Below are 72,089 nucleotides of genomic sequence, written 5' to 3'. Positions count from 1 at the left end.
GCTCAGTGGTAGAGAATCGGTCTCTGGATTTCAAGATCACGGGTTCAGATTTGGCACAGGTAGTCCGATTTTCGAGGGGCATAAAAATCCATTCGTCTCTCCGTCTCATACGATGTGGGTGTGCAAAATATGTCTGGTGTTATGGTGTGCTCACCCGATAAAATTAATTAAGAACTCAGCCATAGATTACCCAACAGAAACATGGAACGTCGAAACGTTGAAGTAAAAACACCTGCACGTTGTAGCGGAGACCATACGATTATTATTTGTTATATTGTCTGAATTTTTGATATCTACATAGTGTTTGTTCACTTAACAATACATTTAAAGAAAAGAAAAACACAAGTATTATTCAAACTATGAGAACTGTTTAATTCTGGTAAAATTAAGTCTCGGGAACTGTGATAAACAACCCTAAAAATTCAAAAGTCCTGAATGAAAGGTTTAAGGGTTATAGAAACATATATATGGGAACACTAACTGTGACGAGAAAGGACATTCCAACTCCTCTTAATACAATAACCATAGGCACCAACATAACATTTACCAGAGGAGAAAAAAGAATTTCTGTCCTATTGATAATTAAGAGTATATCTAAAAGAAAGGTGAGACCCTGGGAAGAAAGCTACCCAAATAATTCTTAGACCTCTAATCCTAAATATATTTTAATTCAATAAACCTGTGAATTAAAATTTTGATCGCAGTATTTTTTCTCACCTATGAAGATATTTGCTTTAGAAAGGTGTGAGACTAAGATACTTCCTGGGCTTCACAAACCCGCGAGGTTAGAAGAAAGAATAATGACAAAAGAAGGGGGATATAGGAAATATCAAAGTGAGGATCTTGGTACAAGAAATTGGAAGCACTGTTAGACTCATCTAGGAGCTGCGCAGTAACACAACTGAGCTCCAAAGTTGGATATCCTCAAGAAAAATGCCAAAAATTTACTCTAAGCCCCTTACCTACAGATTGTATATACTCCCACTGCGATATCACTCTGATAACTTTTATCACCTTAACTATTCCCGAATACTGTAAATTCCAATCAAAACATTTTCAGAGACCCATATTTTGTCATAATGTATGTGATGTTGACTTGAATCCTCCAACTGATTTTGACACTCTCTGCTATTTATTTACTACATGTCGCTACATTTATTCATATTACTACACGATGTCTAAGATGACAGTATATCTGAAACATGGACTAAGTCGTTTTCTGCCTTTCATGTCACTTGTCCCTTTATATTCTTAGAGTGCCATACGCAATATAATCATATGGTTTCTTTAATATTGCTCTCGTTTTTTTTTGTTTTTTTTTTTTGCTAGTTGCTTTACGTCGCACCGACACAGATAGGGCTTATGGCGACGATGGGACGGGTAAGGGCTAGGAGTGGGAAGGAAGCGGCCGTGGCCTTAATTAAGGTACAGCCTCAGCATTTGCCTGGTGTGAAAATGGGAAACCACGGAAAACCATTTTCAGGGCTGCCGACAGTGGGGTTCGAACCTACTATCTCCCGAATACTGGATACTGGCCACACATAAGCGACTGCAGCTATCGAGCTCGGTTGCTCTCGTTTTATGAGTGATAGAATGTTATATCTTTATTATTGTCGAGTGGAACTTTTAAACACATTTATGTGTCTGCGTGTGTTGTATTTCAGACTATGGAAGTAGACGAATAGAATTTATTTTAACCACTCTCTACGACAAACATAAACAGGTAATGGTTTATTCAATAGTAGGTAATGTTAAGCTAAATTATCTGTTGTAATCTGGAGAAATTACGCATAATGAATATCTACTGGGAAAAAGGTAAAATAAACTGAGAAACAACTTGAAAATTACGAACATATTAATTTTTTTAGAAAGGTTTTCTGATTTTAAAATATTTAAAAGCGTTCATTTAATTTTATAAATAAACCTTTAAGACTTTAAGACAGGAAAAGAAAAAAATACAATAATATGGATTTATTTTGTCTGGCAAATTAAGGTTATTAGTCCCTCTCTTCCATCTAACTACAAAATACATTAATTAAGTGTACAGAATTGAAGTAAATAGAATACGACAGATAATCACATCTTTCTCAACCTTGCAAAATGCAAAGGTATTATAAGGCAAAATAGCCTAGAAATTTATTGACACCCAGAGGGTTAAGGTATAGGCTCCAGTGAATAATCTAAAGTTTTCAGTGTTTGCATCTTTCATCTGGTTTATCTTGACACGGGGAAGGATATTCAGACTAGCTAAAAACGTCTAATTAATTTCATCATCAACTTATCCCGTATATATTTCGGAAAAATATCCTCACCAACGTGACGATGTCTCATTTCTCAACTTTCAATGGATGTTACTAGGAACTCGATGGTGGAAGGAATTCTTTCGAAAGAAACCAATCACCTATACATTCTGACACGTCGCCTCGATATTGCTTTCCATTCCTCGAACGTCACGTGTGCTATTGAAAGTGACATGCGGAAAGTTCTAAGAATGACATCGCTAGACATTGCTTTCTTTTCATTGTGATATTGTAACATAAAAAAATCCAGTGTAATTTTGATGGGAAATGTCTTCTTCATTCTCCATGTGTGGCACGTGAAAGTACAAGTCACAGTGCTCTGATTTCAGTTATCATCATCATCATCTGAACTTTTACATTGTATGTTGAAAGATACAAAAAGGTTAACATTTGGAACACACCGCGAAGATCATGAGAAATGCTGCGAAATATATTTGGAACATTAATTTCATGAATAAATTTATCTGCAGTAACGGGAGCTTCAAAATTTATCTAGAAATGATTTGGCGCTCGAGTTGAATTTATTTTTATTATTTACCGAATAACTTTAAAAGTTAAATAAGTAATGATAATTCAAGTAAGCACTACAACATCCGTCCAGACAAAGAGATGTTATTCGGTTGCAGAGGCAGTGCAACCAAGTAAGTATAGGGTTTCATGAAGGAGTTGTTATCCACCACAATATGTTAGAAAATATCCTGTTAAATATAAAAAATACTCAATTTGCATCCAGAATCACCATCTCTATTATACATGGGTCATGGCACTTTACATAACCTGATTTGGGCTATTCATAATAATGCTATGGGTCATTATATTATTTTGTTGTTGTTAGAATCATCAGTCCTTAGACTACTTTGGTACAGCTTCCATGCCACCCTATCTTGTGCTAACTTTCTCATTCCAACGAAACTTCTACATCCTACCTCTGCTGTAGTCTGCTTGACATATTCATACCTTGGTCTACCGTTACCGTTCCTACCCATAAAATTACCTCAAAAAACAACTTAATATGTCCTGGGTGCCTTAAGGTGGGTCCTACCATTATCTCTTCCTCTCGTCAAATTTAGCCAAATCAATCTCCTCTCACCAATTCGATTCAGTATCTCTTCATTCGCGATTCGATCTACCCACCTCAACTTCCGCATTCTCCTGTAACAACACATTTTAAAAATTTCTGTTATCTTTCTTTCTGAACTAGTTATCATTCGTGTTCCAGTTCCATACAATGCTACGCTCCGGACGAAAGTATTTAATGAACACATGTCTAATGTCTGTTAGGTCATCAGCCCAGAGGCTGATTGGATCCTGAGATAACACCACCAAAGGTTATGCGGTTATAAGAAAACCGCAAAAACCAATGGCAACACCAAAATGAGGCGTACTAGGCAAGATGAGGAGTGAGGTAGTTTGCCATTGCTTTCCTCACTGGGTCAGAAAGTGCTATTGCAGCACGACTGACCCTATGAGCAACACCTTTCATAACACTCATGCACTAGTCGTGCTCTGAATGTCATTACTCAGCACCACACATACCCCAGCAGCTTCCATATTGTCACAGCCATGGATGAGACTGGGACTGCGGTGGAAGCTACACTTTACTCTAGCCTGTGCCAAGAGATGGATACAAAAGTACTGTATCCAACAAGAAATGGCAGCAGGCCTACATGTCTAATTGCTAAGTTATATCAATGTTCGAATTGAGCACATTTCCTTTCTTACGAATGGCCTCCGTTGCTTGTGCTAGTCTGCATTTTATGTCCACCTTACTTCTGCCTTCGTTAGTTACTTTACCACCCAAGTGACAATTTTCCTCTATTTCCTTTAAGACTTCATTTCCTAATATAGTATTACTTTTGTTTTGGACTTATTTATTTTCATCTTGCACTCCTATTCCAATTAAAAGAAAAAAGTTTCATAATGATAGATCCGTATTGAACTGTGATTACAATAGAGTAAATTAATATATTATTTTAGGTCCACCTTTTCAATACAAAATGTAAATAGCGTAAATATCGCTTTAATTTACTTCAGGCTGATGATGACCTATTACTAGGTCGAAACTAGTCCCTGTGTAATTTAAACTATTTGCATTTTGTATTGAAAAGGTGGACCCAAAATAATATATTAATTTACTCTATTGTCTCCTATTCCAAGGTTCTGTCCATATCATTCAGTATTCTCCACAGATCTTCTGTAGACTCACATAAAAAACAATTCCATCGGCAAGTCTCAGAGTTTTGATTTCGTCTCCGTGGATTGTGACTCCCTTTCCAAATTCCTCTTGGTTTCTTTTACCACCTAACTATTATATAGAGTAGTGTGTGCCTTTGGCTTTAATTTTGAATTCAGGGTCCTCGTGGTTACTCACATCTTGTGAACTGATGTCATCTTGGGAAATATGTAATGACTGGCTCTTTGACTGAATGGTCAACGTGTAAACATTTGTTCAGAGGGTCCAGTGTTCGATTGAAAGCCGGTTCGGTAATTTTAACTTCAAGGACAGGTTGTTTGTATCCGCCTTTATACACATCTTTATTCACATACAACACGTCTCACTACAAACCACCACAGAATTACGCATTAGGGAACAGATACCTGTAAATAGCGTTGGTGCTAAGAAGGGCATCTGGCCGTTAAACGTATCTAAATCCAAACGAAGTTCATCCCCTGTGGCTAGGGGGGGGGGCGTAGAATACACACATGATAATCCATGCCGTCGTATATGGCGGCTAATAGGGATTTCATGGGCTCTAAACTTAGGAGCTCGAATTAGTGACAACGGCTTCCTAAACTGAGTCTGGCAATTATCCCACTTAATTATGTCAAGATCCTCAGTTCCCTGTTTTCTATCCGATTATGTAGTCTCATTTTCACGCCCTTTGTGGCCGTTACCTTCCCTTTTCCGGTACCTTCATTCTTCGAAGTGTCGGACCTCTTCCATTTTCCCTTTCGATTAGTGTTAATAGAGCGTGGTTGACCAACTGTACTTCCTCTTGAAATAGTAACCAGCACCGTCACCCATACAAAGCGCTGATCCCAGATAATTGGGAAAAGCTAAAGATGAATAAGAATAAAAAAGATGATGATGATGATGATGGAAAGTGAGTGTATATATCGCATAAAATAAATCAATTTGATTTGGTTATGATATGATCTGGCTGTAGCCTCTTCAGAGACTAACTTCCTCCACGGAAATACACAGTTTCAGCTTTCTACTTAAAGTTTTTGGGCTGTTACCTCTATGTTTATAGGCCCTCGGATTCATCACAATTACAAAGTTACGCCCGGTTGATTGTGCACTGTGTGGTCAAATGCATTATTGCATACAACTGATTTTTAGATATGAGATCCTTACAAACCTGCTTTATTTGGCTGTTCTAATTATTTCACACAAAAACGTAGGAGAGACAAAATTAAAGTGATAACACATCATAAATTTATGGCGATAGACAGCTATAATTGGTTTAAATTGCCGATATTCTCATAATGGATTGGTCATTCATTCATTAGCTAAACATTCATCACCGAATACTTGTTTTATACTTATCATGGAATTTCTCTCACATATGAGAGGTTCAAGATCCTTTAGCGTTACCATCTGCCACTGAAGTTTATCGTATAATACACAGAATATATTATGTCCTTTGCATAGGTGTACTGACAAGAAGACATTTCTCTAAATAAAATTTGAAACACGAGGTAGATCTCGGTTCCAGTAAAGAAACATTAACAATTTCTTTAACAATTCATTGTGGAAATGTGTTGACGAGGTAAAATTTATGAAATCAGCATCACCTAATCTAATTTCGTTGTACTTACAAGTAGACGCTAGCTACTTAGCCAGTTGGAGATGCAGTAATAAAATGGACTTATTACTATCAATCAATCAATACTGATCTGCATTTAGGGAAGTCGCCCAGGTGGCAGATTCCCTGTCTGTTGCTTTCCTAGCCTTTTCCGAAATGATTTCAAAGAAATTGGAAATTTATTGAACATCTCCCTTGGTAAGTTATTCCAATCCCTAACTCCCCTTCCTATAAATGAATATTTGCCCCAGTTTGTCCTCTTGAATTCCAACTTTATCTTCATATTGTGATCTTTCCTACTTTTATAGACGCCATTCAAACCTATTCGTCTACTAATGTCATTCCACGCCATCTCTCCGCTGACAGCTTGGAACATACCACTTAGTCGAGCAGCTCTTCTTCTTTCTCTCAATTCTTCCCAACCCAAACATTGCAACATTTTTGTAACGCTACTCTTTTGTCGGAAATCACCCAGAACAAATCGAGCTGCTTTTCTTTGGATTTTTTCCAGTTCTTGAATCAGGTAATCCTGGTGAGGGTCCCATACACTGGAACCATACTCTAGTTGGGGTCTTACCAGAGACTTATATGCACTCTCCTTTACATCCTTACTACAACCCCTAAACACCCTCATAACCATGTGCAGAGATCGGTACCCTTTATTTACAATCCCATTTATGTGATTACCCCAGTGAAGATCTTTCCTTATATTAACACCTAGATACTTACAATGATCCCCAAAAGGAACTTTCACCCCATCAACGCAGTAATTAAAACTGAGAAGACTTTTCCTATTTGTGAAACTCACAACCTGACTTTTAGCCCCGTTTATCAACATACCATTGCCTGCTGTCCATCTCACAATATTTTCGAGGTCACGTTGCAGTTGCTCACAATCTTGTAACTTATTTATCACTCTATAGAGAATAACATAATCCGCAAAAAGCCTTACCTCCGATTCCACTCCTTTACTCATATCATTTATATATATAAGAAAACATAAAGGTCCGATAACACTGCCCTGAGTAACTCCCCTCTCAACTATTACAGGGTCAGACAAAGCTTCACCTACTCTAACTCTCTGAGATCTATTTTCTAGAAATATAGCAACCCATTCAGTCACTCTTTTGTCTAGTCCAATTGCACTCATTTTTGCCAGTAGTCTCCCATGATCCACCCTATCAAATGCTTTAGACATGTCAATCGCAATACAGTCTATTTGACCTCCAGAATCCAAGATATCTGCTATATCTTGCTGGAATCCTACAAGTTGAGCTTCAGTGGAATAACCTTTCCTAAAACCGAATTGCCTTCTATCGAACCAGTTATTAATTTCACAAACATGTCTAATATAATCAGAAAGAATGCCTTCCCAAAGCATACATACAATGCATGTCAAACTTACTGGCCTGTAATTTTCAGCTTTATGTCTATCACCCTTTCCTTTATACACAGGGGCTACTATAGCAACTCTCCATTCATCTGGTATAGCTCCTTCGGCCAAACAATAATCAAATAAGTACTTCAGATATGGTACTATATCCCAACCCATTGTCTTTAGTATATCCCCAGAAATCTGATCAATTCCAGCCGCTTTTCTAGTTTTCAACTTTTGTATCTTATTGTAAATGTCATTGTTATCATACGTAAATTTTATTACTTCTTTGGCCTTAGTCTCTTCCTCTATCTGGACATTATCCTTGTAACCAACAATCTTTACATACTGCTGACTGAAAACTTCTGCCTTTTGAAGATCCTCACATACACACTCCCCTTGTTCATTAATTATTCCTGGAATGTCCTTCTTGGAACCTGTTTCTGCCTTAAAATACCTATACATACCCTTCCATTTTTCACTAAAATTTGTATGACTGCCAATTATGCTTGCCATCATGTTATCCTTAGCTGCCTTCTTTGCTAGATTCAATTTTCTAGTAAGTTCCTTCAATTTCTCCTTACTTCCACAGCCATTTCTAACTCTATTTCTTTCCAGTCTGTACCTCCTTCTTAGTCTCTTTATTTCTCTATTATAATAAGGTGGGTCTTTAACATTCCTTACCACCCTTAAAGGTACAAACCTGTTTTCGCATACCTCAACAATTTCTTTAAACCCATCCCAGAGTCTGTTTACATATTTATTTACCGTTTTCCACCGATCATAGTTACTTTTTAGAAACTGCCTCACACCTGCTTTATCAGCCATATGGTACTGCCTAACAGTCCTACTTTTAAGACCTTCCTTTCTATCACATTTATTTTTAACTACCACAAAAACAGCTTCATGATCACTAATACCATCTATTACTTCAGTTTCCCTATAGAGCTCATCTGGTTTTATCAGCACCACATCCAAAATATTTTTCCCTCTGGTTGGTTTCATCACTTTCTGAATCAGCTGTCCTTCCCATATTAACTTATTTGCCATTTGTTGGTCATGCTTCCTGTCGTTCGCATTTCCTTCCCAATTGACATCTGGCAAATTCAGATCTCCCGCTACAATCACATTTCTTTCCATGTCGTTTCCCACATAGCTGACTATCCTATCAAATAATTCCGAATCCGCATCAGTGCTACCCTTTTCCGATCTGTACACTCCAAATATATCAAGTTGCCTATTATCTTTAGAAATGAGCCTTACACCTAGAATTTCATGTGTCTCATCTTTAACTTTTTCATAGCTTACAAATTCTTCTTTCACCAGAATGAAAACTCCCCCTCCCACCTTTCCTATCCTATCTCTACGATACACACTCCAGTGCCGTGAGAAAATTTCTGCATCCATTATATCATTTCTCAGCCATGATTCAACTCCTATTACAATATCTGGTAAATATATATCCATTAAATTAATTCTATTCCTTTCTTTACAATACTTCTACAGTTCAACACTAACAATTTTATGTCATCCCTACTTGATTTCCAGTTCCCTGTTCCCTTATCACCGCTCCCTAGGCCATCCTGTTTCCCTGAATGTACCTCCCTATTACCCTTCCAAACAAATTTCCTAACTTATACGTACCACTGCGGTTTAAATGAAGGCCATCCGAGCGCAGATCCCTATCTCCTACCCACCCATTAGGATCTAGAAATTTCACTCCCAGTTTCCCACATACCCACTCCATAGTCTCATTTAAATCCCCAATCACCCTCCAGTCAGTATCCCTCCTACACAGTATTCCACTAATAACAATCTCCGCTTTCTTAAACTTCACCCGTGCTGCATTTACCAGATCCCACACATCTCCAACTATGTTGGTACTTATATCAGCTTACCTTACGTTGTTGGTACCAACGTGAAACACTACCACCTTCTCCTTCCCCTCCTCCCTTTCTACTTTCCTCAACATCTGCCTCAACCTAATTCCTGGATAACATTCTACCCTGGTTCCCTTTCCTCCACACACTTTCCCCACGTGTCTAACGATGGAATCCCCCATTACCAGAGCCTCAACCCTACCCACCTCATTTGATCCCCTCCCCTCCTGGTCAGCCCTATCTTTCCTGATAGCTGCAGAAGCTACTTCCTCCTCCCTTTTCTCCTTCCCATGACCCTGTTCCACCTGTCTTTTCCTATCCTCTACTCTACATTTCCCTTTCCTACCTTTTCCCTTCCTCCTACTTCCACGCATCTCAGCAACAGTTCCCTGCCCCTCATCTTCCCTCTGTTGGTCTTCCTGGAGTGACTCGTACCGATTTCGCACAGACACCTGTCCTGAATTCTGATCCTGAATAGAGCCCTTGGCCTGCAATCTCCTTCCCCTTAGAACATTAGACAACTCCTCCCTTTCCTTCCCCTCCCTCTTGTACACCTACTGTAACCTGTACATTGTTTGAGGGAGTCCTACCTTCCTTCCCGTCTTCTGTGAGAATCCTAATTATCTCCCTCAAACTTTCCAACTCCTCCCTCATACCCCTCAATGCCTCACCACACCCACAATAAGTACACTCGCGCTCCTTAGCCATTCTTTACGGGGGAAAAATTTTAAATTAAAAAAATAAAATAACTTATTTGCAAAAAAATAAATGAACGGATGGATATATTGTCTGGGATAGTACACAACAATAAGGTAATTAATATACGACTACAATACAATACTACTTAGTCGTGCTCTATTATTATTTTTTCTTTTTTTTATCCTACAACCCCTAACAGGATAAAAGCTGCTGTTAATTACTGAATATCGAAAGTAATACACAAGAACTACACAATTCCAAACTGCAATTAAGCCTATCCTAATTTCAACAATATTTTAGTAAGAGTTTCTACGGATACCTCTACCACACCAGTACTACACAAATATTTTACAATAATAAAATAAGCACACTAAATTCTAATAGGATATTACTCGTATACTACTGTACAGTACACTACAGTAATTTTTAAACTACTTTCAGACGTATCCTAATTACGATACCGGTACCGTACCGTATGTCACTACTAAGCACAACAGAAATTAAATTTGCAAGAACTACTGTACTCAAAGATTACCAACGAAGCTAAATGCTTAGACAAATTAGTATTACGGTCTAATAGATATACACGAAAGATAACACACGAATATAGCACGCAAGATACGGCACTATCTAAATGTACTGTATCTATACTACAATGTATCTACACTACACTACACTGCGTTTGGTTAAATGCTTAAGTATCAAAAGGATTGCCGTACACGAAGAAAAACACGAATATAACTGGCAAGATACTATCTAATATATTATACCTTATCTTCACTACAATTCTACTGAAATGTGGTTATGTGATTATTACAGCTGGTGGATTACTATTATTTTCCCTACTCCACGGGACGGAGAAAAAAAAGTGTCCTTAATTAGGCCTAATGAATAATACGAGGTTGTCTACTATAATTTCTCAAATATTTCTATCAAAACTACTACTACTCCAGGGACTTGAACTGCAATTACTGGGATATATGAACTTTATTATTATTAGCTAACCGCTCATAAATACTGAAAGATCGAGGGAGCGAAATATAAATTACGGATACTAACTACCTACTGAGAAGTACAAATGAATGGAATACAAGGTCAGCTGATTTTTTTATATTTACTTGACTACACTACACCCTTTGTTCACGACTGTAGCCAACAATGCAATATTTGAATATGAGGAGCGACAATAATCAATAACAATACAACGACTGTTAACTATTACCGTGTAATCTCTTTAACTTCTTTTTAAATGGAAGTTTACAGGCGTATCGTTTTTTTAAATGTAGTAAATTATTACCTTCGCGATAGTTTGAACGTATATCTATACGAAATACCGGAGAAGTTGCTGCAGAAGTTACGGTACTATTCCTTATGATAATCTGCCTTTGTAAGTACAACCAACGAATCTACAGATATTTACAAATATTTTTAAAGTTAATATTGTTACCTAAAGTATTACGTAAACCTAAATTCGAAACAAGGTGCACCTAGCTAGACTACTTAACCTAGAAAACGTAATTTACTGAAGACCAACTGAATTACTTGTTACAAAATTTAAATAATTATTACTACTCCCAATTTCTACCAACAAACACTAAACACCACTATATAAACAGCACTAAATGAATCAGATATACACAAAATTAAGCTATTTCAATAGGTTTTCACTACTTTATCATTACAATAATGCAAGAGCTCTCTCAACAGCCAACCGTTCTCAAGCGCATCCAACAATGCAAGTAGGGCCAGAAACTACTTACAGGTATATGCGATTACCGGCCCGTTCAAAATTGTACTCTCCTTCCGGTTCAATCGTTACTGATGCGGGTATAGGTTTCTTCTAAAGAAACTGAAGACCTCTGCTTTCACAAAACCACGGATACGATTTTAAGATGTATTCTCTGATCCCTGCAGTGGCGATACAGTGCAGCAAGCTTTTGCGGCCTTGGTGGAAATTAACGGCATTTTTTTAATATCACTTTGATTAGAAGATGTGATTGATAGTGAATCTAGTGCCAGTTTCCTAAAAGGTACATTCGAGCAGCTGTTTCTACTACAGATACGCCCCCTACGTTGGAAAATATGAAGCAGGTTAAATGTGAACATCACCTCCAGGTGTTTTAAGTCATGTCTGATTTTACTATCTCCACCTCCGTAGTGTAATGTTTAATGCTATTGACTGTCGTCATCGTAGGAATGGATTCGATTCCCGATACTGCAAGAGATTTAATATTAGCAAAATTTCTTGTATATGGTTAATGAAGATCACGGAGCTCATCTTCATTGGTGATGTGAATGAAAATAAGTTACACCCTCTCCCCTCCCGGGGAAAGCGGAGACATGAGCATAGTCCAGCTCCAAGGTTCCGTCTTCAGCGTCCTAGTCTTTCGTCCTTTGGGACCTGGGTTCGATTCGGGAAAGGAGTATATCTCTAGCATTGCAAGGATAAACAAAACATCGTATTATTCTCCTAATTGAACACGTCTAACTGTTTCATATTTCAAACGCAACACTTTAAGATAACTTTTTTCCTTCGAGTCATTATAACAATTTGTTTGCTTATTGTGGGAGAGTTAAGTCCGACTCATTGGCTGAATGAACAGCGTACTGGCCTTCGGTTCAGAGGGTCCCACGTTCGATTCCAGGCCGGGTCGGTGTTTTTAATCACTTCTGATTAATTCTTCTGGTTCGGGGACTGGGTGTTTGTGTCCATCCTCTCCTCTTCATATTCATACAACACACTACACTGCCAACCACCACAGAAACATGCAATTGTGATTACATCCGTCCACGCAGGGTTGGCGTCAGGAAGGGCATCGGGCCGTGAAACAGGGCCAAATCCACATGTGCGATACATTTAGCACCCGCGACCCCACAGGTGTGCGAAAAGCGATAGGAAAAAAAATAATTGTGGGAGAGTTAAGCGTGGTTAACGCTTTAATAGCTGCCTCAGTGGATTAATGAGAGAATGTCAGATTCATGACCCGAATATCGCGGTAGTCGACTTTGGAGGGTGGGCAAAATGTCGTTGTTGGCGTGTTAAATACCTATAAGGGTACACTTGGGTCACTCGATTAAATTGCGATGCCATCCTTCCAGTAGAATTCTGCATTTGTAGCTATATAGCACCACAATCGGAATTTAACAATTGTTCAGCAGACTGACTAGATTACACCGCTTCAAAAGAGCTGGAACTCGGTAGGCGAGGTCGGACGACGACGATTATTATTATTATTATTATTATTATTATTATTATTATTATTATTATTATTATTATTATTATTATTATTATTATTATTATTATTATTAATTTTACTATTATTATCATTGTCAATGTACAAGAGGACCCGTGCTGCTCTCCAGTATTCGCTATAAATAGGTCAGATAACTCGTCTCGATATGCTTGTCGTGGTCATATTGTTCTGCTTGCCCTTTTCAACGGTTTTATGAATATTGAATTGGAAGCGCATTATGGTGTGCCACAGCTCGCTGTAAGAAGTCATTCATCATTATGACGTCATCATGCCATAAATTTGGTAAAACTCTATCCGTATATTCGCTTTTTTACCTTACAGTTCTAGATGTAAAATATTGTGTCCTAGAAGGCAGTGGTATTCTTAATCGCAGTTTTTTCTGTATACACCGAGCTCGATAGCTGCAGTCGCTTAAGTGCGGCCAGTATCCAGTATTCGGGAGACAGTAGGTTCGAACCCCACTGTCGGCAGCCCTGAAAGTGGTTTTCCGTGGTTTCCCATTTTCACACCAGGCAAATGCTGGGGCTGTACCTTAATTACGGCCACGGGCGCTTCCTTCCCACTCCTAGCCCTTTCCTGTCCCATCGTCGCCATAAGACCTATCTGTGTCGGTGCGACGTAAAGCAACTAGCAAAAAAAAAGAAGAATTCTGTATAGAACGGTTGTCTTGTGAGCTCATAGGTTAGTCTCGGAGGAGCGTTTTTTTGCCAGGCAGAGAACATTCTTTTAAGATACATGGCCTTCGCACTTTCTAGTGTAGCTTGGTTATCCTTCGACAGGTGTTTCCGGGTAATATCTAATGCGAATATCATGATAGGGTCCGTTTGTACGCAGATTGTTTTTCTCTTAGCAGCCTGTAAGTTATTAGAAATGCTCTGTCATTTGTTGAATATATTTTGAAGCTGGGAAAGTTTAGAGAATAAAAGAGTATCTAGGAGGAAGTGTATACTCTCTGGCTTGACAGGTAGTAATCAAATATGGCTGTATGCAGTGGTATTACTATGGATCAGAATATTAATCAAAGTATTAGTCGCTTAGCAACCTGCTAACGACAGAATGTACTGCGGGTTAGAGGAAGCCTTCGCCTGCAATTATTGAAGTGATCATTTAATGATTTCATCATCATCATCATCTGTTTACCCTCCAGGTTCGGTTTTTCCCCCGGACTTAGCGAGGGATCCCACCTCTACCGCCGCAAGGGCAGTGTCCTGGAGCTTCAGACTCTTGGTCGTGGGATACAACTGGGGAGTATGACCAATACCTCGCCCAGGCGGCCTCACCTGCTATGCTGAACAGGGGCCTTGTGGAGGGATGGGATGATTGGAAGGGATAGGCAAGGAAGAGGGAAGGAAGCGGCCGTGGCCTTAAGTGAGGTACCATCCCGGCATTCGCCTGGAGGAGAAGTGGGAAACCACGGAAAACCACTTCCAGGATGGCTGAGGTCGGAATCGAACCCACCTCTACTCAGTTGACCTCCCGAGGCTGAGTGGACATCGTTCCAGCCCTCGTACTTTTCAAATTTCGTGGCAGAGCCGGGAATCGAACCCGGACCTCCGGGGGTGGCAGCTAATCACGCTAACCACTACACCACAGAGGCTGACATTTAATGATTTGATTTTGTAATTACTCAAAGTTGGCTGAACTTAGAGACCTATCAATATCTGATGATTCACCGGCAGGTAATTCTGGAGGTAAGGTAAGGGTGTATTCTGCCCGAAGGCAGGTCCGAACCTCCGCAGAGGTGTGCCTGAGCCGGAGTTTATGTACGTTAGGGTGGCCAGTTCCTTTCCGCTCCTCCATTCCCTTACCCCCACCAACAGCGCGTGGCAACCCATCCAAATCTTGACCACGCCCAATGTTGCTTAACTTCGGAGATCTCACGGGATCCGGTGTTTCAACACGGCTACGGCCGTTGGCTAATTCTGGAGAGAATAAAACAAAAATGAAGCAAATCCGTCCAATAGAACGGACGGACGGATTTGCCAAATATCTTTTAGTAAACTCTTTTAATATATAGGCAAGCTTTTTATAAAAACAAATAGAAAACACTTTGTGATTATTACTTCATTTTTCTCAACCAAAATTTATACCAATCTCCACACCTGTGAATGTTCTGTTGGCTGCAATAATTGCAGATGTCATAAATGGCAGTGCAACATTATCCCCATCCTATTCATATGTTTCTGGTATCTACTACTACTACTACTACTAAACGTTTTCATTCCTTCCCTGAAGGGGGAGGCGGGCCTCTTAGAAGGTTACGCAGTCTCGCAGGCCGGGAGATTTGTTACGGTGAAGGAGATGTGCGGAGAAGGTGACGGGGTGGGCGGCCGTGGCCTATACTACGAACTGTCCCTGCATTCGCCTTAGTGCAGGAGAATGGAAAACCACGGAAAACCATTCTCAGGACAGCCGACGGTTGGGGCCAGCCGTGAGGTCCATCCCTGTCCCGTCTCCCGAATGCAGAGACGTAGAGCCATGGCCACGTTTCCTCTGCTCGGTTGGCCGGTCAGAGTACAGAGCTGTTGGACCACGGGCAAGCCGTGGCCTCTTAAGAGACGAAACCCAAGGGCCGAAACCCACTCTACATCTACCGACCCCCGGGAATCTAAATAACCAAATCTTTTTAGATGAGTGACTTTTACAGTCTGGAGCGACACAATAACCCATTATAACTTTAATCTTATTGCACTGGATAAGACGCAGACGACAGGAAGTAAAGAGCTCTCGTTCCAAAATGGTCGCTGCCGCATAGCATTCTGGGAGCGTGACCAGATATATATATATATAGAACTTGAGTCACTGTAACTGTGGTCACGCCATCTGCTGACAATCACAGAATGAAGTACGGTATTGCCATCTGTTGTCAGTTATTGGAATTCATTGTATTTGCTTTCTGAAGCCGAGATTAAGCTTCGATCGCATAATGAAAAAATCATATTAAAGTGTTAACTATCAACAAAGAAACGCAGTGATGCGATGTTTAGAGATATGTATCTTTAATTTAAAGGAAACAACTTGAAAATCGGCGAAGTAGAAGTCGTTCACGTATTGTAGACAGAAAGCATGCTTGTCGCATATGGGCGAATAGCATTGTGCGCATGTTAATTTCGTAAAATAAAATAGTAATAACAGTTGAAATAGGGAAAACAATAGAGATGGCCCATATATGTACAGGTACCTTTCATCTAATTCACATGTCTTAAAAATTTCTCCATCGGGGAATTGTTGGCGAATTGCAAAAGAAAACGCCCTGCGTTTTAAGTATATAGTTTACAGTATAAAATATATTCGCGACATTATCATAAAAATATCCAAGTTTCGCCTGATTTATTCAGGTGCTTTCACGCGCTGAACGGCAGTTTGCTTGAAATTGTTACTTAATATATCAAAATTAAAAGAAATGTATTTAAAATTTACTTGAAGAAATCATCAAAGCTAACATCAACAATTATGTTGTGCAGAGTGCAAATAAATACGAATATAATTAAATTTGATGACGGTAGTCTATAATAATAATATGAAGTATATATATGTGTGTGTGTGTGTGTGTGTGTGTGTGTGTGTGTGTGTGTGTGTGTGTGTGTGTGTGTGTGGGTATGTAATGCCCAGCCAAATCAACGGCAAGTAGAGACATTGGAAGTTTTTAACCTACCTGGATGGAAAGTGGTCCAAATGCACCTCGAAGCCAGGTTTTTCACTTTGCGTTCATTGGGTAGTTGTGAAAGAAAATCCGGTGGGAAATGTGTGTTACGATATAACAAGACAACGTGCTGTCACCAGGATAAAATGTATAGATTCACTGTTACTAGCCAACGTACATAAGATAGTTTATACAAGTCAAGGAGCCGTTTTAAGTCTATTGCGTAGGAAGCCATTTTCGTTCCCCGACACGAGGAACCATATCCAGTCTGTGATATCCGGAAGTGCTTGGCTGTGTATGTGTACGATACCCAGCCAGATCTATAGCACGCAGAGATCTGAATTATTTAACATACTTAGGCACAGCATTTCGCCGATCACGCATGGCTGTGTAAAAGAGCAATTCTTGCTCCAAGAAATGCAGTCAACGTTATCAACAAGCATTATTTACAAGAACAATTGCAAGGTATTATACAAATTTACAAGCCTATCGATGCGACTTATAAACACATCATGAGATTGCCATACCTACTCGATAGAGCTTTTCAACAAACTGGAGCCACGTGGAATACCCTTGAACACCTTGGAGCGGACGATTGTGGCACCGATTATCCTTCTCTGGAATATGAATCCTTCTTCCTTCTGCAATAGAACACGACTCTCAGTCAAGAAACTGATGCCAAATATTATAGAAGCCACTATCATGATTGGACATGCCGTGGGGGGGAGTAGTATTAATTCCTCGGATTCCAATCATTCTTTCGGATATACCGTTTCGATCTTGACATCTACAAACCCGTTCGTTTGAGTTTCGCTATGTGCATCAATAAGGCACACGGACAGTCTCTTAAAGCTGTAGAACTCAATGTTCGGAAACTGTGCTTCCCACATGGTCATCTTTTTGTGGGTTATTCAAAGTTGGAAAAGCAAACACACTATACATACTAGCTCCACATGGAAGCACACGTAATGTAGTTTATATGTTTATACAGAATCTCTGTATGGGAAAATTAGTTTTTAGTATACTATGACATTTTATATTGATTTTAATATTATTTGTACTATCCACCAACCCGGTATCAGATGCATTAAAACTAAAAATAGAATTAGAATAACATAATATAATTCATGTAATTTATCTAAAAACGTCGTGCGTAAATAAATATAATGTACTATAGATTGATTTAAAATGAATGTTTTAAAACATCTAACGGTTGAATTAATAAAACAGTCGAAGCCGTGGGTACTGCTAGTTACAATTGTAATGGCGTATGGCCTCCGGAGAGGGTTTGCGCTGGTCTTTCCACTTAATATCTATAGGTGACCTGCGTGTCAATAAGGATGGGGCTAAAGTTGGATGAATTCTAGTGTTGAAGATGGCGTACACACACCGAGCCCCCAAGTCATCGGAATTAACTAATTAAAATTAAGTTTCCAGACTCGACGGGGAACCGAATACGAATCGCTTGGATCAGAGGCTAGCTCGTTAACTGTTTAACTATGAAGTCGGACACAGTAGTTCTAATAGCTTGAAACTGAAATTGTGTGTGGATGTGAATTAATATGGATATCGTTGTTGCGGCTGTGGAAACCACTTTGCGACGATGTTGTTGAATAAATACCAACCCGCGACACATATCCCATTAGGAATGATAATTCTTTGAAGCTCTTCGCAAAATATTGAACCTCAGATGACAGATCCTTGACCGCCAATGTTCTAAGCTGAAATATTTCTCATACATGTTTCCTCAGGTGGAAGGACGATACGCTATCTACTAAGCACTGAATCACAACACGTACTTATAGCTTGTGAACTTTGACATTACACTCCTAAACATCATGCTAACGTCTATATGCCGAATGTGATGTGAACATGGTGCAGCTAAATTACTGTCAATATATAATGGATAACCTAACAGCAATGCTTTATTCTGACTTTGTCATTTTCCCTTAGATTATCACACTTTTTTGTTCGTAGCTAAGTTGCTAGCAAAGGTTCTGGAATTAGCCGTAGAGCGTGGTGTGTATATCACTAATGTCGTTGCACTGTTTACGGCAATATTAGTAACTCACATCACATGAGGATGCTGCATATTTTATAGAGGGATTGTGTTAGTAATTATTGATTCGAACTCGCAGCAGAAACCTCTATCATTAACGAACAACGATATCCCGGTCATGACTATTGCCGGTTCTGTTAATAGGATACCTAGTCAACTAATATTTGTACATCACATTCAGTGTTGTTCTAGATCTGAAGACACATCTAGTTGTTAATTCAGATACCTATTTTTCTTACTTTTTAACTCTTATATATTGCAACTCTCAAAAATAATCACTCGTCTACGAGACTACTATAATTTTTATTGATGTTTCTGCCTTCTCTATGAGAAGATTTGAGCCATGCCGGGTCTGTTATTTTCTTATGACATCGGAGTGCATCGTGTGTGTTAGTCAAGTTTTTCAAAACGGTAAGCCGTTCAGAAAAAAATGAAGATTTTTATAACTTGTAATCTGATAGGCGAGTAGTCTGTATTATGTGCAGTAAATGCAGTATTTTGTCAGGGACAATGTCCGAATCCGAGAAGGAAAAAAAATGGATTACAAGGCGCCTAACTTCTACTAACGTTGGACTCCCTGGCTAAGCGGGCAGCATTTAAATCTTCGGTTTTTGTGGTCCCAGGTTAATTACCGGCCAGTTCGAGAGATTTTAATCTTAAATAATTAATTCCTCTGTCAAGGGGACTTGTGGGTGTGTTGTCTTCAACATTCCTGAAAGTCGCACACCACACACAAAGATATCCTCTTCCACACAAACACGCAAGGACTGTACGAGGTTACCAATAGATATTCGCAATTATTATTATTATTTCTATTATTATTATTATTATTATTATTATTATTATTATTATTATTATTATTATTATTACGTCTACTAAAGTTCCATTCTAAATGTAAGTATTAAAATATGCGAAACGGGTTTCATGTCTGTTATCAACTCTCTTTATTGCTATGTTTTGTACGTCGCATTGACTCACTAACTGTTTAGAATTATAATAACACACAATATACATTTATCGATCAGTGTGTGCCTCAGAGTCTTATTATTAGTCAGTTTTTGCTAATAATTTATAGAGATAGTAGGTTCGAATCCCACTATCGGCAGCCCTGAAAATGGTTTTCCGTGGTTTCCCATTTTCACACCAGGCAAATGCTGGGGCTGTACCTTAATTAAGGCCACGGCCGCTTCCTTCTAACTCCTAGACCTTTCCTATCCCATCGTCGCCATAAGACCTATCTGTGTCGGTGCGACGTAAAGCCCCTAGCAAAAAAAAAATAATTTATAGTTACAAAAACAATTCTGAAAATATATAAACCAACTACGCGTAATATGTTAGTTGTAGAACATATTCATCGTAGTAAATGCGATTAATCGATATGAAGGGAAACTAATTGTAATTGGACTAGTCTCTGGGACGAATGGTCCGTTTTAGTGAGAGTGGAGTATGTCTTTGGTTGAAGGGTGAGCAGGTTATGAGTAAGGGATACAGCAATGTGCTGACTCATAGGGAGTAGTAGTAGTAGTAGTCTTGTCAGCCCTCTGGAAGCATAGGATATAAATGAGAGTTTGACAACGTGTTCTGTTATTTTTCAATATCTTGATTTCGTTACAGCTTTTTAATTGCTTCAGATCTTCATATCAGAGTGTATTCCATTCCAGTATCCAGAGCATGCACAATGTTTCATGATAAGGGTAATCATACGCAATATATATTCTTATTTAATCGATATCGTCGTTGATCCTAGAAAAACAGCTAAGTGATAATATTTCAGCTTAGAACTCTGACCAGGAAGGTTCTGTCATTTAAGGTTTAGTATTGCATGAAATCCTCTTCTTCTCCTTCCTCCGCTTTTTCCGCACCTGTGGATTCGCGGGTGCGAACTGTGTCACACGTGTGGATTTGGCCTTGTTTTACGTCCGGATACCCTTCCTGACGCTAGCCTTATGCGGAGGGAAGTAATCACTATTGCGTGTTCCTGTGGTGGCCGGTAGTGTATTATGTTGTCTGAATATGAAGAGGAAAGTGTTAGGAAAACCACACACATCCAGTCCCTGAGCCAGAAAAATTAATCAGGCACGATTAAAATCCTCAACCCCGCCGGAAATCGAACCCGGAACCCTCTGAACCGAAGGCCCCAACGCTGACCATTCAACCAAGGAGTCAGACTCAGTATGACATGAAATATATCAAATAATTGTCGTTCTCAAGTTACACAGGTATCGCGGGTCTGTATTTACACCCTCAACATTGTGACATAATAGTATTTCGAGGCGCAACCTGAACTTTTTCCATTTAATGTGCATCGATGCTACATGTAAACCAAGCATTGTTGTTTTTACGCCAAGAGTATGTGGAGGATGTGCTGTGTGCTTCAGATAGATACTGCTCAAGAAAATTGGTTGACCTAAATTAATAGGGGCTTTGGAGAATTAGATTTTCACTTTCAACTCTCAATGTGGCAGCAACCTTGCTGCTTTATCAGTGCATTAGGGAAATAGCTTTAAAGAAGAAATCATCGTGTAATGAACATAATAAAGATGTAATTAAGGAGTCCAGTTTCGTTACTATGGGGTATAATTTTATTTTCAAAAATGTGTTCAAAGTACTTACCCTCTTTTTCCACAACGATTTTTGCACCTTCGACAGCATGAAGGATGTGATACTTTCACTTGCTACCCTAATACTTCGCACAAGTTCATAACTTTTGTTCAGGTTATGTGGTGTAAGTTATGTTACACATGTAAGCGCAGAAAAACTAATCCATTTATTCAAATTTCTCGACGTTACTATAACGCCTATAGGCCATTCAATGTCAAACAACAAGCCAACGGAGCGTTTACTAATCCTGTATAGTGTGAGCTAAGTCATAATTCTCAGCAGATATACATAATGTCGAGCGCTATGCTTTAATCCCCCACCCTGCGCAGTCTAATAATTCGAGGAAGACTCACTTGTTCGAACGTAAACATAAGCATTCGCCTTTATTAAAAGTTGACAGTCCCCTTACACAGCCTACCGACACATCGGGCTGTATGCGTCTGAAGCATGTGGTATTCTCTATTGAGTATTTCTGTGGGGACTAATACTTTGCTGTGTTGTACGTAAGTAAAGGTATGCGCTCTGATAAGACAAACACAAATGCCCTGCCGCATGCCAGAGGAATTAACCAAATGTGGCCAAAATTCACCGCTCGACCGGGATCGAAACCAGCGCCCTCTGAACCCTCTGATTTTGGTCTGATTCAACCATTCAACCAAGGAGATAGACCTGTCATTAAGATGTATCATAGTTACGTAAATTATATCTGGACTGTATTAATGTATAGCAGTAATATTTATACAACTTATAAGTAACATATTTATATAGAAATATTGCAACTTCATTTATAGAATATAGTGGCCTAAAATGATGAAAAGGACAGAGATAGTGATTCTTCAGTAGGATTTATCATGTTTTGTCACACTTAAGTGCCAGAAATAACGAGTTAAGGGAAATAAAGTGTGCAAATATCTTGTCCTCTGAGGAAATGTACCACAGTCGTGCTCCACCGAAGTATATTTGTGTTTGAATCGTATGTGACATATCGTAATAATCATCAATTTGCTACTGGTCAGTTTCAAAATAAATGGGAGAGATTTATTAATACATACTTCGTAAAAATCTGTCATGAGTGAAGTCGTTTCCAGTCACGGCGACGTTATGTCCAATTCGGGAGTACTTTTATCACCTTTGCTAAGGGAGGCTGACCTGAAGAATTTTGTCATCTTTATTTCACTGCAGCGAAGTCCTATAACTTAATCAACATAATTATCCACAAAACCCATATGACATGGATCGCCGGATTCTCTATAGCATAAATAAGCAGTTCTATGCGTATATGAAGTATGCAGAAATGTTTGTATTCTAATTTAACCCTTAGATTTGCAGCATTTCATATTTGCAAAGGACGATTTGCTTATTCATTTTATTAGAGATTTGAGTATTATTACAACAAAATCAAATCCAAAAAATGATATTTTCGATTGTTTGTTTGTTTGTTTGTTTGTTTGTTTGTTTGTTTGTTTGTTTGTTTGTTTGTTTGTTTGACAGTCTGGCCGATATATCAGTGATAACTGCTTAGATTTTGTCTAGAAGTGTAAATTGTATACGGCTACAAATGGTAAAACATTCAGCCAGAAGGAAAAAAGGAAGTTGGTCATGCACAATCCCTGATTGGAAATCAAAATTGCGAGAGAAAGAGAGAGAGAGAGACCAAGTTTAGGCATCACTGAAGAAGGGAGAACCATTTTTGGGGGATCCTTAATTCTTCCAACTGATCTAAGGAAGGATTCTAGCATCCACTTGCCGCTCTATGTAGAATGGTATTCGCACAATATGCAAATTATTTATGTACAACTTCATCAGATGTAAAAGACGTTAAATTAACCTTGGGGTCTGATGAGAGAATATAATATGTTGAATGCTTTTGATAGTAAACTTTATACAGTGAAGTCAATACGGCCGCAGACAATTAAGGAGCTGGACATCAGCCTTAAGTGGTTAATCGAACAATTTTGTATGTACTGTAGGCCAATATATATAAGGGGCGTCAAAACGTTTCAATTCGACAGCCGTACAGTCCTTAATAGGGATGCTAATCAGGCAAATTTGTCGTGAGAATTGAGGCACTCATCCCACCGATGCACTCTGCTGAATATCCCCGTGATGTAAAACATCGTGTCCTGCTGCGTGAAGAAGTCCGTTATCACCTGCTGCACAACCTCGTTCGACAGGAAGTGTAGACGCTTCAAGGCCGTTTTGATGGTACCAAAGGCGTGATAATCGCATGGGGAGAGATCAGGACTATAGGGCGGATGCTTGAGTACCTCCCACTTGAGTTGGCGTTGTCCATGATGGAAGAGGCTGGCCTCCCAGATAGACCGACGTCTTGTATCAAATCGTGACCGGCACGGAACATGGTGCACCACCCCACAACGGTGGTTTTCAACAGAAATAGTGCTCCATAGATTCTTCCTTCTCCGATGGATGTCCACCGGTGTTTGTCCTTCGGAAACCAACAAGAGAATAACAGCGCGTTGGTCCTGTTTGGACGCATTTGGTAATAACGTCGCCATAGTTCACGTGGCCACTTTTAACGCAGGCACATCGGCTCGGCACGACTACCACTCTAATCCCTTTGCTTACATGTCCGTGCCTACTGTATATACCCGCATCGGAGCCACACTGCGTTGCATGTCCGCTGCAACAAAACCCTCGAAGGGAAATTTTTTGATCACGCCTTATAAATATTAAATAAACATACAAAACTCACAACGTTTTGACTTTATATTGACAAATACCGGTATATTAAATGTATTTTTATGATGCTTGTGCTTTAATCTTGTAACGGAAAAATCAAATTTCAAAGAAATTATAAATTGCGCGTTTAGGGTTAAGTCGATTTTCATTACTCTATTTTAATAACCTGTGGTGAATAATGACTCCACTGCGATATCCCTGTTCTAGTGATTGAATAGAGGATATGTTTTTATGTATTCCATCTACCAGTTGCTACTGTGTTTACTTGCTCTCCCGAAGAAATACGCGTCCGAGATGCAATCAAACCGACAGCATGCTACTTTTAGGCTTTCACCTATACGGTCAGTAACCTAATGGGTATCCCATCGTGACTGATGGTCTCATGTCATACGAAAACATAAAATATTTGAGTTTGTTAAATTAAATATTGTCATTTTTAGTTGTGCCCATATGTTAACAAAAGAATAATTTATCCCCACCACGCATTAATAATATGCATTCAGTATTGTACCGCTATACTCATAACAATGTATTGAAAATCAGCGTACACCAGGGGCAGAGAATGACAAACAATGTCAGAGATATAAAACAAATTGACTTCCGCTTTTCATTACGAACTAATCGTTTCATGTGCGTGCATACGTCGTGTTACTCTGCCATATATTGAATGATTAACAAATGTCTATTGGGAATTGTTTTGTTAGCATTTTACTGCCTATATAGCTATTGGACAAATGGTTAAAAGTTAAATAAAAATTAAAATCCGATACAACGTACATAGAGCAGGTAATGTTCGGGAAGAAGTGTAGAGGACTGGAGAAATTGTTAATTTTTCTTCTTTACATTACTATGATTTCGATTTTATCTATGTTTGGTAATGGATCGTGGGACGTAATTCATATACTACGAAGACATACTAGTCTATTTTCTTTAGATCTACTAAGAGTTACCAGATGTTTCTCTATCTGGCCAGTGCTCTCCACTTGTCACGAGCTAGCCTCCTTAAATAACATGCCGGGCGAAATTTAGGTCTCCCTTTGTTATATTTCCCATTTCCTGGATCCCAAATACCCATTTCCAGATTTTTCCAGGCTTTGTTAAAAGTACGGTGTCATCCACAAAACGTAGGTTCGTTGGCAAATAGCCGTCTTCTATCGTAGTGTCTGTTAATACACTCTCCCCATCTCCATTTTAGCTACAGTGCCAGTAACACAACATTTTTCATCTTCGTTTTGGCTCTCACAAAGTTTCTTTATTCTATCATAAATTGACACCTGGATAATTTTTCTTTCCATTTTACGTTGATAGAATACCAGCACTTCAGTTCTTCTTTCATCTGACATTCGTGAGGTAAAACCGGAAATACATAGCTGCCTAAGATTTTCGTTTAGAGTAGGTATTAAACTTTTGGGTTGTGCTCATTAAGATATGTTTTGGGTCCCAAAATTTACTAGCCCATACTCCTTATTATTATTTTTCAGTGTCATTTTGATGAAATCACCCTGATACACGAAGGTTTAACTTGATACATAAAGCCATATATACAGATATTATTCCATCTTTTTGTCATCAAGTATGTTTTCCCGGATTTATTGGAAGGTCAATCTTTTGCTGTCATGACACAGAGCGTTCATCATAGTCTCTAATTATTTTCCAGTCTTCAAAATAATTATTATATCCTTCAAGAAACGTTGGTTCGCTTGCCTTCTTGCGTTGATATTCGGAGCACAATAGTTGTTCCGTTTCACACGGTTGAGTATTTCTTCCATTGCACATGTGAATAGTCTCGTGATAGAGGGTCACCTTATCTTACTCCTGTTCCTAGTGGGAAATTTGGCCCTTCATTATCAGAGTAGCTCTTTTTATAAATATATCGGATGTTTCTAATCTATCTAGCCTCATTTCTTTGACTTCTAACTAAAAGAGGTAATTTTTATTCGACCGAATCCAAGGTTTTGCTGTAGTCGATGAAGGTGTCTAGTAAAAATAAGCAGACACCTACCAGACATGGATATTACTGAAGTAACCATTTAAGATAAAATAATAATCTGTACACCAATAAAAAACTACAATTTGCTGAAAAGCTAGGTGAAAATACAGGGAAGAACTGAGGAACGAAAAGGAGAAGAAAACTCAGTGAACAGATGGAGAGATATCGGAAAGAAAATATAAAACTGTGTGGTAAACAGGTTAAAGTGTACTCGCTAGTTGGACACAACGAATAATAATAACAACAATAATAAAATATTATTTATAATTTAATTTAACTCTTGTTATAATATTTAATATTATAATGATATTATTCTTATTCCTCATTTTAAGCTCGTTTTGGTCTTCTATGGACCACGCTATTTCAACTGCTTTCTCCTACTATATTTCACATTTGGCCAGTGTTCCCGCATTCTTCTTCGGTGAACATCCCCCCGTTCTACATTTCACTTCTTGCCGGTTTTCATTTTGGGTGTTTGGTTGGAAATTATGTACTTCCCCGAGTTTCTTCTTCTAAGAGTCACGTTCCAGGATGTCCTCACGTGAGATCCCCAGTTCTTGTAGGACTTTTTCACCTCTACAAACCAGAACCCTTTGGATTTTCCCGCAAAGTAGGCACGGATTCGAATGTACACTGACTGACAGTGACAATGCAACACCAAGGAGGAGTGGTTCGAAAGGGATGAAAGTTGGGGAAAAAACAGAGACGGCACGGATGAATAATTGATGTTTATTTCAAACCGATATGCAGGTTACACAATGCGCACGACATCGACTCAGTAGGATGTAGGACCACCGCGAGCGGCGATGCACGCAGAAACACGTCGAGGTACAGAGTCAATAAGAGTGGGGATGGTGTCCTGAGGGATGGTTCTCCATTCTCTGTCAACCATTTGCCACAGTTGGTCGTCCGTACGAGGCTGGGGCAGAGTTTGCAAACGGCGTCCAATGAGATCCCACACGTGTTCGATTGGTGAGAGATCCGGAGAGTACGCTGGCCACGGAAGCATCTGTACACCTCGTAGAGCCTGTTGGGAGATGCGAGCAGTGTGTGGGCGGGCATTATCCTGCTGAAACAGAGCATTGGGCAGCCCCTGAAGGTACGGGAGTGCCACCGGCCGCAGCACATGCTGCACGTAGCGGTGGGCATTTAACGTGCCTTGAATACGCACTAGAGGTGACGTGGAATCATACGCAATAGCGCCCCAAACCATGATGCCGCGTTGTCTAGCGGTAGGGCGCTCCACAGTTACTGCCGGATTTGACCTTTCTCCACGCCGACGCCACACTAGTCTGCGGTGACTATCACTGACAGAACAGAAGCGTGACTCATCGGAGAACACGACGTTCCGCCATTCCCTCATCCAAGTCGCTCTAGCCCGGCACCATGCAAGGCGTGCACGTCTATGCTGTGGAGTCAATGGTAGTCTTCTGAGCGGACGCCGGGAGTGCAGGCCTCCTTCAACCAATCGACGGGAAATTGTTCTGGTCGATATTGGAACAGCCAGGGTGTCTTGCACATGCTGAAGAATGGCGGTTGACGTGGCGTGCGGGGCTGCCACCGCTTGGCGGCGAATGTGCCGATCTTCGCGTGCTGACGTCACTCGGGCTGCGCCTGGACCCCTCGCACGTGCCACATGTCCCTGCGCCAACCATCTTCTCCACAGGCGCTGCACCGTGGACACATCCCTATGGGTATCGGCTGCGATTTGACGAAGCGACCAACCTGCCCTTCTCAGCCCGATCACCATACCCCTCGTAAAGTCGTCTGTCTGCTGGAAATGCCTCCGTTGACGGCGGCCTGGCATTCTTAGCTATACACGTGTCCTGTGGCACACGACAACACGTTCTACAATGACTGTCGGCTGAGAAATCACGGTACGAAGTGGGCCATTCGCCAACGCCGTGTCCCATTTATCGTTCGCTACGTGCGCAGCACAGCGGCGCATTTCGCATCATGAGCATACCTCAGTGACGTCAGTCTACCCTGCAATTGGCATAAAGTTCTGACCACTCCTTCTTGGTGTTGCATTTGCTCTGTCAGTCAGTGTACAATCTTCCGGAGCTCTTTCGTGTGAAGTGGCCACAGGAAGAGATTCTCCTCTTGCTTATTGTGTCCGCTATGTTCTCTACGTGTAGATACAGTTCATCGTTGTGCCATCTCCTGTGCTCTCCTTGTTCTTTGATCAGTTCCAAGGTCTTTCTTAAAATCTTCCTCTCTTTAGCTTCCACTTGTTCTCCAAGGCCTTTTTTATTTATCGCAAGGCATTCTGATGCACATAGCGCCTCTGGTCGAATAACGGTACAGTAGCGCCTGAGTTTGGCCTTGAAGGACACTGATGTTTATTGTAGGTGTCTTTGGTTAGGTGGTAAGCCATTTACATGTTGTTGATCCTTAAAAAGAAAGCTCCCTTTTCATAAATGTTGGGCTCTGCCTTCTTTATTTCTCCTTCTTTCACCTTAATTTCTCTGGGTCCTGACTCGTTGCCCGTTATGAACTGTGTTTTCTCAAACGAAATCTGAAACCCTGTTTTGCTGCTTGCATCTGTAGTTGACTGATTTGTTGCGTAGCCTTGTCAAGAGAATTCGAGAGAATTGCAAGGTAATCTGCGAAGGCTAAACAGTCGATTGTCAGGTCCTTGTTATTACAGCCTAGTCTGATCCCATTCTCTACACCTTCCTTACACAGTTCTTTACACCAATCGCGAATAATTTTCTCGAGAGCACAGTTGAATAGAAGAGGTGAGAGCCCATGCCTTCTCCTTACTCCTCCCCGTATTCCGAAGGACTTAGAAATCTCCCCATCAAATATTTCACTTTGGAGGTCGTATCCAACAGGTTTTTCTGAATAATGGTTCTTGTATTATTATCTAAACCCAATTCGTTTAGAACCTGGATCAGTGTACTTCGATCCAGTGAGTCGTAAGCCTTCCTGAAGTCAACGAATGCCACAACGAATGTCTTACTTCTCAGTTTCATGTACGATAGAACTGATTTAGGATTCCTGATTTGCTCAATAAAAGATCGCCCTTACCGAAAGTCTCCTTGGTATTCTCCCTGTTACTGATCTAGCTGTGCTTCAGCTCTCGTTTGAAGTGCTTTCGCGAGAATCTTGTATGTTATCGAGAGGAGTGATATGCCACGGTAGTTGTTTACATCCGCTTTGTCACCTTTCTTGTGCAGTGGGTGAATCAGGGCCTATAACCGGTCACTTGGCAGTTTCTCTGTTTCCCAAATCTCCTGGATGATATCCGGAAGCTTGTCAACTGCTTTATCACCTGCATACTTCCAAAGCTCGGCAACTACTGAGTCCTCACCTGGTGCTCTATTGTTCTTAAGTGATTGAATGATCTTGATGTTGGAGCCTCACAGTTGAGAAGGGATTCAAAGTATTTCGGCAGTATCTTACAGTTGCCTTTGTCATTGTAATCAACTTTCCCATTGGAATTCCCAACGCGAAGACTGGGTGGTGTGAATTTACTGAAATTTTTCTTGAAGGTTTCGTAGAAATCACGAGTCCTCTTATTTTTGAAATCTTGGTCTATCTGTGTCAAATTACTTTTGTGGAATACCAGTTTTATGCTGCATATGGTTTTGTCAGCCTGCATTCTCGCGATCAGGCACCTCTCTGTTTTCTTCGTTCTTCCGTTCGTTCCATCGCCGCTAGGCAAGTCGCCTTTAGTTTATAACATCGTCGCATTTATTGCTTGATGATGATGCTTGTTGTTTTAAGGGGCCTAACATCGAAGGTCATCGGCCCTCGCATTTATTGGTCCACCCAGGATGTTTCCTCAATTTTTTCAGCAGGATGGTTTATTTTTCCGTTTTAACTACAGAATTTTTGAGTTGTTAAAAATTCTGCGGCTCTAGTGATTCAAGTTTCTGAGTGAATTTTCTTTTGAGTCCTTAATTTTCCACATCAAACCTGTTGATATTTCTTCCCTGAAATATCTCGGTGGATCTTGGAATAAGCTTCATTTTTATCTTTGAGATATAGTTATCAGAGTCAAGATTCGCTTCTGAAGACTTTTACAGTCTGGATTTATCTCTGAGATTTACGAGAAATAGCAAAGTGGTCTATGTGGAATTCACCAATATAGTGATTTGGGGATTGTCCATGTTTTCTGTTTCTTAGGAAAGGGGTTTGAAGGCAATAGACTTTATAACTAGGTTGAACGCCTTGTACAGCTCTACCAGACTATCTCCATTGTGTTTTGTCCTCCTGTGGGCTGGGTAGTCTCCAACAATACCCTTGAACTTATTTTCCGAGTTGAGCATTGAAGTCTTTATGTTTGTAGCTGTCATATTAGTACCCAAAAGTAATGCACTGTGAGAAAACCCTACCCAAGTTTCGGCCTATTCAACGTTTCTAAATTTCACCCGTAAATAGATGAGACAGGAGAAAATATCTTAAGATCAGCCATTTAGACCGCTAAATGAGGCGTCTCATAGTACAATCCGTTTGCCGATATAATGTACCGTTTAGCAGCAATTGATCTGTAAATGAAGATTTGCAATATTGTAAACATGCATATACTTCGTATGCTGATCTACATATTTTCAATAAAGTCGATTTGTATCGATGTAGAAAGGGGTGTTTTTGCCATTATAATTAATATTTTACATCGATCAGCAGGAGGGAGTCTGCTATTGTAATTATTACTCTCCACGTGGACTTTAACTGGCAGTAGAATGGGATCCTTCTCCTATTCCTTTGCATCTAGCCTTAGTAGCGAGGGGCTACCATTGTATATAGTAATTCACTTCTCGATTTGACTGCCAAAAGTCAGGGGAACACGCAATTTTGTTCAAAACTCCCCTAACCGATTGTGTTTGCGAATAGGCATGTGTGCCCACCATTATAAACAAATTTACCCATCTAAAATGTGACTGGCATTAGGCATAGTGTTCTTGCAATTATAATGCAAACTCACCAACTCGGTGTGACTGACATTAATAAAAGGGGCCTGTCATTATTGTGATAACAGCACAACTCAATTTTTGACTGGCAGTAGGGAAGGTGCCTGATTTTATAAGAACAACTCCTCAACTGCATTCTGTCTGGAAGTAGGAATGGGCGCCTGCCATTGTAACGAAAACTCCCCAAATCGATTGTGACCAAGCAGTAGGAAATGGATCCTCACATTACAATGAAAAATTTATCACTCTATTTTGAATGGCAGTAGGCAAGTAAGCCAGCCGTTATCATCACAACTCCGCAACTCGCACTTTATGTTGGAAACAAAGTATGAGAACCTCCCCGTGCTGTTTCGGAATAACGCCAAGGGGCATACCATTTTTAAAAAATCTCATTCACTGCATGTACAGTAATTTACTTCGATATCCATATACAATATAGAATACTGCAGTGAAGCATGGGTACATTTGCTAGTATTATTACAATAATATTATTTATTATACATGCATACATTACATGCATCCTTTTATTATCATTATAGACCGTTATCACCTTTCAGAATTCAGTCTGCAAGCCTCTGTGAATTTACTAAACGTTGGCACAATCTTCTGTTTGCAACTAGTGTTGTGGCCTCATTTAGTTCTAACCATCGTCGTCTTGGTCTCCCTCTACTTCTCTTACCTTCCATAACAGACTCCATTATTATCCTAAGCAAACTATCCTCCACCACTCGCCTCACATGACCCCACCACCGAGGCCGCTTAGCCTTTATGTCCTCATTCCTAGTACCCTCTTGCCATTGTTCTCACCTGTTTTTACCAGCAATCATTCTCGCTAATTTCAGGTCCGTTACTTCTAACTTATGAATAAGATATCCTGAGTTCACACAGCTTTCGTCCCCGTAAAGCGAAATTGGTCAGAAAACAGACCGATGTAAAGATAGTTTCGTCCCGGAGCTGACTTCCTTCTAACAGAACACTGTTGATCGCAACTCCGTGCTCATTGCATTATCTTTACTAAATCTTGATTCAATCTCACTTGTTGTATTACCAACCAGGGAGAACACACAACCTGAATACTTAAAATTATCTACCTGTTCCATCTTTTTATCACCAATCTGACATTTAATTCTGTTGAATTTCTTATCTACTGAAGTCAGTTTAGTCTTCGAATGGTTAATTTTCATACCATACTCACTGCAACTATTTTCAAGTTCCAAGATATTAGACTGCATGCTTTCAGTACAGTCTGCATTAAGACCAAGTCGTTAGAATCGGCCAGAGTGCTTACTACATTTCCACCTACCTGAATCCCTCCCTGCCACTTGATACCTTTCAGCAGATGATCCATGTAAACTACAAACAGCAAAACTTAAAGATGACAGCCTTGTCTAACCCCTGTAAATACCCTGAACCAAGAACTCATTCTACCATCAATTCTCACTGCAGCCCAATTGTCAACATAAGTGCCTTTTATTGATTTTAACGATCTACCCTTAATTCCATAGACCCCCAGTGTGGCGAACATCCTTTTGCTCGGTATCCTGTCATATACTCGTACTTTCTCTATATCTACGAAACATGAACACAACTATCTATTCCTCTCGTAACATTTTTCAATTACCTGGCCCATACTGGAAATCTGATCTTGACAGCCCCTCAGTGATCTGAAACCACACTGATTTTCATCCAACTTCCTCACAACCACTGATAGCACCATCCCTTCCAAGATGCCAGTCAATACTAATCAATGAGATACCTCGATATTGATTTTTCAATATTCTTCCTGTTCCCTTGCTTATAGATAGGTGCAATTTCCTGTCTGCATCTGCTCTTTTTTGGAACCATTTCTGATAAGCCTTCTTTATACGTTTACAAGCTGCTCTCATGTCATCATTCCACCAAGATGTTCTATTTTTCCCATCTTGATTATGGTTCCTTAGATCGTACCACTTTACTTGGATAACTGTGTAAATTCTAGAACTAATACATGCAAACTGAGTCCCGACCAGAAGTGGAAGGGACGCTTTTATTAGATCAAAATCAATCGGTTGGTTCGTCCAGCCCGTTTGCTTTGGTTACTCTGAATAACTTTGGGCTGATCGCACGGTCCTCCTACCGGCGACGCATCTTTCAAATATCTGCCTTATCAACTGTCGAGGGTAGGTTCTGCGCCTACCAAGGTTGTAACGGGTAACGGGGAATATGTGTTCGATTCTGGAGAGGGAGCCTGAGAAACGGCTACCACAACCAAGGCAGCCGTCTTGCTTTAAGCACTCTAATTTGTTCAAAGTAAACGTGCCGACCCACCTCGACACTCGATGAAGAGCACTGCGGTAGGATTTCGTCGGAGTCCGCCTACGGTGCGCAGGACCCGCACGCGGATAACCACGGCGGCCGCGGGTTTCGACTCGCCACCACCGGCAGGACGTCCCACGATCCGTGCCAGTTAGACACCGACGAGTGATGAACCGACAGCGTGGGACACAAATCCAACTACAAGCTTTTTAACCGCAAAATCTTTAGTGTACGCTAATAGAGCTGGAATAACCGCGGCTGCTGTCACCAGACTTGCCCTCCAGTGGATACTCGTTAAAGGATTTAAAATATACTCATTCCGATTACGGAGCCTCGGTATATTATTATTATTATTATTATTATTATTATTATTATTATTATTATTATTATTATTATTATTGTTGTTGTTGTTGTTGTTGTTGTTATTATTATTACACGCTGATCAAAAATTACATTTAATATCAACAATATTTTATAATATGTTTTTTATTTAGTTCGTTAGTCTATGGAGAGATTGGGGTGTGCATTCATCTCGTGATAGCAAGAATGCAGGATTTAATATAACTCTTGTCGATCCTAAAATTGAGAGTGATGGTGATGTGAGCGGTTTTTGCTCACCAGCAAGCAAAGTACCGGGTTTTTCTTAATAGGCGTCTTATGGCCACAAACATTAAAAAAAACTTATTACATTTTACCACAAGTAGGTAGTACGGTTGAAATACCACAGCTTCAAATATTATCGAATAAAAAGAATTACACACACTTTCTCTGTGTCTACTGACGACGTATCTCAAAGATACAAACTGAATTAAGAGAACGTTAAACCTTTCCCTTATATGTCTCGATGATCTCCGAGAAGGAAATGATGATGTAGAACATTTTTGATTTAGACTATGACAGCAGTCCATTGAACATATTGGACAGCATGCAAGTTTATTACAAGTGGTGACATCTGCAACCCCGGAGTATTTGAATGGTTCATAAATCTTTCGATTGTGGGAACCATTCCAAGTTTTATGCTTAATATATTATATTTTCGCACGGATAGAGAATTTTATATCATGTAATATATTTGGAAGGAGTTCTGGTAATCAGTATTTTAAACTGCTGCGACGAAACCATTACACTTTATCAAGTGACACTAAACAATGAGCAATATGCATCCAGCCCGTTGCGTAGCATTTAATATATCACATGAAGTGGACAGGAGAGCAAAGTAATTGGTGCTAACTAATGTAGTGTTATTTAAAATTTAGTTTCCATTATATTCCTGCAATCTGCCGTATTTTAATGGTGAAAACATACTACGAAAAACGTAAAATTGGCAATTTCCTGAATTTTACCGAAAGTTGAAGGTATATTTGCTCAGAAATGTTTCAAATTATGAGTCTTGAATAGCCATATCAAACTAAAAATTACAAATTTCGAAATAACATTCGGCCTAAATGCAGTTCCGGGAAAGACAGACTAAAATCACTTGTTTCTATCCTAGCCAAATTATGTCATTTGTGTAATTCTTTCCGTAATATGTTCCATGGTTTAATGCACTATGGTGTGTTTTGATTTTTGAAAAATTAATACACTGACTGACAGAGCAAATGCAACACCAAGAAGGAGTGGTCAGAACTTTATGCCAATTGCAGGGTAGACTGACGTCACTGAGGTATGCTCATGATGTGAAATGCGCCGCTGTGCTGCGCACGTAGCGAACGATAAATGGGACACGGCGTTGGCGAATGGCCCACTTCGTACCGTGATTTCTCAGCCGACAGTCATTGTAGAACGTGTTGTCGTGTGCCACAGGACACGTGTATAGCTAAGAATGCCAGGCCGCCGTCAACGGAGGCATTTCCAGCAGACAGACGACTTTACGAGGGGTATGGTGATCGGGCTGAGAAGGGCAGGTTGGTCGCTTCGTCAAATCGCAGCCGATACCCATAGGGATGTGTCCACGGTGCAGCGCCTGTGGCGAAGATGGTTGGCGCAGGGACATGTGGCACGTGCGAGGGGTCCAGGCGCAGCCCGAGTGACGTCAGCACGCGAGGATCGGCGCATCCGCCGCCAAGCGGTGGCAGCCCCGCACGCCACGTCAACCGCCATTCTTCAGCATGTGCAAGACACCCTGGCTGTTCCAATATCGACCAGAACAATTTCCCGTCGATTGGTTGAAGGAGGCCTGCACTCCCGGCGTCCGCTCAGAAGACTACCATTGACTCCACAGCATAGACGTGCACGCCTTGCATGGTGCCGGGCTAGAGCGACTTGGATGAGGGAATGGCGGAACGTCGTGTTCTCCGATGAGTCACGCTTCTGTTCTGTCAGTGATAGTCACCGCAGACGAGTGTGGCGTCGGCGTGGAGAAAGGTCAAATCCGGGAGTAACTGTGGAGCGCCCTACCGCTAGACAACGCGGCATCATGGTTTGGGGCGCTATTGCGTATGATTCCAAGTCACCTCTAGTGCGTATTCAAGGCACGTTAAATGCCCACCGCTACGTGCAGCATGTGCTGCAGCCGGTGGCACTCCCGTACCTTCAGGAGCTGCCCAATGCTCTGTTTCAGCAGGATAATGCCCGCCCACACACTGCTCGCATCTCCCAACAGGCTCTACGAGGTGTACAGATGCTTCCGTGGCCAGCGTACTCTCCGGATCTCTCACCAATCGAACACGTGTGGGATCTCATTGGACGCCGTTTGCAAACTCTGCCGCAGCCTCGTACGGACGACCAACTGTGGCAAATGGTTGACATAGAATGGAGAACCATCCCTCAGGACACCATCCGCACTCTTATTGACTCTGTACCTCGACGTGTTCCTGCGTGCATCGCCGCTCGCGGTGGTCCTACATCCTACTGAGTCGATGCCGTGCGCATTGTGTAACCTGCATATCGGTTTGAAATAAACATCAATTATTCGTCCGTGCCGTCTCTGTTTTTTCCCCAACTTTCATCCCTTTCGAACCACTCCTTCTTGGTGTTGCATTTGCTCTGTCAGTCAGTGTATACCGAATTTAGTTATAATGTTTTAAGTGAAACTCTGTATTGGCTGAAATTAGCAGTCGTAGTCGTGCTTAAGTGAAACAATGTATTGGCTCAAATTAGCTGCCGTAGTGGTGCTTAAGTGAAACAATGTATTAGCTGTCGTAGTCGTGCTTAAGTGAAACAATGTATTGGCTCAAATTAGCTGCCGTAGTGGTGCTTAAGTGAAACAATGTATTAGCTGTCGTAGTCGTGCTTAAGTGAAACAATGTATTGGCTCAAATTAGCAGTCGTAGTGGTGCTTAAGTGAAACAATATATTGGCTCAAATTAGCTGTCGTAGTGGTGCTTAAGTGAAACAATATATTGGCTCAAATTAGCAGTCGTAGTCGTGCTTAAGTGAAACAATTCATTGACTCACATTAGCGCTCGCATGGGAATGAAAAAGACAAATTGCTAATCTAATATACACTGACTGACAGTGGCAATGTAACACCAAGGAGGAGTGGTTCGAAAGGGATGAAAGTTGGGGAAAAACAGAGACGGCACGGATGAATAATTGATGTTTATTTCAAACCGATATGCAGGTTACACAATGCGCACGGCATCGACTCAGTAGGATGTAGGACCACCGCGAGCGGCGATGCATGCAGAAACACGTCGAGGTACAGAGTCAATAAGAGTGCGGTAGGTGTCCTGAGGGTTGGTTCTCCATTCTCTGTCAACCATTTGCCACAGTTGGTCGTCCGTACGAGGCTGGGGCAGAGTTTGCGAACGGCGTCCAATGAGATCCCACACGTGTTCGATTGGTGAGAGATCCGGAGAGTACGCTGGCCACGGAAGCATCTGTACACCTCGTAGAGCCTGTTGGGAGATGCGAGCAGTGTGTGGGCGGGCATTATCCTGCTGAAACAGAGCATTGGGCAGCCCCTGAAGGTACGGGAGTGCCACCGGCCGCAGCACATGCTGCACGTAGCGGTGGGCATTTAACGTGCCTTGAATACGCACTAGAGGTGACGTGGAATCATACGCAATAGCGCCCCAAACCATGATGCCGCGTTGTCTAGCGGTAGGGCGCTCCACCGTTCCTGCCGGATTTGACCTTTCTCCACGCCGACGCCACACTCGTCTGCGGTGACTATCACTGACAGAACAGAAGCGTGACTGATCGGAGAACACGACGTTCCGCCATTCCCTCATCCAAGTCGCTCTAGCCCGGCACCATGCCAGGCGTGCACGTCTATGCTGTGGAGTCAATGGTAGTCTTCTGAGCGGACGCCGGGAGTGCAGGCCTCCTTCAACCAATCGACGGGAAATTGTTCTGGTCGATATTGGAACAGCCAGGGTGTCTTGCACATGCTGAAGAATGGCGGTTGACGTGGCGTGCGGGGCTGCCACCGCTTGGCGGCGGATGCGCCGATCCTCGCGTGCTGACGTCACTCGGGCTGCGCCTGGACCCCTCGCACGTGCCACATGTCCCTGCGCCAACCATCTTCGCCACAGGCGCTGCACCGTGGACACATCCCTATGGGTATCGGCTGCGATTTGACGAAGCGACCAACCTGCCCTTCTCAGCCCGATCACCATACACCTCGTAAAGTTGTCTGTCTGCTGGAAATGCCTCCGTTGACGGCGGCCTGGCTTTCTTAGCTATACACGTGTCCTGTGGCACACGACAACACGTTCTACAATGACTGTCGGCTGAGAAATCACGGTACGAAGTGGGCCATTCGCCAACGCCGTGTCCCATTTATCGTTCGCTACGTGCGCAGCACAGCGGCGCATTTCACATCATGAGCATACCTCAGTGACGTCAGTCTACCCTGCAATTGGCATAAAGTTCTTACCACTCCTTCTTGGTGTTGCATTTGCTCTGTCAGTCAGTGTATATTATCATACGTTATTATATTTACCTAAATTCAGCATTGAGTTGCTTGCCTGAAGAGCTAGAACTGTGGATTTTCGCTTATATTACATAATTTTCTACTAAACGTCTTTCTGAGCTTGATTTACCGCGCATTTCGTCTGATATACGGGTTCCAGCAAGATTACGGTCTTTGTAAAATTACAACATACGATATGACGATGCCCAATGCGTTGATTAAAGATAGCATTCAGGGGTTTCAAGAAGTTGACACTAGAGTCTTATCAAGTAAGCAAGGATTACGGCTTTGATCTTAACATAAAAATACAAGGTACTGTCACGATCATTACAAAGAAACCTGAGTAGTACGAGGGCTGAAAATAAAGTAGTTGCAACCTAGTCTTGACACTCGAAGAATATGCAAATAGTATATGTGAGTGGTCAGGTGGCCTTGTTGTCAATGTGTAGTGTGAATCTGACGGGCATCCAGTTGGGAGTGCAGTTGATGTGTGGCGTTGAAGTGAAGAGTGTCGATTTCACGGCTCTAAGACATGTTTTCAGGAGGTGATCAGCGTTCGTGCATTAAAATCGAGGTTTCTCGTGGGGAAAAAATGCATCAGAATGTTAGAGCTACCGAGGTTTACGCGAAGCCTGTGGCGAGAATTCAATACCGTCTAGGATAGTTGCACGATGGGTCAAGGAGTTTCGTGTCGGTTGGAATGAGACGTTATCATGTCGCAAACAATATCAAGCTCTTATTGCAACGCTGACATTGGGAGGTCTTGGAAGACCCTGTGTACTCACCAGACATGAGTCCTTTTGACTTCGACCTGTTTCCGAGGCCACCGATTTCTTCACGTGGCATTTGAACATCTGAAGTGGGGGGCTTCGTCGCTGTCGTCAACAGAGAACGCCTTGCCAACGGTCCTCGACGGCTTCACGATGTTTGGCAGAATGTAATAGACTTTGCGGGTGACTGCATTTAAGGAATGTAAAGCAGTTGTACTTGTTATTTAATTTATATTGCGTTCTATCAATATTGCCTCTACTTTATTTACAACCCTCGTATTAAAGAGAACTGGGACCCTTCTGTAGAAATGGAATGCAGGATAGAGAAGTCTGGGTACATCTTCATGAGCATGCGTCAACTCCTAAGCTGTAGTGATCAAAGGCTAAAGCTCAAAAGGAGCACAGTGACGAGTTACGTCCTCTTCAGCCTATTGTGTAAGGGTCTGGACGTCGACAAGATCCACAGAAAAGAGAAACAAGGCTTTCGAGATGAGGATATGCTAGCAAATGTGGAACATCTCGTGAACCATGAAATTATACTCCTGAGAAATAGCTGTCGACCTGAGCTCCTAAAAACAATTAGAACGTCAAATCTGTAATATCTGGGTTACATTATGATGACTCATCAAAAGTAACGTCTATTAAAAGTATTTCAAAGAATAATTAATGGTAGAAGACCTAGTGGAATACGAGTGTTTTAACTCGATATTTCAAATAAATGGGTTTGTATGTCCACCTCACAGCTGTCCCACACCACACACTATAAAAGAAATATATCCATGCTGGTATCCAAATACGAACTGAATAAGAAGGAAGAAGAAATTATTTCATCTCCTTGCGCATAACTGTTCTGTTATTTGCTTCGAATACGTAAATAAATGAATAAACCAAGAGTTTATTTCTCGAGACGTTAATTCATTTTCATCACAAATGCAAGTTAATGTGATTATCCATGTACCAGTAGATAATATCAATTTTAATCCCAGAAATTAACTATTACGGTATTTTTGAAATATTTTTGAGGAAATTTTGAATTGAGTTTTGTAGGTTTGATCAGGATAGTGAAATGAAATATTATAATACAAGACGTTGAACTGAAAAATATATTCTACTGTATTTGATGCAAAATTATGAAGTACCTTTCGAAATTTATTTATATACATCTCAAAGGTAATCGTGAAATGAAAAGCCACAGCCTGTTTCCAGTCATTCGACCGGGTCAGGGATGGAATGAATGAATGAAGCCCCCGTCTAGCGGCGAGGATAGGAATTGTGCCGGATGCCGAAGCCTGTCGCACTCCTCTAGGGCAATGATTAATGCTGACGGATGAAGTGAAATGATATTAGAGAGGGTTGCTGGAATGAAAGATGATAGGAAAAACCGAAGTCACCGGAAAAAAACTGACCCGCCTCCGCTTTGCCCAGCACAAATCTCGCATGGAGTGACCGGGAATTGAACAACGGAACTCAGTGGTGTGTGGCCGGCGCTCTGCCGCCTGAGCCACGGACTCTCCTCCAAGGTAATCGTAGTATATAATAAATGTTCATGTTCATTAAACGTTAACTTGCCGTTCATTCACTTCAGTTATCTTTCCAGCGTACAGCCTGAGCATAAAGAATACTATGAATGACTCTCAATTTAAAATGTAGTACTTACTAAAGATATATCTTTAATGGTAAAATTCTCGAACGCTCGCTCTGTAGTTGAATGAGATACTGTATCATTTCTTTCCTATCTTTCTTTCTTTCTTAATCTGCTTACCCTTCAGGGTTGGTCTTTCTCTCGTACTCAGCGAGGGATCCCACCTCCACCGCCTCAAGGGCAATGTCCTGGAGCGTGAGATATTGGGTCGGGAGATACAACTGGGGAGAATGACCTGTTCCTCGCCCAGGCGCCCTCACCTGCTATCCTGAACAGGGGCCTTGGTGGGGGATGGGAGGATTGGAAAGGATTGGCAAGGAAGAGGGAAGGAAGCGACCGTGGCCTTAAGTTAGGTACCATCTCGGCATTTGCCTGGAGGAGAATTGGGAAACCACGGAAAACCACTTCCAGGATGGCTGAGGTGGGAATCGAACCCACCTCTACACAATTGACCTCCCAAGGCTGAGTGGACCCCGTTTCAGCCCTCGTACGACTTCTCGAATTTCGTGGCAGAGCCCGGAATCGAACCCGGGCCTCCGGGGGTGACAGCTAATCACACTAAACACTACACCACAGAGGCTGACAAATAAAATATTTAATAAGAAATTATACCTGAAACAGATAAAATTTAAATAAAAACATAATGTAACATCAATGCCTTTAAGTCTGTCGAACAACGAACGGGTTTTCCGAGTGTTAGGGTCGAGCAGCTGTGAGGTCTCTTTCGGGAGATTGTGGGTTCGAACCCCACCAGGCAAATTCTGGGGCTGTACATTAAGTAAGGCCACGGCCGCTTCCTTCGCACCCCTAGCCCTTTGCTATCCCATTGTCGCCATAAGACCTATCTGTATCGGTATGCCGTAAAGTATTGTAAGAAACAAAACAAAAAGAAAAGTCTATCGAACTCAGAATGTAACACGTAAAACACTATAACATACTTGTAACAAAACATTGTTAAACATCCTAGCAAATCGCACCTTTGAACTCCAAAAGAAAAAAAAAAGGAATATCCATTGGACATGTACATTATTAATATAAGTTCAAACATTTCAACAATTATTAGGAAGGTCTATCCAGAAATTTTACATTAATATTTGTGATTGGTAGAATCTGATGTACTTTCAAGAAGAAACATATCATTCTGCTTTTAATTAAATGATTTCTCAGGTATCATACATTATTACATGTTGTCTTTTAAGACCCTTTCTAATTTTATTTGTTCTGAAGGTGTCGACAGATTAAACAACTTCACTTTATACACTTAAAACTGAGATTAAGTAAAGTGGAGGACTGATACCAGACAGTTGATGGACTTTGGATGGCTGGGATTCAAATTCATTGTTTAAGCAAAGTAATGGTAAATTCATCGCCTACGCAGAACATTGTGCACAACATATTCTCTGAGTACCGTATCTGACATCTTCTTTCTATATGAGTACGCTCCTCCCCATAACAATTCACATTCATCTCTGATAAGACTTACAACTGCCTACTGTCATTTCCTTATGGATAGAGTACTTTTTCATCCATCTCTTGGCACAGGCCAGAGCGAAGTGTAGCTTCCACTGTAGTCCCAGTCTCATCCATGGCTGTGACAATATGGAAGCTGCTGGGGTATGGGTGGTGCTGATTAATGACATTCAGAGCACAACCAGTGTGTCATGAAAGGTGTTGCTCATAGGGTTAGCTGTGCTACAATAGCACTGGCCCAGTGAGGAAAGCAATGGCAAACTACCTCACTCCTCGTCTTGCCTAGTACGCCTCATTTTGGTACTGCCATTGGTTTTTGTGATTTCCCAATAACTGCATAGCATTTGGTGGTGCTGTTTGAGGATCCAACCAGCCTCTGGGCTGATGACCTAACAGACAGACAAGACTCACAATGTTATCAGATATACTTTTTGAAATCGTATTTAAATGCGTTCATGTCTGCTTGTGAATGTATTTGCAGTGGACTGAGGCAAGAATTTTAAGTGATGTTCGCTGTATACACCGAAAAGTATTCATGCTGGAATTCATCTCGAGTTGTAAGTAGGGACGATGAATATAATTTAAAATCTGTCGTCGCAGGAATCCGAACCTTCCACCTTGCTATGTCATTTCCCACAGCGGTGAACATATGGAGTTACCCCAGCCAATTAAGGTGAACCCCAATTGGTTCGAAAGCGCGTCCCAATATAACGAAAATGAAATCCTTGATATGGATTCTTCTTCAGACTTCCATTCTATGTCCCAGCCCTATATTTGCTGATTAAAATTTACCATCACTGGAATCTCCGTAGAAAATGTAGCTGTCAAATTCAATTTTCCCTAAAAGGGGCTTGTGTGAAAGTTTCAATAAAAATCCCTTCTCTTTCAAAGCTTGTTTCAGGGGAGTCGAGTTGTTTAGTTATCCTTTTGATGTGTTTATCTAGGAAACGGCTCTTCTGCCTCCATCCGCTAAATGAAAACAAGTTGACGACAAAGTTGTCAACAGTTGTATTGTTAAAGACCAGAATGTCCTTATAGCCATTGAGAGCTGTTGAGTAGCATGCTAGAACGGGTGGGATATTGATTGCCTTGTTGCTATGGCAACTCAAGCTAACCCTCTCCCATCTTTCTATCTCTCTGTCTCTCTCTTTCACTGACAGAAATAAAGAAACAGAAATGGAAAAGAGAGCGACACCAAGTTTTATTGGGCCACTTATCTCAACAATTGCGCGACAAATGGTTTTCCGACTGTCCAACAGGCTTGGTATAAACGGTCTATGTTTAGTAACACTAACCAGACGATATTCGTTTACGGCCCAATCCACCAGTATTTTGACTCACTTATCTCTTCCGCACAAAAGGAGCGCCAGTGGGTAATAAAAAATACCACCAGAGTGACGGGAAAGGGTCGCTTTTACCACCTGAAAACCCTACAAATCTTTGTAGACTGAAATGTATCATTTTGGTCAAATGAAACTCCGCTAAACCATTATTTCTCTGTTGGCTGTAATTTGTCATTTTTGATAGCATGGAAATCCAGAAAAAGTCATCATCTCCTTCTAGGCTCACATTTGAGGACCACATAAAAAACACGAAACCATTATCTAGTTCCGGGTTTTAATCTCATCTTTGACCGCATGAAAACCCACAAAAATATTGTCTCTTGATAGGCTGCAGTCTATATTTATAGAAGGATCTAAATGTAAAAATTGTACAATATAAAATGGTAGATACATTGTTAGTGTAAACATTATTACTATATAAATCTTAATGCACACTTTGTACGAATAAAGAATGAAACCTCTTGCAGTTTTAGGTTGTCAGGACTGACGAGATAACACATACAATTTAATCTGAGTTGCCTATGTGCAGTGTTAATTAATATCCAAGTATAAAGTGAAGTAAATGAAAACATCTGAACAAAGTCCGCAAAGAGTATGTGGCTTTGAGCCATGTTGTTTTACGAATCTTATAAAGAACTAAAAGGAAGGAACATGGACTAAAATGGCATTCTTCGGATGAAATGGGCACACACACCTTCTCCCTATATAGGAAGATTATATACAGATTACCGGTGTTCAGAATTCGTAGTTGACTCTTGCTACCCAAGAAAACTGTTTTTGAACTGAGTGACAGCATTTTAGTAAAATGCAACAATGTGTTCAAACGTTGGTGATGTGTGCATAAGGTCTAGTTTCCAAACGTCGCGGGCAAAAATTTAGTAACTATTTATTTCATAAATATCAGGCTTACACACAGAATCTGAAGACGATCATCTTCCGAACGAATTACACGATCTCTAAAAGGAAGGACTGGAAAAGGGTTCTGGAGTGGTTGCAGATAAAGAAGTCTTCTACCTTTAACCACGGAACTAATGGTACAGAGTGGTTAAATTCTTGTCTGGAGATATACGGGTATATTCCTAGGTATAAACCTAATAATCATTTCAATTGTAGGTTATGTGATCCTCAAAGACGTGTGCATTTGGAAAAGTGAAAGTTTCTTACATACATTTATTTACCTCCTATCGGAAAAAGAATCCACGAACTTCCGCGTGAATCAAGCATTAGTTCACCACTCATGCAGTCTCATCCGTAGTTAATGTAATTCCTTTCATATCCTATACTGTTATTTATTTTACCTGTTTGGTAGGTATTTCAGTTCCCCGCTGTTGAATGACGACGAGTCCCTCGACCAATAGGCGTGCAATTACTTCAACCTGTTGGCAGACAGAATCAGATATCCTAAAAAATCTCCTATGTTTAAGAAACAGTAATTCCCACACATCAGTTCAATACTATTTGATCTGCGGACGATAGGAGTAGTATGCGTCATTGGAGATTATTTTCATTACATTCACATAGCACATTTTAGTAATTCGCAATTTTAACGGCTCATTTGTGTTTTTTTCTTTACATTATGTATACATTGAGGTTAAATTTCTATCACATAGGATCTCCAAAGCACGAAAGGACGCTGCATTTATTTCATGAAGTCTGTAAACCAAGAAAAACAAATCGAATTTCAGCTGGCAAACTTTTTGTCCTCCTTATCGTAGTTTCCTATATATCTTGCATTTTGTTCGTTTAGATAGTGTCTACGTAATTCGTTTATTTTCTTTCATGGGCCCATATTAATTACTTCAGAAACAGTTCCTGTAGGCCTACATAATTATTGTTGACTGCCATTAACGTGGTGACCGAGAATACGTTTCTAACGAGATACAATATGAATATTAATACGGAAAAGACAAGGATACTTAGGGTAGAAAGGAACCGCACTGAAGAAAATATATCTGCGTGGAGGAAATATCAAAAACGTGGAAGAGTTCACTTACTAAGTAACAATACAGTTGAGAATACAGTTAATAGAGATATGGTTAGCATTCAGGAAATTGTGGGTTTGAACTCAACTGACGGCAGCCCTGAATGTGGCTTTCCGGGGTTTCCCATCTTCATACGAAGCAATTCGTGGCGGTGCCCTTAATTAAGGCAACGGTCCGTTCCTTCCTAGTACTAAGCCATTGTCACAATAAAACATAAAGGAGTCGGCGCGACTAGCTTGGGTGTTTTGAATATACCATTTTCGGCCCTTCAAAGATTTCGGGTTAGAACCGACGATCTAGAGATCCGGACACCGACACTCTATTACTGATCTACAGGGGAACTACTAAAAACTTATGGGAATGTAAAATTAAACATTTTCTTCTTCACTCTGTCCATAATTACCATTTTCCATCACACTCAGAATACTAATCGTAATTTTTCATTCTACTTCAGGTTAATGCAGAGTTGAAACTCGTAACCTATTCCACAAATTCACTCACAAAAAATACATTGACTGCGAGAGAGTAACAAAGACAAACACATGGGCCGATGACCTAGCTGTTAGGTCCCTTTAAGCAACAATGATCAACAACACAAACACAAACACCCACCAACATGTTTATTAACAAATTTGAACACCTAAAATTATGGAGCGAAGAGCGTCGTCTTGTTTAACCATTGGACCTCGTGAGATCTTCGTAGTTAAGATACATTGGGCGTAGTCAGCACATGAATGGGTAGTCAAGTGCTGTTTGCTATAGGAGGAGAGGAAAACATGAACTGGCCATCCTACTGCAAGTAAACTCCGTCTCAGGATGCCTCCCCAGTGGCCCCTGTCTTCTTAGTTACTTTTATTTATTTATTTATTTATTTATTTATTTATTTATTTATTTATTTATTTATTTATTTATTTATTTATTTATTTATTTATTTATTTATTTATTTATTTATTTATTACTTATTTATTTAGTTTACATAAATTATTGATCCAATTTACGGATGGCGAATGGAGAACGGGCGTGGCCCGACGTGCTCCCAAATGCCTCCATCCCTGCTTACAATATAATACTAAAGGTTTACATTACAGGCTACAGAACGTGCTAAGACTATAACCTATATTACCGTATTTATACAAGTATTACTTACATAATAAGTTATTCACGGGATCTGCTGCACATTATCAAGTAATTCTACTTACGCACACGCGGATTCCCACATATACTCCAGCTAGGCAGACACATTCATATTCACGCATTCTCACACACACGGAGTCACATAAATATTCATCCACACTCCCACGGATACAGCGTACAGACTATGTCACCAACGTCCAGATTTGTATAAGGAATTTGGTTTGATTATTTTTGAAAATACCTGCAAATAATTTGGTGCCCCAGGATTTGATTTTGACCTTGTGGAGACAGAGATCAATAATATTGCCCACACCATGAGGCAAACGAACAACCCTTGAAGAGAACGTCTTACGCCTCTTCTCATCAGGGAGGGGTAAAATGATAATTTGGGAATCGAACTCTGATGAATGTCACGGAGAAAACCTAGAAGTTAGCCCCTTTGAACAACAACCATCATGATAAACTAGAAGGTAAAGTTTCAAAGTAAAAGTAACTTCGACAGAAAATGGGGTACAGTGCCCATCTACTTTCCTTCCAGCAACTTTTCTTCGGTAATTATTATGATACTCATTTCTGTTGTAGGACGAGTGAACCCTAGGGCCATTTGTGTATGTATAAAAGTGAAAGTTCTCTCTGAAATACAATAATTTCTGATAGGGTACATGTGAAACTTTACCACTTCGAGTAGCCAGTAGTCCATTTAATAGCTACTAGTAACTGCAGTAAACATACGTACAATGAACTGACATATTGCCCCCGCCTCCATAGCGTAATTATTAGTGTTATTAGCTCCCGTACTCGGGGGCCCGGGTTCGATTCCTGGTACTTCCAGAGTTTTAAGAATGGTAGGAGGGTTGGCATGTGGTTAAATGGTGCATGCAGCTCATCTCCATTGGGTGTGTACCTGAAAAGAGCTGCACCATCTCGGGACGAGGACACGAGTTTGCATTTGCAACTGACATGTTAAAAGATACTCATAACAGAAGCTAAATTCATATCCAAGTGTATGAAGTTCGCTGGGATGAGAAATGAAGTGGGCAAAGGGTGAAGTGCTTCAAGAGTTTTCGTGCCGAAGAGGGATTGCGACATGGTGGAAATAGCTGAGTGTTATTTCTCAAGTAACACTCTCCCCACTAATATCATTCCCCGACAGGCTAATGCATCAGTTCACGCGACACAGTAATTTCCGCTGTTTTTGCTCTCTCAGGGCGTCTCCTCGGGTGCAACACGATGGATCTCAAGTTACTTGCGATGCACTTAGGCGAAGTAATTCACATGGTAGGAAATTTTAGTTACCTACTGTACATGACAAAAGTGAACAATTTATCTTTCATATTACGTGGGTACTATAATTTAAGAAATGTAAGACCATTTCATTCGATCGATCTTCTTCTTTTCCTACCGCTTTTTCCCACACCGGTGGGGTCACGGGTGCGAACTGGGTCGCACATGCGGATTTGGTCGCTTTACGGCCGGATGCCCTTCCTGACGCCAACCCTATATAGAGGGATGTAATCACTATTGCGTGTTTCTGTGGTGCTATGTTGTCTGAATATGAAGAGGAGAGTGTTGGGACGGACACAAACACCCAGTCCCTGAGTCAGAAGAATTAATCAGAAGCGATTAATATCCCCGATCCGGCCGGGAATCGAACTCGGGACCCTCTGAACCGAAGGTCAGTATGCTGACCATTCAGCCAACGGGTCGGGCCATTTCATTCGATCGATGTATTAAAAAAATAAATAACCTTTCTTACAAGTCAATGTCCGGCGATATAGAAGGCCCATCACCTAACATTTGCAACTCAAATATTTGCGAAGTGTAAACAAGCCCCCAGGGCTATGAGAAAATATATTAATGTTGAAAACATTTCTCAGCTGACAAATTAGGGGCCCTCTATACTACAAAAACCGAAAAATTGTGCCAAAATTTGAAGGGATAGAGGGCCAAAAAAGATTTCAAATTATCAGTCTTGGATAGACCTATAGACTAAAAATACAAATTTCGAAAATCACTTCCGGTCTAAATGCTGTCCTGGAAACACACCCTCTACTCGTTTTCCTTCCGATTCAAATTCTAGCCAAATTAATATATTTAAATAATTCTTCCTGTAATTTTTCCTTGGTTCAATACACTCAGGCGCTTTTTAGAGTTTTTGAGAAATGTACACACCGAATTTAGTTATCAGGGCTTAAGTGAAACTCTGAATCGATTCTCATTAGCGCTCGTAGTGGTGCTTAAATGAAACAATGCACTGACCAACATTAGCGCTCTTAGTGGAATAAAAAGAAAAACTGCTAATCTAATCGACCGGATAACTATTGTTAAGAAAATGATTTCAATTGTTAGGAATAAATGAATATATTCGCATACTTAATTATATTTTATTTACCTAAAATTCGTAGCTCATATCTCTAGGATGTTTTCAACATTGAGTTGCTTGCGTGAAGGGCTAGAACTGTGGATTTTTAAATATTAATATCTGCAGAAGTTTTCATTCAAAGGAAAATCACTTGAAATCTGAAGAAAGAAGAAAGCACTAAAAAATTGTACATTTGCGCGTTACACGTTTATTGAATTACACCTTTCAACATTTCAGATATTCACTTGTGTTGTTACTTCATATCTCATGCCCATTGCAGGATTTATATAAATAAATACATAAAGTACAAAATAAATAAACCATCAAACAAACAGGCTAAGAAATACATAAATAATTAGTCCATGAGTCTCCGGTATTTATTGTGTGGATCACAACAAAAAGAGTGGATATGATTGATGCGAATGTTTAAATTATTTCAGAGAGTATGCCTGGATAGAAACCCCTCAAATATGTACCTGTCGGAAATGTCCAGAGCTTTCCGCAGAACGTAACAATTACTTGAGTATACCGCGGAGCGTTCAGTTAATTAACACCATAATGGAGCCTTGTATTCTATATAATACCTACATTGCTAGAGGTAATGTAGCACATGCATGATTATGAGTATTAGGCCTACCAATATTGATCACTATCCCCCAGGAATAATTTATGGTTACTTGAGTTTAAATCGCAGTGTGTAAATAATTACTGCAGGCGTAATTATTGCATGAGTATGCATAGGCGAGTAAGTGAGTAAGTGATAGAGGAAATGACAGAGTGGAAGACTAAAATGAGTGAAAGTAGGTTGTGTGTATGAGGTGCAGGATTAATAAATGCTTGGGACTGATCATTGGATTGGTAATGGGTTGACAGACTGGACGAGGGTAATCATGAATTATTTACAGGGTTAATCTCTCTTATTTGAGAAAATATAGGAAGGTTATGGGGCGAAGATAATCAGGACAAGAAGCCTACTGGTATGGTCCATTTCCATACTAAAGTTTGCTGTTACAGTTGAAGGAGAAGTCACATCTTGTTGCGTTGACCCCAGCATCAATACGTTATTTTCTCGCGCGGCAGAAGGAACACATCACATGAGGCGTTTTCACAATAGTCTACCCGCAGATTGCATACGACTAGATCTCTTAAATACATATTATTCATACCTACACTTAAATTATAATTTATGAGTATTAGTAAGTGGTGAAAATTGTTCTCGAATCTTCATATGCAGATCTTGTTGCGGAATTGCTTCCTCAGCAGCATATAGAATGTCTGATAAGTCATCAGCTCATGCGTACTAGACAAGAAAGGTAGTGACTTGGTTTGCCATTGCTTTCCTCAATAGACCAAAAAGTGCTATTGCAGCAATAATGTCTCCATAAGGAACATTTCTTAAAATTTGTTTTACGTTGCACCGATACAGATAGGTCTTATGGCGACATGGGATATGAAAGGCCTAGGAGCTGGAAGGAAGCGGCCTTGGCCTTAATTAAGGTACAGCCCCAGAATTCGCCTGGTGTGAAAATGGGAAACAACGAAAAACCATCTTCAGGGCTGCCGACAGTGGGGCTCGAAATCTCTATCCCTCGGACATAAGCTCACAGCGTCGCGCCCCTAACCGCACGGACAACTCGCCCAGTGGGGATCACCTCTCATAATACTCAGACACACAAGTCGTGCTCCGAATGTCATTACTGAGTACAACCCATTCCTTAGCAGCTTCAGTATTGTCACATCCGCAAATGTACAACACATTTTTGTATAATATTATGCGAATGAAAAATGTCGTTTGGAAATATTCTGATAATTATTGAGGCACTTATCAGCGTGATGTTGACAAACAAACAAACAAAAATCAAGGAACGGAGCCTACATTCGACTTATGTTTACATAACCAAAGGGTATGAGGCGAAACGTCGAAGTAAACAGACAATATTATTTAAATGAATTTATGGATTCGTCAATTTAAATGTCGTAACAATATGTGATATTCCAGGCGGTATTCATGAGCCTAGTAAAATTAACATAAAGTAGAAAATAAAACACAACTCATGGTGGAATCAAGACGAGGAATTTACTCTACATACTATGCAGCTCTAAAAATGTGCCTTTTGTCCAACAGCATACTTGCTTAAAAATAAAATTATACATATTGTAGAGATGGATTTTTTGACCCCCAGCTATATGCTTATTTATTGAGCAACAAGTGGTTTTATTTTGACCTCCATGTCATTAATCTATTGCATTTTGTGACATTTACGTAATGATCGTCTATTTTATAGTAAAGTTATTGCGTGTTACAAATGTACGCATAGTCATTTGATAGTATGATCTTTCTATTTCTATACAAGATTATTATTTGGTTATGACTTACTATTCAGAATTATTGTGTATTGAGTCCATTTAGTTTGAGTCAATATTTAGCATAACACCCATAATTTAGTACGATATTTTCAAAAGATATTATACGGGTTTCAAGCTGCTAAGTTACTTTCATATCCTTAATTCTGTTTTTTCCTCTTTATGATTTTCATTGAGCAGTTTCCTAATTACGACTTGGAAAGTTAAGGCTTAATACACAGCTTCAGCAGGATTTAATACCTATCAACTTTACGAAATGCACAATAACTATCTTAGGAGAACAAGAACGCAACACTGTTGTGTACAACTATCAGTATAATGGGAAATGATAGAAATGGAGGACAATACTCATAAACATATTCTGCGTGCATGAGGTCTTCCATAACCCCACTTGAAAAAAATTTTCCCGGGTAAGAGTTAATAAGTTTTACACCACACTATACGTTTGTAATAATATATCTTGAGCAAATCTAGATAATACATGGGTTTAAAATTACGAATTTTTAAAGGTAATGATGAACGGGTTCGAAAAATAACACAGGAATACTGCGTGGTTTAGATGATATGTTATTATTATTATTATTATTATTATTATTATTATTATTATTATTATTATTATTATTATTATTATTATTATTATTATTATTATTATTATTATTATTTAGTGTGTTTCTATATGTAAGCACTCAAGACTCTGTAAGTTTAGAAAATTAATTTCGTGATCAGTTATTGAGAATTCTTGGTTAAGAAACTTTTCATTGAAGGAATAACTAAAAATGCACATTAGAGGGTTAAGGAGAAAGCTCATTGTATAACTGGTTTTTATAATGGTATTACCACTATTTAATGAAAGACGTATTGGAGATTTACTCATGAATATCACTATTTATAGTCAAATAAACAAGTACACCGTTGACCTAGTGGAGTAGTGTGTTAACGTATTACGGCTATGGAGCGAAGCTCTGAATTTGGCAGATGAGTGAGTTCAAGATCCACCGTTGGCTGAGCTGAGAATGGTTTTCTGTGGTTTCACATTTTCACTTCCAAGCAAATGCCAGGGCAGTTCGTATTCATACCCCGCAGCTGATTCCTTCCACCTCTATACCTAACATCATTCACTATCATTCATTTCATCTTTATTAGCTCCTCAACTGAGTTTGGCGACAGGAAAGTTATTACTCGACCTTAATGCATGCCATATAATTTCACCTCACTTCATCCCCGATCCTTTATCACGACAAACTGAGGCGTAGGTATACAAACATGTACATGGATCCTTTGATATCACACATCACATGAATTGAAGTGTAAGTGTAACAGACCTAAAGCTATGTACAGTAATGATTTTACTGTATTACAACTTAAGCATCACCGTTCGGTTTCATCATAGAAATCTTCAAAATGTCAAAATATTCCTTAGCCATGAGTGAGTTAATGAGTTGCATTGCGATGCTCCTAACCTACGGCATTTCTATTGCTAGCGGAATGTAAGAAAGGTTTGCTAGATTCCCCGCTCAGGAGGGCTTTTCACATGCATGCGGTGCATTGCGGGTTGCGTGCTCATCTCCCCCATCTTTGTGTTGTGGTATACGGGTTAACCTACCCTCCATCCCCTAGCTACCTTAGGATTATTCACTGCCGCGGTCGAAGTGTGCACCTGACAGTTGTTACAAATGCAACTACAATTGAGGTGTTGGCTCCTACAGTACAGCTGTAAACTCATTTTTAACTGAGTAAACACGTTCCTCCCACAATCGAAATTTCCAATTTGAAATAAATTCCACAAACCTGGTCCCTATATGAAATATTTTGCCTCTGTTACTCTTACTTCAAGAGGAAGATCACTGGATAATAGAAAATCATTTTTAAAACCGTCCTGGATATGGTTCTCCGAATTCACAGTCAATTTTTCATTAAAGCCTATCGAAGTAATCAGGCACTCTTCACTTACAAAATGAAAGTATGAGTACACACGAAATTTAGTCTGCATGGAATGAGACATTTATCTACCAGTCCTAAAATTCAGATACTTGTTGAAGCCGCTGTATGTTTACATGGGATTTCCCCTTCTTTTCTGTACATATTTTTCTGGTATGAGACAAGGAACATAGAATTTGAACGGGTTTTTTCTTATTTAGAATAAACTTCCTTTGCCGAATTTCCAAAGCAATTGCTTACCCTTGCCTCAGGTTTATTGTTAGCAACGTTTGTGTTTTAAACGATAGGCCTTACCACGATGAAAATGAATCGCTCTTTGGCATAAAAGGCATACCTTGTCACGCAGGTAATTTTACAATTTAAGAGGGCTAAAGAGCTTGAATAATATTCGCAGTCGATGAAATAAAGTCCAGCTCTTCGACTGAATGGTCGGAGGTTGTCCAGTTCAATTCATGGCCGGATTGAGGCTTTAAATCCTCGGATAACTTTTTATATATATTCCAGTAGCCTACTGGGTGTTATTGTTTGTACCAACGTTTTACTCTACACACAACACAACACAACACAACGCAACACAACACAACACAACACGACACGACACGACACGACACGACACAAAACACCATACCTCAAAATATATCAGAAATATTTTTGAACTGGTTCTAATGGGTATCAGCTAAGCGGGTACTCCTTTCGCATAAATTATTCTTGTTAGGTATATCCATTTAATTAAGTTCACCTGAAACTGAAGGAGGGGAAGGACAAAGGGAACTACTACATTGTGATTATTATTATTATTATTATTATTATTATTATTATTATTATTATTATTATTATTATTATTATTATTATTATTTTATAAGTAGATTTATGTCGTACCAACACAGATAGGTTTTATGGCGACGATGGGATAGAAAAGGGCTAGAAGTGGTAAGGAAGCGGGCCGTGGCCTTAGCTAAGGTACAGACCCAGCATTTACCTGGTGTGAAAATGGGAAACTACGGAAAACTATCTTCAGAGCTGTCGACAGCGGAGTTCGGACCTACTATCTCCCGAATGAAAGCTTACAGTTGTGCACTCCTAATCACACGGCCACTTTATCGGTGAGAACAGCTACACGGGAGGAATTCTGTGAGCCACTGAGAAGAATGCAGCTGTTATTTAGTTCTAAGACCACAGTTTTGTTCTGATTAGGAATATTACCACCCGTTACCACTTCATGGTGCACAAGAAGTCTCTTAATTGTTAATATTCACTACACAAGATTAGGGCATTGTTACATTAAAAATGTAATTGAGGGGCTGACATGGGAAAGCACTTGTCCAAAAATAACTTTTTTTTCTTTTCCGCGGATATGCAAGTAAGAAGCAATGCCGATGGCGTGGAGAAACCTGTAAGACCATCCCTCGTTTAGTTCAGCTCCTCTGAAGGTCGCTAGATGGCATCAGTTGTAAGTCCAGATGCCTTGGCACCACGAAATCCGTTGAACCTTGTCTGTGTTATAATAATGTATGGAGTTGCAGAGTTGTTTATTAGCTAACATTGACGGATATGTGTTTGTTTTATAATAGTGGAGAGTTTCTTGTTATAAATACCTAACTTAAAATGCAACCAAATCGTCCCCTTGACTTCCGTCGTGATCAGCCTCGTCCGTTTCAAAGGTAAGTACTCGATGAGTTTTGAAGGTTATGTTAAGGTGTTTTATCATTTCAACTGGTGTGATAGTCTTTTCAGCCTAATTGCAAAAGGCCTGGCAACAAGTGTACAACAAATGAGGAGGGACCTGCTTCAAGGAGCTAAGACATTGCATAACGATTTCTGGAAAGAGGATTACTCAGCGCGCTCTATCTTTCTCATGGGACTGATGAGTTTAATCCCTACTTAGGGAAGTAGAAAGAGGGTTTCAACTACTGAACAAGTGGTTGACTCACCAACTACTCACGATCGTCAGGTAACTGTGGCTTATGGATTACCAACCTCTGCAGGCCATGTTAAAGTTTGCAGGAAGTTATTCTGTGATGTCTTGGGGATAGCAAACAATCACCTGAGTCGTCTAATAAGTAAGAAAAAAGAGAAGGCAGTTAGTCTGGTAGGACACAAGAGGGCGCAAGCCACGCTCAAATGCCCGTAAATTCAAATATACTGATGAAGGTAAGGATCTCATCAACGCCCATGTACAGTCTTTTTCCAGCGGAGGAAAAACATTATTCTAGGCAGAAATCGTCTCAGTTGTACTTGAGCCCAGACCTTAATGTCCACAGGATGTATTGGGATGATCAAGTAAAGCATCCTGAATGTCAAAGTTACAGATTTTTCAGCAGGGTTTTCAAGAAAGAATGTCCAAAGTTGAAATTTCATCTCTTAATGATGTTGCTAATCTTCGAGATCTTCCACCAATCCAGAGTACTCCAACAAACAATGAGGCCAAGAAGAAGGACTTACTTTCGAAAGTGGATTAATTAGATAAACAGTACAAGGAATTTTACCACAACATTTGCTAATAATTCTAGTTGTTTATGCAATCTGTTTTATTTTTTCATGTTTTTGAACTTTACAACGGTTTTGGTATTATTGTTATAATGAATAAATTATTCGAACGAGGGCTTTGAAACAGTTTTTTTTAAATAAATCATTCAAATAAGACCTTTGAAGCAGTTTTTGGCTTCTCCTGTAAAATTGCAGTTTTGGACTTAAGTGCTTTCCCATGTCATCCCCTCAATATTATTAAATACAATACTGCATTTCAGAAATGAGGTGTGAATAAACTACAGCAATGTGAGGTACGCACTACGTGGCAACGGAGTAGTAAACTGGCGTTAAATAGCTTCAGCACCGAGGTAGCAATTTTTTATACAGGTAAAATGAAATGGCGTATGGCTTTTAGTGCCGGGAGTGTCCGAGGACATGTTCGGCTCGCCAGGTGCAGGTCTTTTGATTTGACACCATTAGGCGACCTGCGCGTCGTGATGAGGATGAAATGATGATGAAGACGACACAAACACCCAAACCCGTGCCAGCGAAATTAACCAATGATGGTTAAAATTCCCGACCCTGCCTGGAATCGAACCCTGGGCCCCTGTGACCAAAGGCCAGCACGCTAACCATTTAGTCATGGAGCCGGGCTTTATACAGGTCAGTGAGAGAAGTATGCATGCTGAATATTCTTCTATGTATTTGAAACAGCTGTATGTATTTGTAACATCCGTTACCAAATTTTGATGAAGTATTTTACTTGTTAATATGTGGATTACTTTTCTTTCTTTCGTTCCAAGCATTTTTATTGATGAGTATGTGCCTAGGTTGATTTATTTCAAATTTGTGGGCATACATGCATTTTCCATTCTTGGTTTCCACACTACATTAATTGCAATATCTTTACATGTAGTTTGGTTCAAGCATTTCATACATTACCGGACGAGTAGGCTGTGCGGTTAGGGGCGCGGCTATCAGCTTGTATCCGGGATGTAGTGGGTTCGAATCCCACTGTCGGCAGCAATAAAGATGGTTTTCCGTGGTTTCCTATTTTCACACCAGGCAAATGATGTATCTGTGCATTAAATAGGGCCACAGCCACTTCCTGAGCCTTTCCTATTACATCGTCGCCATAAGATCTATCTGTGTCGGTGCGACGTAAAGCCACTAGCAAAAATTCATACATTTTTGGAGGGATATATTTAGCAAGTCAACTAACCAAGAGAAGCGAGTACCATAATGAAAGTGTGTCAACGCCATTTTGGTGAAGGCCGATGATCTGAATTTTAGGCCCCTTTAGCGCTATCATCATCATTGTGATGTCAACTGTTCGATTACACCATATGTCAAACCGAAGGCATTACATCATGCTGCGTTCTCTGTTCCAACGTAGATAATACTGAGCCTCAGTCTGCATTCTACTTTTCCGTTTTTGGTAGGTAGAATTATATGCTTGATTTAACCCATTCCAGTCTGGGCCTTAATATCCCTAACAAACGTTCTGGACTGGACATTTTTAAGGATCTTTAAACCATTATATCTCTGTACCTGTAGTAGATATTGGCATGATTCTTTTTCTTTGTGCTTGCTTGAGCATCTAATTTTCAAAAATGCTCTTTGTATCATGTCAACTATCACTTGAGATTTTAAAATTGTTTATATATTATACCATGTTTTGCGAATAGAAGAAAAGTCTGACGGATAACTAAGCAAGCACAGTTTTCTGAAATACACTTATATTTACCCTATTTCGCTAATATAAAATATGCATTGCAATTACAAAACAACAACAATAATGAGTACGATATAAAAACAATAATTTTTCAATAATAATAATAATAGTAATAATTACAATAACGAAAATGGGAACTCTTACGAAATTTTATTTTAATTGATAAATTTTGTTAAAACTTACTCAAATGTAAAATTATTGTTGCATTTACCACAAAATACTTCTGAGAAAGAGAAAATACAGTCTTCTAAACAGGCAACTTTACGAATATGTAGACAATCTTACGTGTTCACGCAAATATGAAATACGCGGGAACATGCGCTAGGCCGTAAAACGATCACCAATCATAATGAAATGCAAGAAGTTGTTTCGAATTCATATGTCAATAATATGTTCATTTGCGCATAAACTTATAATATATCATAAAATTTCGAAAATATCACTTTCGTCAAGCACATGTTCGCCGCGAGAAACCATGTCATAGAGCTCACTGAGTGACAACATCTACTGATGCATGCAGTTCAAAAATATCGTAAATTATCTGACTTTGACATATAATACTGCCATCTGCTTAAATACTTTCGTAACTAATACATGAAGGAACACGATGTAACCACCAGAATGGCGTTGACACACTTTCATTATGGTACTCGCTTGACAATATTTCCTACAGTTTCTTTTGATTGTCAATAAATGCATATTATCTGTGAGCGTTTAGGTTGATTTAACCGTAAGATTTAAGGTAAGTGATAGACAAATTGCCATCGTTGTTGCTTCTTCGGGAATCGTCGGCACTATGCTGGGTGGAGGAGAGACTCTTCCCTCTACTCTGAAGTTCCTTGTAATATAAATCTCTGAAACACCACTCTTTAATATATCGAAACAGGCCAAAATATTCCAGGATCTTCATGAACCCAAACTCATTGTCTGGGCTGAGTGAACTAAAGGAGACGTCGAAGCTTTGGACATGGCATTAGGAGAAGACAGTCTCATAGGTGGGGTATCTGGAGTGGTGGCGCGATACTTCCGCGGCAGACTTTGCCAGTCGTGTCCCGGGGGACACGAGCCGATGAGAATCGAGCCTGCCTCAAGTTATCCTATGTGAGGTCATAAGTGAATACAGGATGGTAGGACACAAGGTGAATCGGATATATCACGGTTAGAGGGTTGGTCGTACCGACTAATAATTTGAAAGAAATACTCCGATATCTCGCACTGTTGTTATTTTATAAGCTTCTGAAGCTAGACAATCAGTTAACATCGCGCGAGAATGAGAGTGGAAAGTTGATAGAAGAGGAAGGAATGATCAATATTCTGGTAAATATTTACGAGCTGGTCACATATTTCAGGCATTTATCTGAAAAGATTTACGGGGATTAAATGTGCATATTAGCTGACGAATTACAGAACAAAAACTACAAATATTACGTTATTGGAGTTAGTACCTACTTCAATGGTGAGATTGTAATCTGTGGATTCGATTAGGGAGTGAAGGAGAACGTACAGTATCCTGTTGAGTTCTTACCCACCCTCACCCCTCCGGAAATCTCTCCTCATAGTCTCTACTTCCAGGTAGAAACTCGAAAAATGTTGCTGCTGAACCTGAACCTTCAGAAAATAATCTATAAAACAAGACTTAATATTGAATCCTCCATAGAAATGTAATAGAAGCAGTAATCTTTACAGGATTCAGCCAGAGAGGACGAGTTTTTATTCTCTGCATACCTTTAATCCCATTAGACTACCCCTTTCAATTCAAACGCCTCCATTTCCTGATTAAAATCTGCCCTGCAATAATTATCGATATTGCGCAAGGATAGAGCCATAGGGTTACTAGCGTGGAATTGTAGAGTGATTGTTTCTCCCATGGATGAGCTGGATACAATTTCGATCAATCTGAACCTGAAGGACGGGTGGAAATTCTAGTGTACAATGAAGTACTTTGATGGACTCAACAAAGACATTTTTCTCTATATGTACTGATGTTGGAAAAACATCAAGGACACGCACTTTTATGAGGAACTGGTAACAATTGGTAACAAGCCCATTATATCTTGCTGCTATCGACCGTCAGGTAAAATCCAAACCTTTTCGTTAACGTATCAGCACGGAGAATGGTCACATTTTCATTTTAAATCTTGAGTAACGACCGCTTTAATAGAAGATAGCTTGTTATGAGTTTCTAATCTTCAGGTATGTTTAGTAAAAAGTTCACGAACTCTTTCTATTTTATTTGTTGGGTGAGCATTTTCTTCCGTTATCCTCCGAATTACACTGCAACCATATAAACAACAAGGAAGTTCCTCGAAATGTTGCAGCGAATTTCAATAAGTGAAACGGATTACTCAAAATTGAGATACTCTTCATTTTCAGTGACATACTTGACTAGCCATAGAAAAGCACGGGTATCAGGCTAGATAAGTGTTTTTCAACCCTTGGTACGTGTACCATCAGTCGTGATTGAGGTGTTGACCACTGGTAGGCGAATAGGTGGCCGGGTAAAACATTAAAACATCACTAAAAGAATCTAAAATAGAACAGTGCCTTTCCGCCCACTCTTTGGAGGGAATGTGTAAGAGAAAATGAGCTCCTTCTTTATCCTGATGTGCTGGAAGAAGGTATAAGAAACTACAGTCACAACTTGATACTGATTCTCAAAACTCGATCGGTGATCCGTTTTCTGTTCAAGACGCTATCCCAGCACTGTTAACAGATCGAGAAAAATAAATGAGAATTTAAATTTCATATGATACTGAATCTTATCTAAATATCATCTTCCTGACTTTCAGATGTAAGTAAAATATGACTAACACAAGCTCACCGAGATGGTAATTAAATTCTTGGTGCACCTTTTTGAAAATAAGCTTATGTAAGCAAGAGTTTCTAGACTTGTGTTCATCAAAGAAAAATACCGTAACAGATTGCGCGGGAATGCCGACCTAAGATTAATATTGTTTAACATGCATCCTGATATAAATATTTCAGGGATACAAGTATGCCATTAGTTTTATTTTTCTATATCCATTCTGCTCACCTTGAAATTACAATATGTATTAATAGTTCATTATCTGGTCATTAACAAAGAATACATTACTTTTCATAATACTACTACTTTAAAATTGCACTTTCCTTATTGTATCTAGAACTTAGGTATTGGCAGTGCTTAAAAACATGGCACAGGAGAGGTGGTATTGCAGACTAGAAACGATGATCTGGTTAATCTATGTACACGTGTATCGGATTGACCGCCCACCCCATACGATCTAATTTGATGCAACCCACGGCGATTACTACAATTCTAAGAAAACCGGTCTCTCTCCCTGATCCGAGGTAATAAAAGGATAGGTATGGTTACGGGCTAGAAGACAGCGGTAATCGTGAACGCCACTATTAATTCATTAATATACCCCGAATGAGCAGATTGAACGTTCGCAGATACGAAGAACACGTACGTCATAACAGGAGGTGCACGCTCAGAACGTGAATGGGTATTATAGGCAGGAAACTGTCCACTGCATGCGGTAGCTCACATGGTAGGTACGCAGTATAAAGACAAAATACGAAAAAATCGTTCACCCCTCACGGAGTTAAAATTGATGTTAAGACCCGAAAACGAATACATTAATTCCTCCAAAACAATTTAACTTACGAACTATAGATTTCAATTATGGTTGCTGTTTTATTTCCTAGATCATAAATTAGAAATTCTTTTAATGAGTCCTTCCTTACGAGGTTTACATGGGGTTAGCTACGAAAACAAAAATAATCAATCCATCAGAAAAATTCGATGTACAAATTTGAAATTTCTATGTTTTATGCATCAAATAAGAAATGGTCTTAAATCATTCTACCACTAAGGTATTCGATTAAAATATTAATTTATTCGAAACCATTTGAAGTGAAAATGGAATCCACAACATGTTTCCAGTCATTGATCGGGTCAGGAATGGAAAGAATTAAGCCCCCACCTAGCGGCGAGGATAGGAAACGTGCCGGCTGCCGAAACCTGTCGCACTCCTCTGGGGCAATGATAAATGACTGACAGATGAAAGGAAATGTTAATGGAGAGTGTTGCTGGAATGAAAGATGACAGGAAAAATCGGAGAACCCGGAGAAAAACCTGTCCTACCTCCGCTTTGTCCAGCACAAATCTTACATGAGTGACCGGGATTTGAACCACGGTATTCAGCAAACCTTTCGAAGTACGAAGTTAAAATTTTACATATTGGTTTCTTCTATATCAGAGATTAAAATTTTAAAGAACACAAGGTTTGAAAAACTTTCACCCCTCTTGGGTTTAAGTGGAAGTTAAGGCCAGAAAACTGAAATATTCATTCCTCCAAATCCGCTTGACGCGCATTCCGTTCCTGAGAGGTATAAATGGGATTTGCTCCGAGAAAAAAACAAATTTATTCTTCCTTCACAGTTTAACGCGCGAAGTTGAAATTTCGCGTTACCGTTCATCATTACCAATCACATCGAAACACCTTGAAGCTCAGAACTAGAAAGTAAACAGGCCTCGAACACTGAAGATCTGAACATAGAGAGTGGAATAATGATTGTATTGAGAATTGATACAACTGTCAGTTTCGGGTCAAGTGACGTCGTATAAATTTCAGAAAGTGTATTAATGAAAATATGTATTACATGGCGTGGTGTAGAACTAAATGTTTTTTGAATATTCTTCCCCTAAGGCGGATCACTGGAGCTTAGTTCCGAAAACAAAACTATGAATTCCTCCTAAACTATTTGAGGTATGAAGTTGGAATTTCACATTAGTTTTACTATTTCACATCTTAGATGTTTTTTAAAAAACGAAATATTGTTTAAATATTTCACCCCAAGGACGTTTTAATAGATTTAATCACAAACAATAATTCATCGGAAACTACTGATGTATGAAGTTGGCATTTCAAATGATGGTTGCTCTTTTATGTCCTAAATGATAAGTAAGGCAATATTTGAAACATTTTACACCTAAATGTGCGTTATGACCCGAAAAATAAAATATTAATTCCTTCAAAACACTTTATGTGCGACCTGAAGTTATATTCTAAATGCTCCAATGCTCCACCGGCAGTCGAATAAACATTGAAATAGAACCTTCAGTCTAAAACCGAAGTAAAGCACTCACATATTCCTAGCATATTCATAAAATTCATGTTACCAATTACATCGGAATCACCTATAACCTCACAACTGAAAAGTCAACAGGCCTCTAATTTTGCAGGTCTGAACATAGAACGTGGAATAATAATCATAATGAAAAGTGATACAACTCTCTCGGGTCAAGTGACGTCCTAGTAATTTCAAATTGTATGAATCTTTATATACCGGTACCACAGTAATTAAAATATTCTTTACGTGACCCTTTTTGGAAGTTTCTCGTAAGTCACAAACTTCGTCTGTCGAACTCACGAATGAGATATTTTCAAAGATATGGGTTATATTAGGAATTTCTTGAAAGTTATAAGAAGAGCCTGTCTTAAGTAAATATATACTTGGAATAGTTTTGTTTCTAGAACATAGAGCTCTTGCAAGTAACCATGTCATATTACTGCCCCATTCTTTATCTTTTGACTTGCTCCACTGCACGTTTTCATACGCGGATGAGAACAGTGGCTTGGTGTCATAGAAGGAAAAGTCAATGGAGAGAATAATATAAAGTCTGAAACAAGTACAGAAGTTACAGAACCTGTTCCTGTATTCTACTCGGAAACAAGTTGGGCCAACAAAACGTAGAGGACACAACCTACCCCGAAGAAGGAAACTTTAATATATACGAGAAAATACACCATTAAAATAGCATATGAGGTAGAATTTCAACCAGTGGACTGTAACTAAGGTTGATAAATTTATATTCTATTCTGTAGTAAGGTCGAGGAAAGGAAAAATTAAATTCATTCTCTTGAGGACAGTTGAAGAGATCAAATTTTGAACGATTTGTTTACATTCTAAACTCACCTTTCTTTTCAACTATTCCCTTTGAAAGTATGTTTGTATTCTTAAGAATGAGGTCATTTGTATACATCAAGCTCGTCTTTTATTATTTACTTTCACCACTATTGGGTTAATAATAATAATAATAATAATAATAATAATAATAATAATAATAATAATAATAATAATAATTGTACCGGGCGGTACAACTCCGCTCCGCTAATTCAAACTCCTCTACTGGAGGAAGCCTGAACTTTAACTACAGTGTTAATTCTCAAGTTTCTCAGAAGATGTCCCTACTTGTAAATTTTGAAGTTTCTGAACTGGGTCGTTTTCGATGTATTTTTGTTTTGCCTGTAGCAAGAAGTGTGAACATTCTCTTCTAGAGGACACTACTGAAGAACTACAATTGTGCACCCCAGTGCGAAGTGAAAGAACTATGGTTTTGGAGAAATTTTGTGTTCATAAGTTGGTTCCTAGTTAAATTTCTTTCAGTCATTGTTTAAGTTGGCAATATTAACCCTTTCTTTCTGCCAGTTTTGAATTTGACCAATAAGGAATTTCTGTAATTAATTTTCCACCAATAATGTGTTTCTTCTTCATCTAGTGTAGGGGTTTTCGTTGTTATCCAATAAAATGATTGGGGGCGGGTGTTCTCATTCCTGAAACGCCTCGAACTTTCCCCGAGGGTATATAAACTGCTGATTTTCGGGTCTCCGCGCCACTTCAGTAATATCTATCAGTGTGTAAAGTACGTAGCAGGGGGCGGGAAGCGCCTCTTTCTTCGGGCAGCAGTTCAATCACCAGGTAATGACCTCTTAATAATTTCTTTTCTTGCTAGCTCAGCAGTTTAACTCTCGGGGCAGGTCCGAAGCCTTCTACCATGTAACTTTCCTTTAAAATGTAAAGACACTTGGTATCAATTCTATCTTTTTAAACTACATATTGGGATAGAGAGTGCTTAACCCTCTCGAGCTCTCACTCATATTGCATTGAGGTGAACTTATTTTCTCAACCGTTTCTTCCTTAACGTAATGTAAATTGTCTCCTTCTATAAGTCACCTCTTTAGTATGGGATTAGCCCATGTATTAGAGGCCTAGTGCCAAGTAATATTTCTGTTTCTTCACTGAATAGGCCTCAGTAGGTTGGGTATTTTTACCCCTGTGTATATGTCCTTGGAGGACAGCTTGAAAGTAGAGTTTGGTGTGGCCTTTGATAGGCTTGAAATTTACGAGCGGGTTGCTCTTTCTTAAAAAATTGTTTTTGCGTGCCTCGAGGAGGCTTTACTGTGGAAAGGGGAGCAAGAGCTCCTAGGCATGATTGGGGTTTTCTGCCCCTTTGTTGTACCTGGTATATAAGTTAAGTTGGGCTCATTGCTCAAGAATTGTGTGTCTGGCTCTCGGAGCCCAAATTCTGTAAATCTGTAATTGTACATTCCCGATTTGTGTTTCGGCTACTGAGTACCTGTTATATTTGTTATTTCTTAATCTTGAAAAGAAAATATAACCTTGTTAAATTTTAAAGTAACTTTAATTTCGTAGATTGAGACCTGTTCATCCCAGCACCTTCTGTCACCTCTGCACATCCACAAAACTCCGTAACAAGTGGTAGCAGAGCGTGGTTGAATGGGTCTAAATTTAGCCCCCTTTGACGGCTAAACATTGCTTTGATTCGAACTCTAACAATTTTCTCTGTTGCTGGAATTTTTTGATTTTTCCTATTTCAGAATTGTTCTGTCATCATGTCCGGCCCTTGCGAGGTTCTTCATCCTTTCTATTTGCGTAAAGAGGAATTAATTTACGAACTATCTCTCAGAAATATTCACTCTGGAGGCACGGTTGCAGTCGACTGCAATAAGCTAAATGATTCCCTTGATTTACCTATTACCATCCCGACTTCGGGAGAAAAAGAGATTGACGATGCTATCTCCACGATCAATGACAATAGTACTGAGCTAGCATCTGTAGTTAGTTTTTTGAAGTAAGTGATCCATCTCCTAATCAACTCAAAAGAGTACAGGCTAGGTTGTACCACTTTTATAATAGGGTATGTGATCTATTGTCTCTGAAGTTAAATGACGTTCAGGGTAAGGAAGCTAGCGCCCTTGCCGAAAACTTGTCCCAAATGTCTAGTAAAGTTAGTCAGTTGTTATCTGGATCTGCGACTTCCAAAATCGACCAGCCTATGATCGTAAATATAGTAAATGTGGAGGATTCCTCTAAAGAGGAAGGAAAGGATACTGAGGCGTCCACACAACGAACATCTGCCCCATCAGAAAGTATGTCAGATCGTCGCAAGTCCATTCCACCCTTTGTGTTAAATAATGCTCCTTCCGAATCTGCTTCTCCGCCACTTAGGCCCCTTCCTACTACGTCTCCGGGTTTCAGCAGTTTGCCGCATCCGTTAGCAATGTTGCTTAGAGGTATCTCTAAGTTTTCGGTTAACTCTACCAGTGACGTAATTGCATTTTTACGGTTCTTAGTTGAGTTTCAGGACCATGCTCTGGTTTTTTCTCTTTCTCCGTGTCAAATTTTGCAGATAATTTATCCCTATGCAATTGGTGTTCTCTCAGACAAAATAGTAAGTGCCATTGCCGAACAATCATCTATTGAAGACTTCCACGCCCACTTGCTAGCTAACTTCATTGCGGCTAGGGCAAGGTCCTCACTTATTCAGAAGTACTATTATCGTGTGCAGCGGTTGGATGAAAACTTGGCAGATTTCATCCAAGATATTAAGTTCTATACCAGGGTGTTTGCTCTTCATTTTCCTGAAGATCAAATTGTTCAGGCTATTGTAGAAGGTATTTCACCCCCTTACAGATCATACTTGTGTTTTGCGTCACGTCCGCAAACTTTCGCTGAGCTAGAAGCTATGGCTGTATCGGCCGAAGGAGTTAGATACGCTGATTCCATGCGTGTCGCGAAAGAACCCCCTCCTTCTTTTAGTAATCCTCGGCCTCCACCTCGCCGACCAGTCACACCCCGTAAATGTTATGCTTGCGGGTCGCCAGACCATCTTCGCAATAAATGTCCATTGATCAAATCGAGTAGGACAAATAGTGGAGCAGGTTCATCACAAGGCTGTTTTAAATGCGGCGCGTTCTCCCATATTGCCAAGAACTGCCCTAATACCAACAGCACCCCCTCTTGCTCAACTTCGGGTGCAACTTCCAACAGCAATCAAATGTGACTAGTGGCTTCGGCTGAGTCGACTAATCCATCTTCCCGAGGCTCAGCCCCTGGTAAACAGGTCGAAAATTCAGGGAAAATTCAGTCTTCAAATTTATCTTTTGAATGCCCCAAAGAATGTCTTAGGATTGCGGCGGATTCCCCCGCACCTGTGCCTTTTCTTAAGATTGAATTAAATAATGAACCTATAACTGCTCTTTTAGATTCAGGCAGTGTTCGTTCTATTGTTTCGGCTGAATGGTATTCGAAATTGAAATCTATTTGTAAACTTCCTGACCATTGTTCATCTTCTGTTCAATATGTTTCGGCTAATTCTCCTCCATTAGAAATTTTAGACTCCTTATATGTCAAAATTCGTATTTTTAAATTTACTTGGAAAGTTAAATTGTTTGTGGCCAAGCACTTGTCTTGCCCCATAATATTGGGAGCTGACTTCATTTCTTTTTTTTTTTTTTTGCTAGTTGTTTTACGTCGCACCGACACAGATAGGTCTTACGGCGACGATGGGACAGGAAAGGGCTAGGAGTGGGAAGGAAGCGGCCGTGGCCTTAATTAATGTACAGCCCCAGCATTTGCCTGGTGTGAAAATGGGAAACCACGGAAAACCATTTTCAGGGCTGCCGACAGTGGGGTTCGAACCTACTATCTCCCGAATACTGGATACTAGCCGCACTTAAGCGACTGCAGCTATCGAGCTCGGTGACTTCATTTCTCACACCGGTCTAGTGCTCGATCTTCAGAGTAGGTCGTGCACTTTCAAATTTGCGTCTAATTGTAAAAAACCCCTTATTGAAATGTAATTCTGCATCATGTTCATCTATTTCGCCTACCCAGGATGAGATGTTGTTAGACCTTAGACATTTACCTGAGGAGCAGGCTGATAGTATTCGTAAGTTGTGTCAGTCGTTCCAGAGGTGTTCTCTGATAATCTTGGTGTTACTGACCTGATCGAATACAAAATTGAGGTCACGGATTCGATTCCTGTCCGTTTTCCACCTTATAGGCTATCTCCACCTAAAATAAAGGCATTGAAAGAAATCATCGATCAGATGTTAAAGGATGGTATTATTAGGCCCTCTAAGTCGGCGTATTCTTCGCCTATTTTTCTAGTTCCGAAACCACAAGGTGGCTTCAGGCCAGTCATTGATTATAGGACTCTCAATCGGAAGGTGGTGTTGCAATCTGTGCCCCTTCCTGACCTTCATTCTTGTTTTTCATGGTTTCGTAAAGCTAAGTTCTTTACCATATTGGATCTGAATCAGGCCTATAATCAAATTCCTCTGGCTGAAGAATCTAAACATCTTACAGCGTTTGCCACGGATTGGAATTTGTATGAATACAACCGCGTGCCTTTCGGGCTCCCCGCGGGAGCAGCTGTACTCACTAGACTGCTAGATAGGATCTTCTCCGACATCAAATTCGAATACTTGTACCACTATCTTGATGATGTCGTCGTATTTTCGGAGACTTTTGAAGAACATCTAGATCATCTGCGAGAAGTTCTCAATCGCCTTCGTAAGGCTAGGTTAACTGTGAAGTTGTCCAAGGTCGCCTTCGCTAAGCCTTCGATGTCATTCCTAGGGCATATTGTCTCGCCTGATGGTGTTGCTGTCGATCATTCTAGAACACAGGCCATCCGTGATTTTAAACCTCCCAAGGACATCAAAGGTATCGCCAGGTTCATTGGTATGGTGAATTTCTTCAGGACGTTTATTCCCAACTTCGCTAATAGAGCGGCGCCCTAGAACCTTCTTCGTAGGAAAGGCATCAATTTTGAGTGGGGACCTTCTCAACAAGCCGCTTATGAAGATCTTAATTAGCCCTCTGCAACGCCCCTGTCCTTGCTATGCCTGATTTCTCGAAGAAATTCATCGTCCAAACTGACGCGTCGTCGTCGGCGGTAGCTGCAGTCCTTCTTCATGAGACTGAACTAGGGAGGCGACCCATCGCCTATGCATCTAGGACTCTATCGGCTCAAGAAGCCAAGTATTCCATCTATGAGCTTGAAGGTTTGGCAGTCTTATTTGCCTTAGAAAAGTTCCGTCTCTATCTGGAACATGTCAAATTCGACCTGGAGACGGATAATCAAGCCTTAAGCTGGGTCTTAGGTAGGCCGCGTCGTACTGGTCGTATAGCCCGTTGGGCTATCCGAATTTCTGCCTTCCAATTTGATGTTAGGCATATCAGAGGTACCGAAAATGTTGTCGCAGACGGACTCAGCCGTATGTTTTCCAACGACGTCGAGACCCATGAACCGGTCGATAGTTCATCACCTCCCGAGTCCATACTATCTGAGGTTAATGCCATCTTAACAGATGCTCCCATGCTCTTTAGGGACATTGAGAAATATCAACGTGAAGATCCGACGCTGGCTCCGATAATGGAAACCCTTTCTTCTGGGGAACATGTTGTCCCTTATGTACTGAGGAATGGTGTTTTATGTTGCTCTTCGAGGCATGATAAGATGATGAAAGTTGTCGTTCCAGCTGTTCTTGTACCTATGATCTTCGAGTACTATCATGAGACCCCATTAGGGGGGCATCTAGGCATCTTTAAAACTCGTGAGAAGATTCGTGAAAGGTTCATCTGGAAAGGTATGGACGGTGAAATCCGTGAACTAGTAAAGGCTTGTAAATCTTGTTTGATTAGTAAACCAACCATGTCCACCAAGGTAGGCCTTTTATCTTCTCATCAAGCGTCGCGCCCTATGGAACGCCTGTATATTGATTATGTAGGACCCTTCCCCCAGTCAAAGGGAAATGCCAACAAGTTCATCTTTGTATGTGTAGATGGTTTTACCAGATTTTCCTGGTTATTTCCGACTAAGCTGGCTACCGCTCAGTCCACCATTACTTGTTTAAATTCAATCTTTGCTTCTTTTGCTCCGTGTCAAGATATTGTGTCTGATAATGCTAAGGCTTTCACATCTAATCTATTTCGTAAATTCTGGTTTGACCTGTCCATCTCTCATGTGACAACTTCTGCTTATTATCCTCAACCATCTCTGGCTGAACGGGTTAATCGTAATCTCAGGTCGGCACTTATTGCCTATCATCATGAAGATCATTCGAGGTGGGACACGTCCCTGCATTGGTTAGCTTTTGCTTTGAACTCGGCTGTTCATGAATCACATAAATTTACTCCAGCTTCGCTGATGTTCAAGTTTGTTCCCAACACGCCGCTCTCTAACCTCTGGTCTCTGAGTGACATTCTACCCGAGACAATAGATCCAGATAATATTAAAGATCTTTGGAAGAAGGCTAAAGCCAATCTTAAAGTGTCTCATGAAAAAGTTAGGGAAGGATATGATCGTGGACGGAGACCCACCAATTTGAAGGTAGGTGACCAGGTGATGGTCAAAAATTTTGTTCCTGCGGGCAAGCTTGCCCCCAGATTTCATGGGCCGTGTACTATTCTCGATTTCCTTACACCCGTTACTTTATTGCTAAGCAATCAAGCCACCGAGAGGGTATTTAGGGTTCACCTGTCGCAGGTGAAATCTGTGTAGCTTCCGCACTAACGTAGCTGATTTTATGTTTGCTTTAACATTTTTGAAAGAATTCGGAAGGTTATTTTTTTTGGTTGCATTTTGAGGCCTTCTGCCCTTGGAGTCTGGTTCTTTAAGCATTTATTGTAAACCTTCCCCGACCAGTTAAACTGCCATCCTGTCCTTGCCATGGCCATTACCATGCTCCCGTCGCCTGCTAACATAACACAGTGGCTATTCTAATGAAATAAATATCTCCACGCCGCTGGCCCATCAACCTCGCCACAGAGACTGTACCCTAAAGTAATTATGGTCCAACAAATTTTGCCGCCGAGCTTTAATGTTTCAGTGCCCCCGCAGCAGCGCGGCGCCGTACCGCCACTGAGGTGGGGTAAGGGCCCGCCCCTCTCCAGTGAGGCCAACCAGTGTACGGCGAGCCGGAGTCCTCCTCCCGACCAAGGCTGATGTGCGGCGCACAACCTGCAACTCGCCCGCGACCTGTATGTTCGCCGCGGGCGCGGCGTGCTTCATCTCCACTACTCCCCTCATAGTGCGGGCGAGCGGTATCTCAGGGTACTTGAGGGGTCCGAGCGGCCTCCTCTGGACTCAAGCAGCGGCGGCTGGTCTGGCCGTCAAACTTAATCAACCTTGAATGTACTCAATCAGCTACATGGACATTTAATATCAACAATTACTACAGTTTTGAATCCAACTGCAATATCTGGTGGACTTAGAAATTTTTTCCTCAACTTTAAAAACTAAAAGTTTCCTTCTGAATTTAAATTCTACAAGAATAAAGACATTACATCAGGAGTAACTACAAAGATGTTTGAAACTGGATCCAATCATTTAAGTAAATTTGGTTGTAAATACTTCTGCAATTAACTTCTATATGAACATCATATCTTGGACCTTATTTTACAACAAAAGGTTATGTTCTTCTGAGTTACCCCTTGGAGGGACTTTTTTTGGGGGGGGGCGAGGTCTGTACCGGGTGGTACACCTCCGCTCCGCTAATTCAAACATTGCGCCGGTTGAAACTTCTCTACTGGAGGAAGCCTGAACTTTAACTACAGTGTTAATTCTCAAGTTTCTCAGATGTCCCTACTTGTAAATTTTGAAGTTTCTGAACTGGGTCGTTTTCGATGTATTTTTGTTTTGCCTGTAGTAAGAAGTGTGAACATTCTCTTCTAGAGGACACTACTGAAGAACTACAATTGTGCACCCCAGTGTGAAGTGAAAGAACTATGTTTTTGGAGAAATTTTGTGTTCATAAGTTTGTTCTTTGTTAAATTTCTTTCAGTCATTGTTTAAGTTAGCAATATTAACCCTTTCTTTCTGCCAGTTTTGAATTTGACCAATAAGGAATTTCTGTAATTAATTTTCCACCAATAATGTGTTTCTTCTTCATCTAGTGTAGGGGTTTTCGTTGTTATCCAATAAAATGATTGGGGGCGGGTGTTCTCATTCCTGAAACGCCTCGAACTTTCCCCGAGGGTATATAAACTGCTGATTTTCGGGTCTCCGCGCCACTTCAGTAACATCTATCAGTGTGTAAAGTACGTAGCAGGGGGCGGGAAGCGCCTCTTTCTTCGGGCAGCAGTTCAACCACCAGGTAATGGCCTTTTAATAACTTCTTTTCTTGCTAGCTCAGCAGTTTAACTCTCGGGGCAGGTCCGAAGCCTTCTACCATGTAACTTTCCTTTAAAATGTAAAGACACTTGGTATCTATTCTATCTTTTTAACCTATACATTTGGGATAGAGAGTGCTTAACCCTCTCGAGCTCCCACTCATATTGCATTGAGGTGAACTTATTTTCTCAACCGTTTCTTCCTTAACGTAATGTAAATTGTCTCCTATAAGTCACCTCTTTAGTAT

This window comes from Anabrus simplex, chromosome 1 (assembly GCF_040414725.1).
Source record: "Anabrus simplex isolate iqAnaSimp1 chromosome 1, ASM4041472v1, whole genome shotgun sequence".
Taxonomy (NCBI): domain Eukaryota; kingdom Metazoa; phylum Arthropoda; class Insecta; order Orthoptera; family Tettigoniidae; genus Anabrus; species Anabrus simplex.
Note: the sequence above shows the minus strand (reverse complement) of the source record.